Genomic DNA, 68,081 nt, shown 5'->3' with positions numbered 1-68,081 from the left:
CTCATGTATAAACTTAAAAAGAAAGAGACCAAATCTTTCACCATTGGAACTTAATTTATTTTCCACAAAAGGCATCTGTATAAAATAAAAGGTTTGTCATATTGTACAATTATTTTTCAAATAAAATAATGCCAATAAATTCAATTCAAAATTAAATTAAAAAAATTCCCAGGCTTTAAGTATAGCTACATTTAGGAATGTTAAATCAGAATCAGAAATACTGTGATGCCGGTGAATCCAGCCTTAGTGTTGTTCTGTGTTGCCATGTCTGGGTTGCCACGTTGGGTGTTTCCCGTGTGTGTTTGCCGCCCTGGGTTGATGTATGTGATTGTGACGTTTCCTTTTGTTGTGTCCTCACTCTCGCGTTAGTTCGTGGCGGGCGGGAGTAGAACGAGATTTTAGATAAGTGTTGGCGGGAGGAGAAGTTAGTTCATGTCTGACAGTGTGGATGGTGTAACAACACTGTGTACGATTGTCCTGCTCTATAACCAGCAATTAAAAGCGACTTCTGACAAGACTTCAGCAACCCTTATTTCACGGCTCATCCACACTACAATACTTTATTTATCCAAGGGGGAAATTACTTGTGTTACAGCCACTGAAGAAATATTACCAATAAAGAGAAAAAACACTAAACAAAGAAAGAAAGAGAAAGAAAAACGTACATAATTAAGTAATAAAGACTGATAATTAAATAAGGATTAAATACAAATGCACACGTTACATTAGTAAAAAATTAAATATGATCAAAAATAATTATAATACAGATACTGTATATACAACAATTGAAAGCTGTGAGGTTACAGTACCACAGGCAGAACTGAGAAAATAACCAACAGTTGCTGTTTTGCCAAGGTGCATTACGTTTAATCTGATTGGTTGGATATGATGTGATGCATTTGAATGTTGTTTGGTCATTTCATTTTTTGTAGTTTCACAATGTCTGTTGATTATTTTAAAACAAAAACAAAAAATGATTTACTCAGTAACGGTTGGGTGTAGAAATGTAACAGATTACATTACTTCTTTTAAAATGTACTTAAGTACAAGTAAAAATGACTGATTAAGAAATATACTCAAAAAAGCACAAGTACCCATTAAAGCAACTCAATTACAGTGATGTGAGTACTTGTAATCCATTACTTTCACCTCTGCGTGACAGCCAAACATGCTACTGTTTCAATCACATCCACAGGTGGAGGAAATAAGAATGCTCTTTATCAGTAAAATACTTGGAAGCTCAGTAATATCCAGCATGGAATTGGAAGCAACTGGGAATATCAGTCACTTTGGGTCAGTGCGTGGCTCCTGATGCACACACAGTGCTGGGCGATATGGACCAAAACTCATATCTCAATGTTTATTCTTAAAATGGGGATATATACGATATAAATCTTAATATTTTTAACTCAAGTTTTACCAGAAAGACAATTCTGGGTTATATTTGACACAAAAACGTATTTATTAAAAAACAGCTGCACAATATTTGCCACTTTTGGCTTTTTCTCCTATAAAGGACAGCATGTGTGAGTGAGTTCTGTCGTGTGGCTTGTTTAGGGGAAGGTCTGTCTTAGGATGCACTCAGTAATCCATCAAACTGTGCTTTTCATGCTGTTCTGAGAAGTAGCAAAAGCAGCGACTCTTAAAATAAGTGTTCTAATACAAAATAAGCTATAAAATAAAAATATATTGTTTAAGACGATATTGTAATTTTCTAGATCATAAAAATAGAATCTTGATATATCTTGAATCTCGGTATATCTCCCCTGCCTAGGCACACTGCAGATATTTAGGAACAAGACACTGACTACTGTATTTCCTCCTACGGAAGCAGATTAGGGACAAATTTTGATGGAGAAAATAATTTTGGGCAAATCAAGAATAAAGTCAAAATTTCGAGATTAAAGTTGAAATTTCGAGGATAAAGTTGAAATATAATGTCGAGATTAAAGTCGAAAAGACAAAATTAAAGTTGAATTTTTGAAAATAAATTCAAAATAAAATACTGCGATAAAAGTGAAAGGTTCGCAAATGAAGTCAAATCTACAGAAGCTGACAAAGGCCAATTCACCAGATGACAACAAACAGCAGATCGTGGCCATCTACAAAATGCCGTGTATTGATCAATACGTCAAACTATACTTTGAAGTTGGGTTTAACAATAATGAGATTCTTTCTCTTACAGCTCATAAACACAGCATTGTAATGTCTTTAAGGACTTTGAAGAGTTATTGCCAAAAACTTAATCTGTACAGAAGGAAAAACCAGTGAAGTTTGGAAGAGGTGGAGCTTTCAGTCCGTCTGTGGGTATTGAGGAGCTACAGAAACAGATTCGGGCCAGTTTTGATGGAAACTGTTTTTGTATATGGAGAATTGGCCCTAGCCTGTAGATTTGCTTGCTACTCGCAACATTGTTTTTGACTTCATCACAAACATCGGGTCTATTGACAAATCATGTGACTCGAACTTCGGAAAAGTTTTGTGCATTGCATTATGGGATTGGGAATCCCTGAGAAAAATGCATAGATGGTACATGACAAATCTGTTTTCTCCTTTCATTAGATTCAAAGTTTGATGCATCGGCTACTGATATATATAATTCTGATATGTTATTAAGGATGCCTGCTCTTGTGGATTGTCATCAGCTACGCAAAAAACAATGACACAGCTGCATCACACAATCTGTGCGAGCTGGCAATTTAAGACTGAAGCTCCAGTTAAACCCAGACAGCAGCAGGGATTGACAGAGTTTGACGACAGTCTGTGACCAAACCAGAAATTTGGCCAGCCTGCCTTGCTGTCACTCAACAAGTCCCTTCTTTCCAATCACATTTCGTACTATTTCCTATTTCCTCTATAAAGTTATTCAACTTTCCAAGAGAGGACCAATGAAATGTATCTTATTCTAAAAACTTGAGTGAAGTAAATTTACTGCATTGGGGAATTGAGAAAGAGTAACCCAGTTTTTTACTCTTAGTGACGTAAGACCACTACTGAGAGTCAAGGTGCGTCAGTTAGCGGTGGTGTTGCCTGTGATTATTGTGTACATCAGTGGTTCCCAACCTTTGTTGTCTTGTGTACCCCTTTAGCCTTTTTGTCATACCATGAGTACCCCCTCACTCATACGTGTTCATGATTCTCCAAAAGTAGAACATAACACAACGGAAATTTTAAGTAATTTAATTTCATCTTCTTAAATTGAACAATTAATATTTAGGCATTGTCTTCTTATTCAACTCAAATTAAACATAAAATCATGTTGCTTTTAAGGCAATAAAAATGATAAATATAAGAAATAATATTATAGTAAACATTTGCATTATTAATACAAATATATTATGATCATATTGTCATTAAAGAGAAATAATAAAGTTGAAATTTGAAAATAAATAGGTAAATAAATAAAAATAATAAGTAATATAAATAAATAAATACAAAATAAATAATTAACCTGCCTGTGTTATATATAAATGTTATGACATTTACCACAAAAGGAGCTTCATTGAATATGTCCCCTCTAGACAGGCATTTACACTTTAAAAAGAAGTCATAGCGCACACGTACCATTTTATTAACGGACTTGTGAAATGACTGAGAATATTTTTTATTATCTTGGAAATAAATTCCTAATTTTTCCACGTACCCCCTGCAATGTGCTCACGTACCCCTAGGGGTACGCGTACCCCTGGTTGGGAAACACTGGTGTACATTCTTGTGCATTTAAAACACCATTTTTAGCAAGTCATTGAAAACACACAGGTTCCAGTTAATCTAATCAGGCACAACAAAGATGTAGCTAAATAATACAAACAATGTTTTTATCCCACTTGCCTGACATAAATATGCATTCTGGGACATCTTTGCAATCATGCAGAAAATATTTGGAGGAGGAGATGCAAAAAAAATTATTTAGTGATTTAAGAAACTTGAAAGTGATTGTGGTGGCTGTTCCTACTGATTTATTGAGCACGTTTGACAGCCATGTCTTAATTGTAACAGCTTTACCCACAGGTGGCTGCAGTTAAACTGAATTTCCACTGGATGCGTACCTATTCCATAACGCCTCAGCTGCGTAACTGCTGCGTAATCTGCTGTCCTTGAATCCCCACCGCCTCTGTCTGTGATGCGTAACTGTTGCAGGACTCAGGAGATTCTGCTAATTCACGTGGAGTCGAGCGATATAGCAAGTTGTAGTCAATACAAGGAAAACCACAAAGCCATACAAACAGTTCATTGTGTCCTTCGAGAGGAGCAGAAGGAAATTGATGTGTCCCTGCTCTGTAGATCTTCCACTTTTGTGGAGATTATTGTGATTCAACCATGGATAAGGTCAATATTTAAACGTTAAATACTATTCATTGAAGCCCTGTCCAGAGTGTAGCACTGCCTAGCGCCTGAAGAAAGCTGAGGATAAGCACCAGTAGACCCCCGCCATCCGCCACCCTGAGAAGGAGCAAGCGGGTCGAAAAATAGCCACTGTTAACCTCACATATTGTATTTCTCCTGCTTTTGTTCACATACATCCATCCATCCAGTTTCTGAACCGCTTGCTCCTTTATTCAGGGTCACAGGGGTCTGCTGGTGCCTTTCTGTACCTCTCATTGGGTGTTAGGTGGGGGTACACCCTGAACAGGGCACCAGTCTATCGTAGTTCAAATTTGTTTGTTGAAATTCAAGAAAATGTTTAATCAACTTTTTTTTTTTACGTGTGCCTCCAATTGAATGGCTTGGAATTTCAACACTCTGCGCTCCCACTTTGTCCGTGTTGAACGTCCTAATACATGGAAATCCCTTGTTTAAATATGACGATCTCCACCACTTCAATCAGCTGGTTTATGGCTTTGTAAATGATGTACAGGTGTCAGTAATGTCAAATCTTAGTGTTTGGATTCTACTTAGCTCAGGGGTGTCAAATTAATTTTAGTTAAGGCCAGGGGCCAAATATGGACCAGTTTGAGCTAAAGTGGGCCACAGATTTTTTTTGGAAAAAGAGCAAATTCAACATTAATGTGCCCTGGTTTGCACTTCCACATCAGTGACTGCAGGAACTGATTTTGGCAATTTTACGCAAATTTTGTGGAATAATTTTAGGAAAATTTGCCAGATTTTGGAAAAATTTAGAGTTCTTTCAACAATTTGAGATTAACAATGACTGCGTCATGTGATATATGAACTAGAAAACTGGGTTCTTCAAATATTGTGGATTTTTTATTTATTTTTTTGTATTTTGAGGGGTTGAGACATCTCTACAACTGAACTACTTGATCATTTACAAAATCTTTCATGTTCTTGACTTTCTCAAGCGAGCCAAATTTGAAGTCTTATGTGCCGGATTTGGCCCCCGGACCTCAAGTTTTACTTAGATGCTTTTTCAAATTCAGTCCAAACTGCTTTGGATCACTTGCACTTTTGTATGTTTGGTTAGTTTGAACAGAAAACTGCAAAAGCTTTTTGCCTGTGTGCACAAGTGGTCCTGCCTGCGGATGAGAGTTGCACCCCAGTGAGAGAATCTAATTTGGGGCTTTGCAGGTAGACGGCTGTCATACAGGGAGCTGATACGCAGTCAACAATACCAACGGTGTCATTAAACCACTGAAGCTTCAGTGGTTGCATCCCGTTAAGGCGTCCAAAAATGCACTGTTGCTAGGCAACAAATATCAAACAGTGAAAGGCAGACGAAATGGAGACAACAGTGAGCCAGCAAAAGCATTAAATATCATTTTGGGGTCGCAGGCACGCAGTCATTGCTTCACAGTGGGGAAAGTATTGATTCAAACAAAACACAATGGTAAGACCAATATAAAAGAACCAAACTCCAAGGAATTTGACATTTTCCTCAAGTGATTTTGGACAAAAGATCATGCATGCACTTAATTATCTAAAGTAAAAGCCCAAACTGCAATCTAATTTCTGCAAGGCCTCCAAAAGCCTACTGAGAGAAAAAAAAAAGTCCATTGATTAATAACAGACATTTCAATATCTCTCCTTGAACAGCATTATTAGAGTAATTAAAAAATGACCTAACAAGTTTAGAGGTGCAAAGTCACCAGTAGGTGGTGCTGTAGAACCAGCCAAACATTCACATCTCTAAAATCAAACTTGTTCTTCCTTTTGTCATTATCTTTGGCACATGTGTGAAACTCACGGCCCGGGGGCCAAATCAGGCCTTTTTAAAACATCCAAATCGGCCTGCAGGAGACAGTAAATATGTCTGAGAAAACAGTGTAAATGACCAAATAATGTAGTTGTGGATATCTCAGTGGAGTTGCAAAGGCGCGTACAAGATCTGGCAAATTTCTACGGAAACCTAAGCTTGGGAATTGTGGCATTATAAAAAAAAAAAAAAAAAAAAAATAGAAACTTTTATTCGGAATTATTTATTGAAATGAAGCAGAAATTGGAAGTCATTTTAAATATTGGGATCCATGCAATAGCACATTTCATTGAATTTGTCACAAATTCAATACATTTCCACAATATTTGCAAGGGTTTGCAGTTTTCCCACGCTTGTAGAACACGATGGAAGTAAATTGTTGAAAGAAACCATATTTTTCCGAAATCCTGCTCAATCCTCAAATTATATGACATTTACAAAAATTAAATAAACATAGTCACTACCTGTCACCTGTTGCTTGGATATTGTTGGTGCCTTATATACTACGTAATTTTGTATCATTTATATATGGAAATGCAAAGTTGCAGAAATGTGGAAATTGTTGAATTCCCCACCTCTGGGGCCTACTTCACATCAACCTGATCCATATTTGTCAACTGAACTAAAACGAGTTTTTGAAATATCCCGCTGACAAACATCCACATTAACAGACAGACGGATGGACAGACAAACCAGTCAAAATACAATTACAATTACAAATGTCCAAAGATGAGCTGGGAGTTTTCTTGCTGCTAGTATCAGATATTCATCGTTGCTATGACAACAATTTCTCGTCAATTACAGTTTTTTGTTTTTGTTTTTTTGCTTATTGTTGGAGGATATTTAATGCTATTTGTGAGATTGTCCCATGCATGAATCCTTCTGCCGTCAGCGCTGTGATGAGCCTCAATATCTGTTAAGTAACAGATGTAGGAAGTATTGAGTCTGCTCCCACCGAGATGACTAATTGGCTGGCAGGTTGTTTTAGGGCGGGCCAACATTGACTCATTGACTGAGGAGGGACATGGCCAGGAAGGACTCAGAAAGCATTCAGTTATTGGTATCAAAAGAAGGGTGTGTAAGGTATGCAGCCATATTAAGATGCAGTAAAAGATGGCATGTGTTGTACAAACTGGAACAACTGGAAAGTCACATTGTAAAAAAACAATATAAGATAACTGCTTGTTTCTGGAAGATAAAATTACATGGTTGAAGGTGAGTCATTTATTGATACCTGTCATGGTTCCAACTGGTGATGGAAACACCTGAATTTCGTTTTCATTAGCAGGTTTTACAGACGTTTGAAATGTACTGCAAAAATGCTGTCGCAACACTTTTTCCACAATTACACGTGACATGACGTGATGTTCCAGGTCACATGACCACTTCTCTCCAAGAAAACATGGCGCAGTACGTGTGGACAGAAGAGGAGCCCAAAATAGTTCTTATCCTTATACTTTAAAATTATTACTGGCACATTAGACAGCAAACAACAAAGGAAAGCAGTGTTATTAGGAGTCTTTGAGCATCCATTTTTCTGCAGCAAAGTGTCGCGGGATGAGATTTGACGGGAGTTACGATGCTTCCGGCCAAAACAACCTTCAATGGAAACACGTTCAAAGCGCGACATTTAGAAATATTGCTTATATTTTTCCAAAAATCTGTAATGGAAACCCAGCTAGAGATCATTCAATTAGGCTTGCAAGATATTTCTATCACTATTAATAACTATAACGTTGGTCCAAAAGTATAGGCACCTCCATTTTTTCTGAAAAATCGCGATGAAATGCGCAATCCTAATCAGATCCAGATCAAACTCAATGGGGCAATTGAAGAACCAACCCAACATAATTAAATCAAATTTCATAAGGATCGCTTAATGAAGATTTTGCCATGGATGACAGATAGTTGTTTTTTTTGTTGTTTTTTTTCTAACTGATCCAGAATCAGTGTATTAATCCAGATCCCCTCCCACATTTAATGGATTTTTCCATGACGTATGGTCTGTCTTTGATTGATATTTTGTCAGAATCTGTTCAATAGTTTTCACAAAATCCTGCTAACAGACAAACAAACAGAAACATACTGTAAATGCTGGTGAAAACATTACTTTCTCTGCAGAAGAACGAATTAAAAAAAAAAAAAAAAATGAGAGAGAAGGAAATGTATTAAATCTTAATGTATAATCAATTTTTAGTTATTAATAGTTTTTAAGATGGAACAAACTCGGAAGATTTTGTGGTTGTCATGAAGCATTTTCTAACAACAAAGCAGCAAAAGTAAAAATTAAATGTAAATACATCGGCCTGAAAAAACACAACACCTGCTCTTCACACCTCTGGGAATGATTTGAAAGAATAATAATAATAATAAAAAATCTTTGCTGATCATGTACAGTAGAGGTGGTGGTGGTCTGTATACTTCGCAGCCACACACACACGCACTCACACACACACACACACACGCACGCACGCACACACACACACACACACACACACACACACACACACACACACACACACACACACACACACACACACACACACACACACACACACACACACAAACACTCGCACACATACGCACAAACACACGTCACAACTGGTTAGCGCTGAGATACAAACAGCTGTAAACACCTCTGACAGTTTCCTGATGGATCGTTTGTGAGACTTCACCTTTATTATTGAGCTGTTTTAACAAATTCATATCCATCTGTGTGACTTTTCTCTGTCATCAGTTTAAATGAAACCTTTTCTACTTTTTTTTTTTGAAATTATGTTTTGAAAATCACCTACAACAGTGGTTCCAAATCTCTTTGGTCCCGTGTACCCCCTCTTCATATCATAAGTACCCTGTCCATAATTTAATATTCTTTTACATTTGTGGAACAGTGGGCTCTACTAAACCCCTAAATGTGTCTCGAACATTGGTTCCTTAAGGCTTAATCTACAAATTCAGAACAATGAATGGGATTTATTTTTATATACCATGGAACTTTTATGTGATTACGTCAATAGTAAGTACTGGTTAATTTGAAAAGAGGCTTGCTTTTCCTTTCTTATTTTTTTCAATGTACATACATATAAACACACATGATACATGTATATAGATACAGGTACATACAACGCAAATATTCTGGCTAAAAACATCACCCAGGCCAGACAGCAAGTATTCAAACTCAAGAAACAAAAAAACCACCCACTAAACAACCTTGGATTTTCAGATGTAAATGAAACTTTTTCAAAAGTTTTGAACTCTCAAAGTCACAACAGTGAATGTGTGCTTAGCAGGTGAAACACTCTCTGCTGTGTTAAAAGTTGAGATCCAGACTTGAAATAAAGCAAAAAGCATGGACAGAAAGAGAACTTTATATAAAGGTATATGGATGCCTTTCCTGATGGTACTTTACCCTGCCTCTCACTTCTCCCCTTAGCCTCCTCTCCTCTTCACTACTTGCATCAGCACTTCTGCATTGCTGATGAATATATGAATGAGAAAACCACACTTCCTCTCCTGTAAATGGCATCACACAATGCAAAGGCCAACACAGTTTTCCCTTTTGAATGTTTCACCAAATATTCACAGACTTTGAAATGTTTTTATCGCTGCTGTGTTTAATTTTATCAGTCAAACGTTACTGTTTTGAAAGGTAGTTTTGCTAAATTAAACAAGTCCTGCATGGGCGGCCATAACTAATCAGCAGTTCACTCACAGGCAGTGTTTGAAATGTCTTACTAACGTACTAACTAACCTGATGTCAATATTAGTACGTAGTGCTTTCACATTAGATAATATGCAAAGATTGAGTACGTGAGAAATACCTGGATGTACAGTATACTATATAGGGACATTTCCTAAGTATGAACGGTGGGCACACTAGTCATACTCAACCACAACCATGATGCATTGTGGGCGGAAAATACATTTCAAGCTGAAAGTCAAACATCCCCTTTTCAAAACAAAAGCATGGCTGTGTTTGAAATGGCCCACTCAATACTATACACTACAAACTCAATGAGTACAGTATATACTGTCTACTATATACTATTAGTATGATTGACTGTCCCCAATAAAGTTTACTTCCAAGTTTCCCAAGATGCATTTCAAACCTTCAACAACAAAATCCTGAAGCACGCTGAGCCTTTTTATTGAAAAGGGGATGTTTGACTTTTAGCTTGAAATTTACATTCTGCTCACAATGCATCATGGGGCGGTTGAGTATGACTAGTGTGCCCACCGTGCATACTTAGGAAATGTCCCCATATAGTATACATTTGGGTATTTCTCGCTTACTCAATCGTTCCATCCTATCTAATGTGAACGCACTACATACTCATTTTCACGTCAGACTTAGTATGAGTAGTACGTTAGTATGACATTTCGAACACAGCCCATTTGTTTTCAGAACTTTCAAAGGTGGAGAATCAACAGATATTTAGACTCAGTGTGCTTCAGGTTTTTGTCGTCGTTGGTTTGAAATGCATCTTGAGAAACTTGGAAGTATACTTCAGTTGGAACGCTCATCATCCTAACCATACTTATTGTATATAATAGACAGTATATACTCATTGAGTTTACAGTTTATAGTGTGAAGTATGCCCTTTTGAACACAACCCCAGAATCTCAGATGAAGAAATATTAGAAATTTGAAAAAGACGTTGACAAAAACACAGGAACCCTATAAATGTGAATATGGTGCATTGCAAATAAAGACAGAAGAAGAAAAAGGCATACATGAAAATCTTCTATCTCTCTTTCTTTTTCTTACTCATTTCTATCTTTTCCTCCTCTTTTTTTTTTTTTGACACTACCAGTGTTTCTATGACAACCATTTCAGCAAAGGGAAGAAATGACACCTGAAGCAAAGAAGCTGAGGAGGAAACAGATAAATGGCAAAGACGGCTAATGACGTCATTCATTTTCATGCTAATTGTGTTGAATGATTCAAATAATAATAGAAATGATAATTATAAATGTGCTGACGGCGACACGGACCAAAGCTAAAAATCTCAATTTTAAATATGGGCCTTTTTTTTTTTGCATTCAGAATATTTCGGGTTATGTTGGGCTTTCATTTCAAACCATGTAAAGAAATGCTGCTTTTTCCAATTCAAGTGCAATGCAAACATTCCATAAGACAGGATGCAATGCAATTTTTCAACCGTGTGAGTCAAACACAGCAGATAATCACTACACGCCACATAATAACACACCTTCCCCTCCTGGGTTTATGAGATGGAGTTTGCAAATTTACTTGATTTCATCAGCAAACTTTTGTTTGTTCTGAATTGTTTGTAAGTTTTCTCGTGAAAGCAAAGAAAAAGTTTGAATCTACTTTGACCAGTTTAGATGTTACCTTATTAGATTCTTTTGTATAATATATATATATATAATAAAAACACTGGATGTGTTTTAAAATGACATCATCAATGCTTATATTTGTGGTTTTGTAAAAAATAGTGTTCTGCAATGAAAGAACATTAGTTGTGTGCACTATTTTTTTAGCTTAGTTGTGCATTGTGCTAATCCTGTAAAGCAATGGTTAAGTTGTTACAGGGAAGGGGCGGGGCTTTTTACTTGCCTTTTTGGCTGACAACAAGCTCATGTTAGAAGAGAATTTGGGAAAAAAAAGCAACAATAATAACATAGTGAGACATAAAAACGTGATCCTGACTTCTTTTTAATGGTTTTGTAATAAAATATTTTAGAGCAGCACAATTTAAGTGGCTCAGAAGATGAATGAATGGATAAAATATATGAGTTATGGTAACACAATATTTTAAGTAGGGATAAACGACAAATTTCGTGTTATTTTAAATAAAGAAATTAAGTTATATAGATCAATAGTCTAAGTTTAAAAAATTGTAACTCAAGTTTGTTTTAATAGCTTGGATTATTAGTTGATGTAAAGAATCAGCATTAGTTTTAACCATTTTGTAAAAACTTAAGTGGTTACAAGCAATCTGTTTTCATACAAATGTCTAGTAATGTCAACTCATTTGGGTTCAGAGTACAGACGAAGCTGAACTTCATCAGTATGAGTATGCAACAATCAAGTGTGTTAGATGAGCTATAAATATAAAGTGTTTGAACCCAGATGGAACAAAACTTATTGATTTGGACCAAATCAATAGTTTACACCAATTATCAGAGCAAAGGAGCTTTTACAAATGACACATAGTCAGTTGTCTGCAGGACATAAAGTAAGAGGAAATCCCCCAACCAAACATTGTTCAGCTAAAGGAGGCGCTTGTGGCTAGCGAAGCTAAACCAGGACCTACGAGGCAAAAATCAGAAAAACATCCAGGTAATTGAATTTAAACTTTGATTGTGATAAGTGCTCTGTACTCTGTAGTGTATACTGTATGTAATGTACATAGAAACGTAGACTGTGGTCTGTGGATTACTGTCTCTTAGTAAGTCACCACTCAGAATAATAATAATAATAATAATAATAATAATAATAATAATAATAATAATAATAATAATAATAATACATTTTATTCATAGGCACTGTCCAAGGACAGACAGATGCAAACAAATAGTGAAAAAATAGTTGAAAATACCTTACAGTTAAAAAAGGGGAAATCTGCATAGTGACAGTCAGAGTGAGTAATGTTGCTTGGACAGGGTTTTTTTTTTGGTGTGATCTTATAAATGTGGATCTTTTCCATGCAAATATTCTACTTCCTCTGTAGGGCTGGGTGATGTGGACCAAAACTCATACCTCGATATTTTTTTCTCAAAATGGCGATATATGAGAAAAATCTTGGTATTTTTTAACTCGATAAAGTTCTGTCGTGTGGCTTGTTTAGGGGAAGGTCTGCGTTAGGATGCACTCAGTAATCCATCAACTTGTGTTTTTCGTGCTGTTCTGAGAAGTAGCAAAAGCAGCGACTCCTAAAACGAGCATATGAAGACAAAAAAAATCTATAAAATAAAACTAACCAAACCTAATCTCTAAACCCTAACCAGAGTTGAAAGTGACAGAAGTACTCACGTTACGTTTATACATGAGATATTTACTGTATGCAAGGGAACTGTGACAAGATTTATTACCAAAAACAAAGTAACTAGTAACTTTGACTTTGAGTACTATTTAATAGAGCTACATTTTACCTGTGCTTGAGTATCTTATGTATGAATTACTTGTACTTGAGTACAATTTCAATCAAGTAACAATACTTCACCTTGAGTAGGATACATCAGTACTTTTTACACCTCTGCCCCTAACCCTAACCCCATTATTAAATCCCTCCACCTAACCCACAAATTGCCAACATAGCTAAAGGTGTCATAATTAAGCAAATGATAATTAATGACAGCTTAATGACAGCCTTCGTGACACCTTATTCATGCTAATGACAGATGATGACAGCATAATGCCAGCCTCATGTATTAAACTTCAAGTAATGTGTTACCGACCCTGTTGCTTCTTTAAGTCAGATTACAATTAAACATTACCATCCATGTGTTCCTGTGATGGGGCCCCAGGAGTACTGTAGTAGGCCAAATCCATTAACACTGTCTGCTCCAGTAGAAACTGATGATTTACACCCATTGGAATCACTTACAGCTACTCCATTCATTCTCGCCTCCAAAAGAACACATTATACCAAATATCTCACAAAGGAGGAATTGAAAAAAAATGATTGTTGCAAACATCTCACACACACCACGCACATCTCCAAATAATACGTCTCAAATACATTTTTCTAAATGTGTGAATGTAAATCTCTCCATCCACCGCACACACACTTTACTCGTCTGATTGTGTTGATTACAGCTCAGTCGTGTCGGCGAGTCCCCCCACGGAGTCTGTGGGGAACTTGGTAAGAAAAGGAAGCTCGGCTCTTTGGGGGTGAGGTAGTCGTATATTTGTGTTTACTTTTGTGCCAAGAGAAGAGCTAGAAGAAGGAGTCAATTATATCAGAGCTGGCAACAACAAATAGCTGCTTTTGATACAATCTGGTGATGTAGTCTTCACACTAACAGTTGTTTTTAATACCATGAGGCCATTAAGCCTCATGCAGCCTTTCCCTAGTCTGCTTGGATTTTTTCCATTTCCCCGCATGGTTACACATGCTATGTCGATTAGAAACCAAACTGTTTTTGCATTACTGTGGAATGCTGTATTGTGTATTTTTGATTTAATTTGATATTTTTAAGACAAGCAGCTGCTAAGTGTAAAGAATAAAGCCAAAATGCAACAGTCTGTCTTTTTTGTCAATCTTGCAGAGGTGTAAAGAGTACTGATATATTCTACTCAAGTAAAAATACTGTTACTTGATTGAAATTGTACTCAAGTACAATTAGATGTAAGTCACACATAAAATACTCACGTACAAATACAAGTAAAACACACGTAAAATACTCAAGTACAAGTAAAAAGCAGCTCAACTGAATAGTACTCAAAGTAAAAGTTACTAGTTACTTTCACCCACGCATTTATTTTTGGTAATAAATATTCCCTTGCATAAACATCTCATGTATAAACTTCAATCTTGCACAATTGTAACTTAATTTATTTTCCACAAAAGCATCTGTATAAAATAAAAGGTTTGTGAAAATGTAGCATTATTTTTTAAATAAAAGAACACCATTTAATTAAATTCAAAATAAAACAAATTCTCTGGCTTGAAATAACCGGTGTTCAATGCTGTTGGTCGGCTATGATGTGATGCATTTGATTGTTGTCTGGCTATTTAATTTTTTGGAGTTTCACAATGTCTGTCATTAAAAAACTAAAAATAATAATTAGTTACTCAGTAACGGTTGGGTGTAGAAATGTAACAGATTACTTCCTTTAAAACGTACTTCAGTACAAGCAAAATTACTAATTTAGAAATATACTCAAAAAAATACAAGCACCCCTAAAAGCAACTGATTTCCAGTAATGTGAGTACTTGTAATTCGTTACTTTCACCTCTGCAATCTTGAGATATAAAGTAGACTTATTTTGAATAAAATAAACTATGAGTTTAAGTTTAAATAATCAAAGAAAATCTTTAAAAGTCTAAAATCGCAGAATCCCCAGATATTTTACTAATTCAAAAGGTGAAATGTCCTCCTTAAGCTAAATGCTGCAAGACGTCTTCATCCATAGTGAGCAGCTGAGTTGGATTTCGGTTGCTGTGCCTGAGATGCCATCTAGTGAGTGTGAGAGAGCCAAACCGCTCACAATTACTATGCCCACTCCTGAGTCAGCAAACTGGGATGAGTAGAACGAGTTCCCATGGCAACAAGAAGCAGATGAACAGAGAATCGTAAAGCTGTATTGAAACTCAAGGAATGCTTGTCCTTAACAATGCACGATAACGACAACCATCGTTATTTTAACTACAGCCCAATCGATGTGAACAAAGCAGGAAGTCACATTAACGTGTTGAAACAATGGGATTGCAGGTGGTGAACAAAAATCGACCAAATCAGCACAAAAGGATGCAAGATCAAATAAATATGTTCTGATCTGTTTAAAAGAGAAATGAAACCAACACTACTTACACCAGAATAGAACAAAAAATAATGAAAGAAAAAAACAAAACAAAAACAAAAGGAAACTACTGTCATCTTTGACCTTGAGTAAGGCTTGAAGAGTGTCGTCTGATTGAGATCATATGGCTTGATAATCATGATAAGGCATTCATCTTTCAGCTATCATAATGGGAGTTCCGTTCTTTTGTTAAATTACTTTGACAAATGCTAATAAAAGGAAAATGTAATCAACAGAGCCTCAGAATTGGTTTATTTTTTAAATCTACAAAATCCAAATGTATTGGTTTATTTTCTAACAGAAGCTGACTCTACTAACCGTACGTAGCATGTTAGGTCTTATTTCAGGAAGTTTGATGGCCAGTAAAGTCATCTAAATAGGGGAAAGATGATGAGACAGAAATGAAACGGAAAGTGTAACACTATGTGGAAATGGCTAAACCCTCAAACAAAATTTGAGAAAGTTGAAAACTCAAAATCTGAGGCCCGAACAAACAGAAGAGTTGTTCTAGAGTAGCTATGAGAAAACCAGAAATATTAAAGAAGAAAATGCAAAGGCTTGAAGAATGTTGTCTGACTGAGATGATATGGCTTGACTAGTCAGTCCTCATCATGATATGAATTTCATCTTTCAGCTTTAATTAGGGGAGTTCCATTCTTTTGGTAAATTACTTTGAGAAATGTTAATAAAAATAAAAATGTAATTGACGGAGATTCAAAATCCACATTGGTTTATTTTTGAAATCCACAAAATCCAAAGTTAATGGTTGATTTTCTCATAATTTCTCCTAATTTTCCACCTGTTTTTGCCTTTCAACACCTAAAATCACAAGATTATATTTATTTTTTCACCAACAGCACTCGTTCACACTCACTAAACAGGACTGTAGCTCCTACCTGAACTATGGACCAATGAGGGATCAGATGCCGGTCTGTGAAACCTTCGTCCGCCTGTCAGTTACCCTGAGTATCAGTGGTGGGTGGAGCCCCTCGTCCTGGGTGATGGCCTGTGATTGGTCATGCTCATCTCTGCCACCTTGTCCCTTTAAAAGTCCTCAGGAGCACAGAGTTGTGCTGAACATGATGGACATTATCTTTGTGAGTGTAGTATTCATGTAGTTCTGCCCTGTGGACAGAAGAAAATGGAACATCAAACTTCTGTGAAAGCATTTAATCTGTTTTGTGTTTGCTATGCTAATCAGCAATAGTCTAACTTAGAAATTCACGTTCCAAAACAAAAAACGCAAGAAAACCCTTTAAAAATTTTTTACTTAAAATCTGGCCATCTGGCCAACATGAAGCGGAAATTCCTCTCATGCATGTTTCGGGACAATACCACGCATGTACATGCTATTTTTCACCAGAAAACGGGTGATAAAAAGTCTGGAGATTGACAATCGGACTAGTATGTCTTTTCTACTACAATGTATTTTACAGTTCGAGTGTGATCGTGTGTTATCATCTCTGATTGAAAACACATGCAGAGCTTTATCTGTTGAGATGAACACACTGGTTCTGAATTTTAGGATTGCATTCAAATCCGAAAAGGCGCTGGTACATTGGGTGTTAGCTGAACTGGTGATGAGTTTACCTGGTGACAAGACATGGCTGAAGCATTGCACTTCTAATCACTCAGGTGCACAGGATTTCTGTGCCAAACATCGGGGTGATTTGCCGGTTGGTGGTTTCAGAAATAAAGTTTTGGGATCATATCACTCATTTCTGTGGTGTATTGATTATAATGCTGTTAGTCTACTTCACTACTTGGAGAGTTCTACTATTGAAGGGTTATTATGTGTACATCGGATTTAATAAAAACCAGTGTGGAAATACACCTGCAGTGGTCAGTCTCCTCTCTAAATCTTTCGCATATTGATGCTGCCATAAGTTATTTAGTTATTCTCCGACTGTCTGGAGAAGATTCCTTCTGTTAAACTGGTGGCTGAGGGTCTAGGAGTGTGGCTAATCTTGCGTAATAACAGTAATTGATTCTACTAACCCTATTTAGCATGTTAGGTGTTATTTCAAGAAGCTTTATGGCCAGTAAAGTCATCTAAAGAGGGAAAGATGATGAGATGGAAACGAAACAGAAAAGTGTAATGTGACATGATGTGGAAATGGCTAAACCCTGAAACCAAATTTTTGAAAACTGAAAATCTGTTTTCAAAAACAACTACCCAACCAAAGAGGTATTCCATAGTAGCTGGGAGAAAACCAGACACATTAGAGAAGAACATACAAAACACCAATGAGAAAGACCAAGGAAACGTTTTTTTCCTTCTAAAAAACATGATTAAAAAACTTATATATATGATATGATAATTGCGGAGTGAAATATTGCGATTTATCGCCAAATTGATTTTTTCTTACACCCTTAGCTTCCACATTGCCAAGACTTTAATCAATACTATTCAAAGATTAATATTAGCTCCGCCAAGCCAAAATAAAGCAACCAAGAAATCATTGTTTGTTGCGTTTCGATCCAATTTGAAAAGTTCATCCTGTCTTTTTTGTGCTTCTACCTACAAACGTGTCATCTTAATGCCAAGTGCCAGATTACCATAGATAATGTTTTCACAATATGTATGAACTCTCATTTGAACTCAGTCCTTTATGTCTGTCTGTCCGCCCGCCTGTTCTTCTCGTTCCCTCCTTCATGCCCATTCTGGCTAGCAGAGATGAGAGCAAAGGGTGAATTAATAAAGATGGGGAATGTGGAGCACAACTCCCCGAGGAGGCTTTTCTGGGACACTCACACAATCGAAAGACACACATATACACACAACAATGCATACTACATGAAAACAAAGGAATGCTCACACAGAGGAGCGAACTGTTTTACGTGTTTCTCTATGACGTAACGAAAAGGGGAAGACACACAGCCGTTCATACTTCACATCAGAGGCATTAAAAGTGTCATTCCGTGGCAGATAAATCCCTGAGATTCAACTGTTTTCTTCAATTACTGATCCCCACTCCTATTCTTTCTACTCATATATTTCAGCGCTAATTTTGACTGAAAATTACGTTTTCGTCATAGTCTTTTGACTAACATACAACCTAGTTGTCATCTAAATTTGGTCAACAAGACTATTTCAGTTATAGCCTATAGTTTTAGTCAACTAAATGACAATAATATTTCAGTTGACTAAATCTGCTAAAGATATAGTCGACTAAAAGATAAATCATAAAAGTTTGTCTTTTTGAAAAAGACTTTGTGGTTACCAGTTGATCGTGAATTCATGAAAACACAATAATACAGTTTAAAAGCAGAAAGAAAGAAAGAAAGAAAGAAAGAAAGAAAGAAAGAACCAAGATGCAGCATTAGAAAAAAAAGGAAAGAGAGCCTCTCGCCGAAGCCCAGGGGGTATCCTACTATCCCAGAATGCTTTGCTCTAACCTACTTTGGTATTTCTGTTTCCTTCTTTGTCTCTGCAGTGCTCTGAGTGGGCTAGCTATCTCACACACACCAGATTTGGGCGAGTTTTGCACAAGCACGAGATGCTCAATGTTCTAACCTTCTGAGGTATTCACTTTGAGAAATGTGTATTCCAGCTCTGGATGTGGAGAAACACGCCTGTGGGCCTTTAAATAGCAACACTCTCAGCTTTGTATTTACTTTTTCATTGGTATTAGTGAAAATATTGCATGTATAAATGTGTTTATATGCTACTTTTGCTTTGTGTAATACACTCAGTGATGCATTTTCTGGGCCTGTCAAGATGGCACCGTGTTCTTTTGGGTGGATGAACTGTCAAAGTGACTATTTAAATACATGTGATGTATGTAATCGTGTGTGTGTGTGTGTGTGTGTGGGTAGCCTGATGACCAGCTCACCAAACACTGTTACTATGGAGACTAATGAATGGAGCTGTTTGAAGCAAAGCGAGAAGAGCATGGGGCCTCATGTACAAAAGGTACGTACACTCAAAAAACGTACAGTATACGTGAAAACCCACAGCAAAATCCTGATGTTCAGAAACTGGAGGGGGTGTGGAAATGTGCGGTCTTTTACGTCAAGTCCTGAGGTGGCATACGTATGTTTCTACATAGTTGATGTTTCAAGGATTTATGAGGCACACTACCACAAACAAAAAGCCAAAATTCCAACACCTACTCTTACAACATGCCTCCATTGGGCTGGGGAGGCACTTTAGCCCAGTGCAAACTGCAATTGTTTCCAGTCCAAGATAGCTTCTAAATATGGAAACTCTGAATGCAATAGTCTGGATGGATTTGTGGCCAAAGCATACGCAGAGTTTGCAGGGGCAGGGGGAACATTGCCCTCTCTGGTGGTCAAAAGTTCTCATTACAGTTTTTCCAAATTCATTCGAAAAAAAATATTTATTTTGATAAAATAGTTTTCTGCTGCTTTGATTCCAACATATTACTGTTAGTTTCATGTCACAGATGTTAGTTCTACCCAGTGACGTGCCGTCAGGGTAGGCAAGGTAGGCAGTGCCTACCCAAGGGTGAATTGATATTTTGATTATTTGTTTTAATTACAATATAATTATAGATTATTTATTTTTCCATTTCCAATAGCCTACAGTATCTATAAGTTTGAAAGTGTCCGCATTTTGTGCGTTTCATAGCCCAAATTACTAAACAGCGCTATTTCCTGGAACAGCTGCACAGTCTTTTTTTTTTCACTCCGCTGTAAGGCAGAGGGAGGCCACGCTCCCTCCCAAAGGGACGTTGCTCCTATGCAGTCGCACATATTATGAAATAAGTACTAATAGTTAAAATAGTTTAAATAACTAAAATAACTAAAATAATTGGACTCAATTGCCCCATTGAGGGAAAAAACTATTAAACGTCAGAGGAAAGCTCCGTGGTTTAGCTCTGAAACTCGCACACTCAAACAAACAACCCGTAAATTAGAGAGAATGTGGCGCTCCAATAAAACAGAGAAGTCACGAATACTCTGGCAAGAAAGCCATAGTAAATACATGACAGCCTTACGACATAGTCGATCTACATACTACTCCTCACTAATTGAAGAAAATAAAAATAATCCGAGGTACCTTTTCAGCACTGTAGCCAGGCTAACACAAAGTCAGAGCTCTATTGAGCCCATGATTCCTCTAGCCCTCAGCGGTGAGGACTTTATGACATTTTTTAACGATAAAATTCATAAGATTAGAGATAAAAATTAGCCACTCCCTGCCTTCACTTGGGCCTGCTGTACCATTAAATGTAAATAGGCCTAACCTAAACTGTTTCACACATATAGGACTTCAGGAACTTAACTCTATTATTTCATCCTCCAAACCATCGACCTGCCTTTCAGATCCGATCCCAACTAAGCTGTTTAAAGAAGTTGTTCCCCTGGTCTGCCCATCTTTGTTGGAGACAATAAATATATCCCTATCAATAGGCTACGTGACACAGTCCTTTAAAGTAGCTGTAATTAAACCGCTTCTCAAAAAACCTACTCTTGATTCCAGCACTTTAGCAAACTACAGGCCTATATCTAATCTTCCTTTTATTTCAAAGATTCTTGAGAATGTTGTGGCGGCTCAGCTCTGTGACTTCCTTCAAAACAACAACCTGTTCGAGGACTTCCAGTCAGGTTTTAGAGCTCAACACAGCACAGAGACTGCTTTAGTTAAAGTAACTAATGATCTACTCTGGGCTTCAGATGAAGGACAACTCTCAGTGCTGGTTTTATTAGATCTTATTGCAGCTTTTGACACTATAGATCACTATATTCTACTAGAGAGATTAGAGGAATTACTTGGAATCACAGGGACTGCCCTAAACTGGTTTAAGTCCTACCTATCTGATAGGTACCAGTTTGTACACGTGAATAATAGGTCTTCTGTGTACACTAAAGTAAGCTACGGGGTTCTTCAGGGCTCTGTGCTAGGTCCAATCCTCTTCTGTATCTATATGATCCCTCTTGGTAATGTTATGAGAAAATTCTCTGTTAACTTTCACTGCTATGCTGATGATACCCAACTGTATGTATCAATGAAGTCAGGTGAGACAAATCAGCTATCTAAACTTGAGGCCTGTCTAAAGGACATTAGGGCCTGGATGGACCAAAATTTTCTTCTTCTTAACTCAGACAAGACTGAGGTCATTGTACTGGGCCCACGACATCTTAGAGAAACCTATGCTAGCCTAACTGCCCTAGATGGCATTACTCTGGCACGAAGCACAACTGTTAGAAACCTTGGGGTTCTATTTGATCAGGATTTATCCTTCAACTCTCACATAAAACAAACTTCAAGAACTGCCTTCTTTCATCTCCGTAACATTGCTAAAATCAGATCTAACCTGTCTCAGAGTGACGCCGAAAAGCTAGTCCATGCTTTTGTTACCTCGCGACTGTATTATTGTAATTTTCTTTTAGCAGGCTGCCCAAGCAAGTCGCTTGAGACACTTCAGCTGGTTCAAAATGCTGCAGCACGTGTACTGACTAAAACTAAGAGAAGAGATCACATTACTCCTGTATTAGCCTCTCTGCATTGGCTTCCCATAAAATATAGAATAGAATTCAAGATTCTTCTTCTCACTTATAAAGCCCTAAATGGACAGGCACCAGTCTATCTCAAGGAGCTTGTAGTGCCATACAATCCCCCCAGAACACTACGCTCTCAAAATGCTGGACTACTCGTTGTTCCATTTGTCTCTAGAAGTAGTATAGGAGGAAGAACTTTCAGTTATCAGGCCCCACTTCTCTGGAACCATCTACCAACCATGGTTCGGGGGGCAGACACCCTCTCTACCTTTAAGGTTAGGCTCAAAACATTCCTCTTTGGTAAAGCTTTTAGTTAGGAACCAGCTCATAGCTCATAGTTAAGATGCAAAAGGCATAGACTGCCGGTGGGGGGGTCTGGCATGCTCGGTTGGAGAGAGGTTGGAGAGGGCGTTAAGAGAGAGGTCATTTAGGTTAGAGAGGGACCGGAGAGGGTCCCATTCCTCTCTCAAACACTCCCTCTATGTCTGCTTCTTCCCTTGTGTGTTTGCTCCTGTACTCCTTCTGGCTTTTGTCTTGCAGGTCCGTGGGATCCTTAGTGTGGAGTTACAGAGTCTCAACAACTCTGTCTCCACCCTTTCCTCTGCACACACCCAACACAGCATAACGTGGATGGCTGTTCATCATAGGAATGGGATCCACACAAGGTTCCTGCTGCTTAACAGAAGGTTTTCCTTGCCGCCATGATGAATTCATGTTGGGTGTCAGATACATATGTATGTGTATATACGTATATATGCATATGTGTGTATCCATAAAATGAAGAGTCCGTCCTTAAGACTGCTCTACTGTAAGGTGTCTTGAGATACCATTGGTTATGATTTGGCGTTATACAAATAAAAGATTGATTGATTGATGTGAGTTTGAATGGGTGAATGAGCTGATATTGTAAAGCGCTTTGGGACTACCTCAGTGGTTACAAAGCGCTATATAAATCAATTCCATGTACCATTACTTATTATGTAGTGAAGTATGTTAGAAAAGGCTTGATCAAGAGCTATTACTCAAACAGAAAACAATACTCAGCAACAGTAGGTGTGAAAAACTAAACCATTTATTAGAAGTGCTGGATTGGAATCTGGAATGGACTGTTTGTATCGGAGTGCTTATATAGGAGAGTTTGGGTATGTTGGCTACACCCTACATTTGTAAAGAAGTGGTTTTATTTTGGGGTATCGGAGTATAGGACACAGGTCACAGGTCAGATAGTGGAGCCCAGAGCTCACAGTAAACATGGTGATGCTGTGTTTAGTTGTTATGCTGTAAAGAAGTGGAACAAACTGCCAGCAGAGCTGAAGTCAGCATCACATGTGAACATTTTTAAAACAAAGTTAAAGGCACTTTTTTTCTCTACTGCGTATGATTGAGAGGGAGATTTTTGGTCATGTTGATGATATGGCTTGGTTTTAAATGTTTTGTTGCCGACTTTAAGGTTCTTATTCATTTTAAGCTGTTGTCTGTTGCACTTTTTGATAATGTAAAGCATATTGAGTTGCCTTGTGCATGAAATGCGATACACAAATAAATTTGCCTTGTCTAAAAAGTGCTGAATACTTTTGCACGCCACCATGAATAATTCTATTTTCACTTTACAATTAGCAGCACGTTCACATTTATAGTTGCAATGTGACAAAATGTAGAAAAGTCTGAGTTCTATGAACACTTTTGCAAGCTGCTGTAAGCAGCCACATGTTAATATCATCAGTATGATATTATACAAAACAAAGAGTGACTACAAGTAAGACAGGTTTGCCTGCTTGTGCCTGGAGCATTGTTCGTTATAAGACTTAATCATCATCATACCACATTTAACAATAGACAGCATACAATAGCAAACAATTTTCCTATTCCATCTTGAACTACGCCTTCATCAAAACAATAAGACAACACGCATGAAGTCGGCTGGTCTGTCAATGACTCCCAGGCCACTTTCCCTGCCCAGCCCGCCCCTGGCGTGTTGCGACACATGAACCTGCTCGTCATGTTTATGTTCAACAGATCATTCTACATGAACAAGCATGGATGTGAATACTGTCAGATTGAAACGTGTTCAGGCTTAAAGAGACATCAGCTTCAGGTCGGACAGGCTCGGGCCGTGTTCTCTTGGGCCGTGTTCTCGGCTCGATTAATCACCATCCAATATTAACAGTGTGCTTCACAATCTAAACAGAAACAATCAACTGAAGAAAGCAATAGAAAAATATAGAATTAACAAGTGTGTGTGTTTGGGGGGGCGTGTCCATAACAGTTGCAATATCACTGCGGGTCCCACATAATACCTAATTTAAATTTGAAAAGTGAATCTGTCTTTTGAATAAAATGTTATTTCTTGTATCTAAATGTCTCTAAGTATTTATTAGAGGAGGACCAATACCTCCATGGTCCAGTAAAGGTGGGAAAGCAGTTAAAAACATTAACTTTACTGCACCTAAAAAAACACCGAAAGGCAGATGAATCAGGCTGACAGATGTCACAATGCCTACGTGACAGCTCAATACAACACAATCCAATCAAACTCGTGACACTAAAGGGTTTAATTTGGAAATGTCATCTCAGCTGGCCTTCCTTTGTGAGATAATTTGTTCGATTCACCTGGTTTAACCTTGGCTAAACCACAGGCTTTCGACTTCAACTTGTACACCTAATTTTAGACTGTAGAAGAAACACAAGCCCTTTAAAAAAAACAAAATAAAAACAAACAAACTACTCACTGAAAGACAGAACACACAAACACTGAATTGCTATATTAGACAGCAGGCCGGAACATTATTATTGGCTATCGAGGCCAATAAAATTTGAATCAAACTAACCTTACACACTGAAATACACTGCAAATAATTATGTTGAACAAATAAAAAAATATTGTATCTCTTGCTTGGTAAGAAACTACAATACAAACTATATTTGAAGCAATACTGTCCTGGAAGTTTAGTTTTCAATGTCAATTGTAAGCTCCTTTAAGCTTATCATTATTATTGATTAAAAAAAAAAAAAAAAAAAACTATATGATTAGGCATGAAGTAATGTAGTTTATTGATCCTAGTCCCACTCTTCTTCTTCTCAAACATTGCTGGAGCTTTTTTAGGTGAGCAAATAATTGCTTGATATTGTTTCGTTAAGTTTGAGATAAGTAAATAAATCAAATCAATTATAGTATTTAAATGTAGCATTTTTAGTTGTAAAATGTAAGTGACTGATCTCTAAGGGTTGAAGGGCAGCTATTGCAATTTATTTTGCAAATGGCTGAGAATAGATAAGTGACGTCTTTTTGGATCCATGATGTCGCTGTTGGCCACCCCCCCCATAAAAGATGGGAGGACAGACTAAGGCTGTGTTCGAAATCGCATATCAACGTACTACTCATACTAAGTCTGACGTTAAAATTAGTATGAAGTGCGTTCACATTAGATGGTATGGAAATATTGAGTATGGGAGAAATACTCGGATGTATACTATAATGGGACATTTAAGTGTGCACGGTCGACACACTAGTCATACTCAACCGCCCCATGATGCATTGTGAGCGGAACGTAAAATCGTCCTGGCTTCAAGCTAAAAATCAAACATCCTCTTTTCAAAACAAAAGCATCTCTACTTATCTTCCGTTAGTTGTTTAACACTTTGTAAATAGGGCTTTTGTTTTGAAGTTAAAGGCACACCGCAGACTTTTTGACCTAAAGAGTTGACCCATATGAGTTTTTTTAAACGATTCCTCAGGCCAATATACAGCACTTGACAGTGTCAATGCTTTAAGCGGGGCTCCTCTCTTGAAATACCGCCCATGTAAGTTTGGAGAGACAGATCGTCTTTGGCCAGGTCATGTGACCTGGAGAATGCCTGGAGAACGTATCACTTTACGGCAGTCACGTGACAACAATTTTGTATATACTCATTGGGCTAAGGCTTTTGCTAGTATTTTTTAGCCTGTTCGACTCCTGGTCATGGCCGAGGCAAGCAAAAAGTTTAAAACTGCTTCTGAGGAGGCTAAAAAAACACTGCTGAGATCTGGCACCCTCCGCCGACCCGCCTTCCGACGGAAATGCATCTTGGGAAACTTCTTAGTATACTTCAGTGGGGACGGTAATCATTATAATCACCATGACCATACTTATACTATACAGCAGTAGACGGTACATACTCATCGAGTTTGTAGTACGGAATATGCAGTTTTGAACACAGCCTAGGTTTCCACCTCTCACAGCCCTCAGTGAGCATTGATTGACAGCTCAATGCGGAAATGCACAGCGTTGAGGGGGTGGGGCTGCTGTGACTTTGCGTGTCTTAACTACTTTTGGAGCAACGCCCATAATCAAGGCATTTTTTTTGGTTTTCCCTCATAAATGTTGGCTTGGCAGTATTACTGTCATCCAATGTATATAGGACAGATTGTTGGAATGATATGTGATAAGTGCTGTGTGTGTTTATTATAGCAAAGATTACATTCTGTATTCACATTAATCAGGTTAGTAAACTATTGGGCTTCTCCTCAGAGCTGATGAAATATTTAGTATGATCAATACTGAATAAAACAGACAGCAGATGGTGTTCTATGGTAGTGGGACTGAATCCCATCGCCTTATTTTATCTAATTCATGTGCTTCACTCAAAGTGTGCAGTAGCTCCAGCATTGCCTGACTCTAAGAGACAATAAACATGAATGATTTCAGGAATTGCAACCTCGTGACACGGAGATGGTAAAACAGTCATGTGAATGAATCTATTGTTTTGTGCGTGCCGACACGATTTTCTCATTTTTTTTCATGCTGCTCGATGAGTGTGGGTGGACAGGGAGGCTGAGTTCTCACACTGGGCATTACCCATCGCCAGAGGTGTAAAGAGTACTGATATATTCTACTCAAGTAGAACGACTGTCAATTGATTGAAAATGTACTCAAGTACAAGTAAAAGTAAGTCATGCATAAAATACTCAAGTACAAGTAAAAAGTAGCACAGTTAAATAGAACTCAAACTAAAAGTTACCAGTTATTTTCACCTAAGCAAGGAAGTGACCAAATCTTGCACAATTGGACCTTAATTTATTTGCCACAAAGTTTGTCAAAATGTACAATTATTTTTTAGTATTTCAACTTAGCTTATTAAGCGGGTATGAAAATGGATGGATGGATGGATGGACTTAGCTTATTTTGTTGTAAAATGTCCGAGTGACTGCCCTCTATGGGTTGAAAACTAGCTTTTACAATTGATTTTTGCTATTGGCCGAGAACAAGATCATGTGACGTTTTGGGAGCATCTTGCATTACAAACAAGCTCTGTTAGCCCCGCTACTTTTGTAAAAACTAGCACCTGTGGGTTCTACAGTCTGTGGTGAGTTGGCATGATTGAGAGAAGAGTGAATAAAGACGAATATTGAGTAATGAGTAGCGAGTTAGCATAGCATAGTTTGTTCATTGGAGATGTATAGTATAGACTGGGCGTGTCTTAACTGCTCCAGGAGCCACGCCCATAATCAAGGCATTTTTTAAAATTTTCCTCCTAGTGGCAGGTCAGGAGAAAGCAGGGGTTTAGTTACTCTTTAAGTACAAGTAAAATTACGGATTTATAAATATACTCAAAAAAGTACAAGTACCCATAAAAGCAACTCAATTGTAGTACTTTGAATCTGTTACTTTCACTTACCATCAGATAAACAGCATTAAAAATATATCAGTATCCAAGTGGGAGAGATGACAGGAGGCAGGCCAAAGAGAGAGAAAGTGTTAGCAGAAGAGCCTGTGTGGGTTGACTTTTTCTCTCTCGGGTGCTATGGTAACCCACGGAGCTGCCTGCTGCTCGTCATAGGAAAGGAGAACTGTGAACAGCATTCATTTGTCTATGTCTTTACCACTGGGCAACTTCAAAGCTCATGACACAATCATCCACTTGCATTCAAATGTTAGTTCTTTGCATCGAATTCAGCCCGAATGAGAAAGTTAAAAACGAAAGGAAAACAATCAATCATTGTGTAAATGATCAACTAATTCAGTTGTAGTTATCTCTGCAACTCCAAATACACAAATTCAATAAAACTCCACAATATTTGCAGGGCACAGTTTTTCCAGCTTATATCAAAGTAATTTTTAATCTTAAATTGTTGAAAGAAATCTCAACTTTTACAAAATCTTGCAATTTTCCTTAAAGCATTTCACAAAATTCCACAAAAATACATTAAAAAATCTCAATTAAAGCGAATTTAAGATTAAGGTCACTTATTGCATAAATAATGTCAATTCCTTTCATACTTTATATCTTTTATAGGTGGAAGGTGTTTTCCAGCCTAAAATCCACAGCCCACTTACGATGAAACTTCCCCATATTTGGCCACTGAAATAAGATAAAAAGAGCATTACCCAATGTTATATAGACAATCCAGATCTAAAATGAAGCTCTGCAATAAAAACAGATCCAGAACATGTCTTCAGATTGCTGAATGGTAATATTACCAAATGCATGCTGCCCTTAACCTAAGCCAGTGGTTAGATTTTAAAATGTAGCTTTTGAATTTTCTCTGGCTTTTTAAATCTCTAACTTTCAATTTTTCAAATACCCCTTTCCAATGTTATATATATATACAACAAGAAATACAAAAATCAGTGACATAATGCTTGATAAATTAGAATTACATATGTATAAAACTTCAAGTAAAGTGTTGTTTATGTGATTAAACCTATGATTAATTAGAATAATAACTTTTTTACTGGCCCAATAAAGCAAAATAAGACGATTTGGCAGAAGGCCATTTAAAGTGATTCACATAAGGGAATAATACATGTGCCCAAACACACTTTAACATGAATACAGGTGTAGCCCTGGGATCAATACCCCAACTTCTCAATCAGAAGATGCCCCCTCCACCACCTGAGCCACGGCCTGTTTAATTAACAAGGAAGAACAATGTTTTAAATAGCTAATAAATTGTTAGACAATGTAGAACAAAAATATATTGTTGTACCCCCACCGCAACCCTGAAAAGAAGCAAACGCGTTAGAAAATGTATGGGAAAAAACTGCTTATGGCAGAGCTTGAACACATGCATAGAAATAAGTGCAACAATAGAATACTTGTTCACATTTTTTGCAGGGGTTTTACACCTCCTACACCCACTCTGCCACATACACACAGTTACTGACACATCGTCAGCCTGTGATCTTACACACTCACTGTCAAGTTGTTGCATCCATCTTCTCATCCCTAACTTCATCGCAATGCTCTGCATAAAGTCTTATAAAGTGGGATTAAATCCGAGAACATGTTGCTTCCTGTGTAAGCAAACAAGCTTTATTAACTCTAACACCTCCAGTGTTGTACTCTAACAGTGAGGTACATTATTGCTAAAAATGTCAACAACTCTCACACATTGTTTTCTGTAATTGAAAAGCTCACAACCCCCCCAGATCAGAATTACCTGAATTACTGTCAACTGGAAAATGCAATGAATTTGGTGTATATTTCAATGAAAAAATACAATCAATAAGGTCAAACATCAGAACAAACCAGCAAAATAACAAAAAGCTTGAACAGGTTCAACCACTGAGGGATGAGTCAACTACAATGTTAGAGTTTATTACAGTGAACCCAAAAACAACAGAGAAAACTGTTCAGCAGCTGAATCCATCAATGTGTTGCCTTGACACAATACCCTCTAACTTCTTTAAAACTGTTGTAAAGTCAATTGTCACTGATTTGTGTCAGATAATTAACTGCTCATTCCAATCAGGCACCGTACTAAAATACCTGAAAGTAGCTGCTATGAAACCTCCATTAAAAAAGACAACACTGGATGCCTCAATACTGGCTAACAATAGACCAATCAGAACCTTCCATTCATAGCCAAGATCATTGAGAAGGTGGTCTTCAACCAACTGAGTCAATTTTTAACATTCAGAAAAATATTTGATATATTTCAGTCAGGCTTTTGTTCTCATCACAGCACAGAAACTGCTCTGATCAAAGTGATCAATGACATAAGGTTGAACACTGATTCAGTGTTCTCATTCTATTGGATCTAAGTGCTGCATTTGACACTGTAGATCATACAATTTTGTTGTACAGATTGCAAACATGGGTTGGACTAAATGGAAAAGTAATGCAATGGTTTAAGTCCTACTTGGAGGAGAGAAGTTATTTTGTAAGCATTGGAAACAGTAAACTGACAGATTACCAATGTCCTGTGGGGTTCTTCAGGACAGAAGGAGTTCTTGAACTCCTGTTTAGCCTTTATATTCTTCCTTTAGGACACATTTTTACAGAACTGTAAGGTTGATTATCAGAGCTACGCAGATGACACACAACTATATCTATCACTGAACCCAGATGACTATGGTGCCATAAAGGTGTTATGTGACTGCTTAGAAAAAGTTAACTGCTGGATGAGTGAAAACTGACTGCAACTAAATCATGACAAGATGGAGGTGATTGTCTTTGGTAACAAGGAAAAGAGGACCGCTATCAGCAATTATCTTTAGTCTCGATCTTTAAAAGCTAAAGACCAAGTCAAAAACCTTGGTGTTCTGATTGACTCAGATCTGACATTCAGCAGTCAGATCAAATCTATCACAAAAATAGCCTTCTACTCCCTAAAGAACATCTCCAGAGTGAAAGGTTTAATGGCTCAGAAAGATCAGGAAACTGGTCCATGCTTTTATCTCCAGCAGACTGGACTATTGTAATGGTCTTCTGACAGGAATCCCCCAAAAGAGCATCAAACAGCTACAGCTGGTTCAGGAGGCTGCAGCTCAGGTCTTAACCAGAACAAAGAGGTCAGAGCACATTACTCCAGTTTTAAAATCTTTACACTTCAGCCTCATAATAGACTTTAAATGTAATGTAAAGAGGAAGATAAAATAAATCAAAGAAAATTCTGTAAAATAGCATAAATATGGGCAGAAGATCAGCAGGTATCGTTACAGATTTTCAATATTAATATTTAATTAGGAAAAAAAAACATGTACAGTGATTGTAAAGGGTGTGTTTCAAATTCATATACATTTTTAAATTATTATTATTTATTTATTTTTATCTTTTTTTGGGGGGATGCAATCTGGCACCTGTCCAACAGATAGCACCCTGACAGCCGCCTGGGTTGCCTAGCAGCCCTGATTGTGGCTTCCTTAAAGCTTTCCGGCCATCAGCTACTTTTGTATCTTCAGGGATCAGAATTCTTTGTATGGCCTGACAATAAACCTGAAGTAGTCACAAAACGAAGTGAATAAAGCATCTCAAGATATATTAACAAATGCAAAATGTCAAGAATCACAATCAAAAGCTAAAAGTTAAGAATCGCAAGCAAGAAGTCAAGAATCACAAACAAAAAGTCAAGAATCACAAGCAAAAAGTCAAGAATCACAAGCAAAAAGTCAAGAATCACAAACAATAAGTCAAGAATCACAAACCAAAAGTCAAAAATTACAAGCAGTCAATAATCATAAGCAAAAAAGTCAAAAATCACAAGCAAAAAATCAAGAATCATAAGCAAAAAGTCAAGAATCACAAGCCAAAAGTAAAAAATTACAAGCAGTCAAGAATCACAAGCAAAAAGTCAAGAATCACAAGCAAAAAGTCAAGATTCACAAGCCAAAAGTAAAAAAAAAAATCACAAGTAAACAGTCAAAACTCATAAGCAAAAAGTCAACAATTGCAATTGCAAGCAAAAAGTCAAGAATCACAAGCAAGGAAGGCAGTAAGTGGAAACATAAGTAATATGTTTTATTTTTGGGATGACTTTTCTGGCAAAGGCCTTTTGTTTACAATTCACACATTTTATTTTTATTTATTTTTTGACACAAATCTGAATCCATCAAGTAGCAACAAATGCTACAACTGACATCATGTTGAGAAAATTCAACACAACACATGACCAACTTTTCTGACCTGGAGTAAGGTTGTGCTCATATTATGTAGAGCTTTTATGCCAGATACATTAATAGGACTCATTGTTTATATTTTCAGGTTTCAACTGGAGGTTGTGGGTGACCTGGTGCTGCAAAGACAAGTACATGTAAAGAAGAGGTGTTTATGTAATTTATCCTCCTCCTCATATGCGGACACAAACCTTTCCTTCATCATGAATGTTTCTCGTTTAGCGTGTGTCTTTCTTAGCTAAAACAGGTTTAATTTGTATACTCCGTCATCAAACCGCAACCCCTCCACAGCCCAACAGCATGCATAAAATATGTCTATATTTCTGACTCACCAACAGATACACATAGATGCCAAATATACAACCGTAGACATCAATGGTAATGTGGTACCAAGGGCAGATGACCGACATGGGAGTAAAGTGATGTGATGAATCACTTACCCACACAAATGCCTTTATCTAGGAGTCCTCTTCTTCTCCTTCCCTCTTTCTGTCTCCCTTTATCTAGCTTCTTCCATTACTCCAGGTTCCATCCTTCCTTCAATAGAACAAGATTTAAAAAAATGACCATTCCTCCTACTTCCTTTTGTGTTTTGACTTGGACTTTTCTCTCATCCAGATTTTTCCAAAGTCTGCAACAGAGGAAGAAGCAGGAGCATCACTAATACACTGCTGTGTTGCTCCGCTGCAGGAGGCTGGTTGTCAATCAAACAGGTAACCTTGGAAACCGCTGAGCCTTCCCCATCGTGAATTGTGATTGGTTGACCAATGGAGAACCCTAAAGTCGCAAGTCCTTGCAGATCCACAGATGGGAACGGAGAGCCGCGATGGGAGCGTGCACACAGCCAAACACAGAGCGATGAAATTGCAGTGCTGGTGAACTCCTGTTCTCCCGCTCCCTCTGACTGACTTTAGAGCTCCTGCTTTATCTCACAGTTGCCTAGCAACAACATGCCATGAGCATCGACGGGTTGCAGAACAGGAGGAAAGATGTGGGAGAGAGAAAGAAGCTGAGGTTGTTCACTATGCAAACGGATGTTATCTAAGTTCTCAATTTGTCTCATCATCAGGTTTCTATTTATAATATTGAATATCTAAAACAAATTGCTGAACACTGATCGCATAGGCCTACTTAAAAATAGCTGTGATGTAAGTGATGTGTAAAAAAGGGGTATCCTCATCAACAGAGCTGAAAGTATTTCTAGTACTTGCTTTTATGGGTACTTGTACTTTATTGAGTATAATTCTAAATCAGTAACTTTACTTGTGCTTAAAGAGTAACTAAACCCCTGCTTTCTCCTGACCTGCCACTGGGAGGGAAATTCAAAAAATGAATTGATTATGGGCGTGGCTCCTGGAGCAGTTAAGACACGCCCAGTCTATACTATAAAATCTCCAATGAACAATATTTGCTATGCTAACTAGGTACTCATTAATCAATATTCCACTCTATTCACTCTTCTCTCAGTCATACCTGTCAAGTATTCCTTTTTGGCTGGGAAACTCTCGTATTTTACCCCGCTTTCCCGCCATCTTCCCTTATTAGTGTTTTCCCGTAAATATCCTGTATTTTATTGTAATAATAATTAAAAGATGCCTTACTAAACTGAATGCCGTCACTAGCCTCGCGAGAACTGCCACCTGAAATGGCCTGGGTGGTAGTTCTCACGAGATTAGTGCCGACAGCGGCAACAAACCTGGAAACAACTCAGAAAAGAGATGAATGAATGAAGACATTTCGGTGAAAAAAACAAAGAACTGGTGTAAATATCTTGTAAAATAGACAGAGAGTTTATCTTCCTAAAGATCAGCAGGATGTGACACAGTTACACGTTCTGTTAGATTAATAACTGAGATTTTAGCGTCTCCCACAGAGGAAGGAACACGTAAGTCACCATGAAAAATCAGCCAATCACAAGCTCCACAAATATACACTGCTTTATATATGTGTTAAAGGATGTAAAGTCTGCAACAAATGTGTCTAATAAGTCATTAGTGAATACCAGAGAACCACATGAGTGAGCATGAGAAATTAAAAGAAAATATATAATGAAAATAAAATGTTAATGTCTAACCTAAAGATAAGCAATGTGAAATTAACAGTAAATGACTTGTATATGAACTGTAAGTATGCTAAATAAACTCATGTGCTTCATATACCCATTTATGTTTTAATTTAATTTAATTTAATTTAATTTAAGTAAGTAAAGCTCGAAAAGTTAAAATGACAAATTCAGTACTCAAATGCAGCCAGCTTTGGTCAACATGACGTCTTGTAGTTTCCTAAAATTTAGGTCCAATCATTTATATATTTTTGTGTCTTAGGAAGGTAAGGAAAAAAGACAAACAAAAAATATTACAGCATATTTTGAATTTGTGTTTATTTTAATATAAGCAAGGCAAATGTATTTGTATAGCGCATTTCATACACAAGGCAACTCAATGTGTTTTACATGATAAAATCAAGAAGAACATTTAAAATCATCAGTAAAATCAATTCAAATCATCAACAAACACATTACATCAACAACATGACCAAAAATCTCTCTCAATCATATGCAGTAGACAAAAAAAAAATTGTAAATAATAATAAAGCACAATAATAATTCTATGCTGTTATTCCTCACATTGTTTCTTTCAAAATCTACAGTACTTCAAGTTGAGAGGGTATTTTAAAAATAAATCAAATCAAGATATATACATAGTATTTAGTCATGATAAAAAGTGTGTATGCGGTAAAATATTTAGTATTTGACTGGAAAGAGAGTAGACGTAAATGTTCATTGACATGCTGGAGCAATACATGTTGTTGGTGGTGCCAAAGCTCCAGCTTATGTTCATGGTACAATGAATGATTGGATTGGGAAAGGCAAAGCTACATGCCTTCTTGTTGGTATGTTATGTTATTGTATGATTCAGGACTGAATCATATCATAACCTAACCTTTAGAACAGACATGGGCTCATCTGCGAACAGTCGCATTTACAGACCTTGGAGTCGACCAATAAACGAGAGGATATTCGTCACATTTATAATAAGTGTTGACTAGGCCACTGAGAGTGAGGCCAAAGGCAAAGGCAGGCTGACGTGATAATAATGTATCAGTTTTTCTGCAGTCAGTGCCTTCTCCTCGCCCTTCTCTCTCTGCTCTGTTTCAGGTGTCGTGAAGCTGATGATGGCAGTTCCTGATCTGTGGTTCACGACTCAACTAGTCTGAGACACTCTGATGTTCTACCTCTCTATCCTGTTCTGTTGGTCCTTCTGTCCACTAACCCCAACCAGTCGAGGCAGATGGCTGCCACCTCTGAACCTGGTTCTCCTGAAGATTTCTTCCTGTTAAAGGGAGTTGTTTCTTCCCACTGTCGCTAAATGCTTGTTCATGTGGATCTTGCTGGTTTTTTTTCTTTCTTATTATGAATTTTATATTTTGATAAGCGCATTGAGATTACTTTGTTGTAAATTGCGCTATACAAATAAAGTTGAATTGAATTGATGGATCGAGTTGATGGAGCAGAAGTTGATGGTGGTTTAAAAGCACATGATGTTGGCAGTGCAGCAATGGTTGGTTTGAGTCGTTATTTGCCAGATTTTGTTGTTCGAGTAACAGATGCAGTAGATGCTTAAGGAGTTGTTGGTGCATTTGAAGCAACTTCAGCAGTTCTGAATTTTCAAAAAGAACATTTTCATTTTGACCTAAATGTATTTGTAGTTCATTGACACTTTGGGATAATTCTTGACAGTCTTGTCAATGTGATGTTGCTGCAGCTGAATTTGTTTTTATCAACAATAATGGAAGAGTTTCTGTCACATCTCTGTGTTGGCATTTATGGTGACGGTTAAAAGGTTAAAAGAGTGGATTATAGTTTAGCTGTTGTATGTTCAGAAGAGATTATTTTGGCAGCCTAGCAAATCTTCCTCGGGGTGATACTGCAGCAGTTGTTGCTGATAGAGATCAAAATGTTGCTGGACCTCACAAAGCAATGCATTTTGTTGATTGTACCAAAGCTGCAGTTGTTCTTCTTGGTACGGGAACAAATATGGTTGATCAATGCAGAGCTGCATCATATCTGTCTGAGGATTCAATTTGGAAAGCAGTAGTTGATGATGATTTAGCAGTACATGATGTTGGCAGTACAGCAACGGTTGGTTTGAATGGTTACATGGCAGATTTTGTTGTTCGAGTAACAGATACTGTTGATGTTTAAGCAGTTCTTGGTGAATTTGAAGCAACAGCAGCAGTTCTGGATTTTCAGACAGAACATCCTCAATGTAACTCGAATTCATTAGTAGTTCATTGAGCTTTTCGGATAATTTTTGACACAGTTCTTCATGTGATGTTACAACTGAAACATTTTCTGGTAGTGTATCAAAAATGTCTGCAAAAGTCAGATTCACATCTCCAAGTGATGTTTGTTGGAGTTCAGGTTGAAAGTATGGATTGTCGTCAAACGGTTGATTGTAGTACGGACTAAAGAGATTACCTTGACAGCCAAGTAAATCTTGCTCCGGGTGATACTGCAGCAGTTGTTGCTGATAGAGATCCAAATGCAGCTGGACCTCACAAAGCAATGCATTTTGTTGATTGTACCAAAGCTGCAGTTGTTCTTCTTGGTACGGGAACAAATATGGCTGATCAATGCAGAGCTGCATCATATCTGTCTGAGGATTCAATTTGGAAAGCAGTAGTTGATGATGATTTAGCAGTACATGATGTTGGCAGTACAGCAACGGTTGGTTTGAATGGTTACATGGCAGATTTTGTTGTTCGAGTAACAGATACTGTTGATGTTTAAGCAGTTCTTGGTGAATTTGAAGCAACAGCAGCAGTTCTGGATTTTCAGACAGAACATCCTCAATGTAACTCGAATTCATTAGTAGTTCATTGAGCTTTTCGGATAATTCTTGACACAGTTCTTCATGTGATGTTACAACTGAAACATTTTCTGGTAGTGTATCAAAAAAGTCTGCAAAAGTCAGATTCACATCTCCAAGTGATGTTTGTTGGAGTTCAGGTTGAAAGTATGGATTGTCGTCAAACGGTTGATTGTAGTACGGACTAAAGAGATTACCTTGACAGCCAAGTAAATCTTGCTCCGGGTGATACTGCAGCAGTTGTTGCTGATAGAGATCCAAATGCAGCTGGACCTCGCAAAGCAACGCATTTTGTTGATTGTACCAAAGCTGTAGTTGTTGTTCTAGGTACGGGGACAAATATGACTGAAAACGGCAGAGCTGCATCATGTCGGATTGAGGATTCAATTTGGAGAGCAGTAGTTGATGATGATTTAGCAGTACATGATGTTGGCAGTACAGCAATGGTTGGTTTGAGTGATCAATTGTCAGGTTTTGCTGTTCGAGTAACAGATACTGTTGATAGTAAAGGAGTTGTTGGTGCATTTGAAGCAACGTCAGCAGTGTTGGATCTTCAGAGAGAACGTCTTCAATGTGACAGGACGCTATTTCTAACTGTCTCAACAATTCTAAAAAATCTTCACAAAGTAGCTTGTTTTGTGGCTCTTCAGTTGTTGACCAGACTGTTGATTCTTCTGTGGTTGATGCCAACATGAGCCTTTGTCCGTTGACTGTCCACTGTGTTTCATCATGCAAGGGATCTGCTTTAGGGGTGGTAGTTTTTTTCTGAGGTGTTGTCGTTGGTTCATCTGTAGTTGCAGGTGGTTCAGTCGTTATAGTGGTTGCAGAAATGCAACTTGGTTCATTGACAATTTCACCCACATCACCCAAGAAAGGAAGGACTGCTAAGAACTGTGAAGCAATACATGTGTCACTGTTTGCACATCCAGAAACTTGAGAGCCCCCAGATACTGTAAAAGACAAAAAGCAGTAATATCATATAAGTTTTTAAAATGATCACAAACACATTTTTGCGCAAGTGGTACTCCAATTTAACCCATTTCTGGAGGATTATGCGACAGTGCAGCAACCAGGGAGAGTTTGGGGATTGAAAGCTTTGCTAATCAGGGCTTTAAATTAACACCCACCAACCCACCAAATATGGGTAAAAATTAACTTTAGCAGGTAACATTGTACCGTTACTAGCCATTTTAGCTGGTGAAGAATGAAACACCACTGCTGCGTCTGTTTGAATCAACAGGCTGCAGAAAGTCATTGTTGCCAGATTGGGCTGTCAAGAAATTTGAGGGTTTTTGTTTGTGTTTAGACTTTAAAATGTAATGTGTATCTGGCAACACTGCTTGTAGTACTAATCCTACATTTCTCATGAACACTACGCTGCGACGTGTTATACAACAATTAGCTACATGCTTATGTTAGCGTGACTGTGGTTATCGGAGAAGACAGAGAACGGCGAAAAACAAACAATAGGATCTGAAAGTAAGTTGTAAAATTAGTTAGGAAAAAACAAACAAATGTGGAGATATTTATTGGGTGTTGAAAAACCTGAACTGCAAAAAAGGAAGGCTGCTGTCGACACAAAAATGAGGATGAAAGAGGATCTGAAAAGAAGAAGAAATTGAGGAGTTTTAATACTAAATGGATGTTGGGCAGTGAGTGGCTGGTGTTTGACCATTTGTTCACCTTTATTATTTTGCACTATACAGTTTGTGGGGAGTGGGATTTGTTTACATTAAGCATGCTAGTGAAACTTTTTTTCTCTACATTACATGTAATTCTTAAGCATGCTAGTAAAACTTTTTTTTCTCTACATTACATGTAATTCTTAGTACTGAACAGTGATAACTTCTATTCTTTCTAACTTCAGTGTTCCACGGATTTAATTTTCATCTGAGTTAAGTTTGTTTATTAAATTATTATTATTATTATTATTTCTGACACACCCAAAGTTCCATATTGCACCTTTTAGGGATTGGTAAAACATTGTTTTTAAATGAAATGTATACATTTTTACAATTTTAATGTATCTCTGCAATCAACTAAAATAAAAACTATTTTAAAAAAAAAACATGAACGCTTAAATCTACTCTGTGGCACTCATAATGCATTTGGCTGGTGGAAAATCTGGTTGGCTGGTAACTTTAAAAAACTACTAGCCATGCTGGCTGGTGAAAGTTAATTTAAAACCCTGTTGCTAATGATCTCACTGTGGTGGTGATTAGCTTGGGGATAGATGGGGGCTTTTGCCCTACATCCACCCAACTCTCCTGCCAGAAGTCTGCTTCCCTAACCTTTAGAACAGCTTTAATTAAGAAGAAAAATCATTTTGCTTTGCAGTGTAAGCAACTTGTTTAAATTATTTAACTTTTAAGCTGTAATTGGCGGCACTGTTTTATCAATTACTATTAATGATTTGCTATTGCACCAAACTACATAAACTAACACAAGTGACCTCCAGGAGCTTGTTGCTTGAATTCCAATGTTTTGACGCCAATGACGTCTACGCAGATGTTAATGCATGTTTAAATGAATGTCTGTGTGTGTGTGAAACACTATATGTTAAGGCTGTATGACTTTGTCACGACTTTGACCCCAGTGACCTGTATGCAGATGTTAAAGCATGTATAAAGAGTTAGCATTAGCGTAGCAGAGCGTTAACATTAGCATGGCATTAGCCTTGCGTTAGCATTAGCATTGCTTTAGCATCAGCATTGCGTTAGCTTTTGCGTAGCATTGACATTAGCACTGCATTAGCATTGGAATATCGTTAGCATTAACATTGTGTTAGTATTAGCATTGCGTTAACATTAGCATTGTTCTAGCATTGCATTAGCATTAAGTTAACATTAACATTGCGTTAGCATTGGCATTAGCATTGCGTTGGCATTAGCATTGCGCTAGCATTACCATTGCATTAGCATTACCATTACATTAGCATGAGCTTTGCATTAGCATTAACATTAGGACTCCGCTAGCATTAGCATTGCGCTACCATTAGCATTTTGTTAGCATTAGCTTTGCATTAGCATTGACGTAACATTTGTATTGTGTTAGCATTGCGTTAGCATTAGCATTGCATTAGGATTGGCATAGCGTTAACAGTAGCATAGCGTTAGCATTGGCATAGCATTAGCATTACGTTAACATTGCATTATCATTAGCATTGCGTTAGCATTAGCAGAACGTTGGCATTAGCGTAGCATTGGCGTTAGCAATAGCGTTGTGTGAGCATTAACCTAGCATTAGCAAACACAGTAAAACCAGTAGCACCAGTTAGCAGTCCAGTTTATACAGTAGTATGTGTAAAAACCCCAGTATGAAGGGAAAAGGCAGTGTAACCAGTTAGAAGTCCAGTTTAGGCAGCAGTATGTGTAAAAGTCCCAGTTTGAAGGAAAAAACCAGTTAAACCAGTTAGTTAGTGTTTAAAAATCCCAGTATGAGCTGAAAGTGAACAAACAGCTGAACATGTCAAAATTTGAATGGTGGAAATCGGTTGAAAAATGACTGAGCAATTAAAGATCTAAGTTGTAAGTGTTAAATGAGAACCTGCAAACCCCACACTAAAGGAGAATTTGTGATGAAGAGGAGGGGTGACGATGAAGAGCTGAATTTTTTTAAACATTTCAAAGTTTGAATGGGCCCTATGAGAGCCGGAGATTGGCACCGGCAGACCCCCGCGACCCTGTTAAACGGGAAATAAGCGGGTAAGAAAATGGATGGATGGAAGTTTGAATGGTGAAAATCGGTTGAAAAATGGCCAAACAGTTAAACATGTAAGTTTTAAATGTCAAATGAGAGCCTGCAAACCCCACACAAGAGGAGGATTGGTGATGATGAAGAGGAACATTTTTGAAACATTTCAAAGTCTGAATAGTGAAAATCCATTGAAATAGGTTGAAAAAGTTGAAAAAGATGAAATGGGTTGAAAAGGTTGAAAAAGATGAAATGGGTTGAAAAGGTTGAAAAAGATGAAATGGGTTGGAGGTAGTATAGCTGAACATGTGAAAGGTTGAATGGTTTGATCCAGTTACAAAATGGGCGAAGATGAAGTGGTTAAAAGTTCCAGCAAGGGGAAAAATATTGGAACTTTTAATGTAAATGGATGGAAGCAAAAAGTTGACAAGTTACAAATTATAAAAGCGATAGCATATCGCCCGTGAATTTTCTGAAGTTTGATATCTTAATTGTTAAAATCGGACAAACGGTGTAGGAGAAGTGGCGGCACATGGAAGAAGAAAAACATATAAGAATAATAAAGGTCATGGAATACAATGGATGCCATTGTATCCTCACTATTAAGAGATATCCTCCATAAACACATCTTAATCCCTTTACATTTGTGTGTTTTTGAGCAGAAGTACTGGATTGCTGCCCTCCAGGACTGATTTTTTAGGACACCCCTGCCTGTACAATACGTATTTTCTTAACATAATTGGTTCAGGTAAAATGTTTTTTCTGAATACCAGGCTTGAGCCAATTAACCGATGATTTGTACACCCCTAGAAAGCAAGATGAAGTCAACAAAAACAGGATTAGCGGTAGAAAATCAGTTAACAGTTAATATGAATTAAATATTTAGAATGGTTCATAATTTGGCAAAAAAAAAAAAAATGTTATATATTGGGTCACTAACAATACATTATTGTTTTTGTAAATTATTATCTTAATCATAATGAATTTATCATAAGTTAAAAACTGAAGAATTAATTGGGATTCAATTAAATTGAAATTCTACCACTCAACTTCTAATCGAGAAAAAAATTCAATGTGAAAAAAGAAATCTAAGACTGCAAGAGGCCTGAAGTATTTAAAAAAAAATGTCCTTACTGTTTGCTGAAAAGCAGAAAGTCTCGGTCCCTCTACATTGAACGGTAGAATTGCAGTCAGGGGTGCTGGGATTACAACCAGGGCACTGAATGCCATTTGTAGGTTGTATTGGAATAACTGAAACACGCAAGAGATTGTTTAATGAGCAAACAATTTCAATTTTAATTTACTGAAGTATTAAGGTATCACTGAAAGGTGTCTTTAATCCATTTGTACTCACAAGTTGGTGCTGGAGTGTTGCAAAAATGACCTTCGCAACATTGAACAAATGCAGTTGAAGCATTTAGCCCCAAGTTGGTTGACAGTTTATAAATGGATGGAAATGCACACCATTCAGGAATGGCACAACCCTTGTATACTTTCTGTGATCCATCCAACTCTGGAATGGAACAAAAACAAAAAAAACAACTCAGTATTTTATCATATTACATTTATTAACTAAAAAAAAATAAAAAAAAGAAAAGACAGTTAACATTTATTTAAAGTTTACCTGTGATAAATGCTGTCACACACAGGTCGAACTCAGGACATCCAATCGGGATGGGGGATTCACACAGCGGATCAGCGCCACTATCACAATTACTGCATTCTACTGCTCCAGCTGTAATAATATAGGGAAGAGTGGATAATAATTAATACATAATAATCATCATCATCAATCTTTATTGCAGACTTTTAATCCAGAATTAAAATGATAAATAAAAGAAAAGACACATAATAACTTTTGTATTGTTACCCATGTTCAATTACAATTACAGTGACCAGTATTATTTCCCAATTACAATTAAATTACAATTATTTTTTTTACTCTCAATTACAGTCACGTTCTCAATTACAAAATTTCAATTACAGTTCATCACAATTACTGAGCCTGAAATAAATGAGCTAATAAAAGTTAATCTTCCTCATGTGTTAGCTTTCTGTTAGCATGATAACGGGCCCTAAATCAGCTGTAAAATACCCTAAAAACAAATATCTATCACCTAAACATAGGTTTCAATACTTTTGGTGTGGGTAGCTGAGCCTTTTTTGTGTTAGTATACCCCTCAGGTAAATTTTTTTTTAATGGTAAAATGTGGGAAAGCTTGATATGAAACATATTTTAATAATTGTTAACTACATACAGTATGTGTAGAAATGTAACACGGTTCCCCAGTTTTGCGTTAAATTATAATTGATCATTTTCTATAGACTTTTCGTATAGTAATTACAATTACCAAATCATTATCAAAACTCAATTACAATTTCATTACGATTACAACAGCAACAGATTTTTAAAATTACAATTAGAATTACGCCATAATTGTAATTAATTATCAACTATGTGATTACAATTATAATTGACCCCAAACCTGATATAAATATATTTTTTTCTTAAATTACTCTCACCCTCTAGTTTTGTTCAATGTATTTATCATAATTTGATAAAATGAAAATAATCACATTATTTCTTCTCTATTAATGCTAACACAAAATTTATAATTTTTCAATTTGTCACTAATGCTCTAAGTTCTCAATGCTTTAATAATTAGAAATATAGAAAGTTCCTAAATAACCCTGACAACTCATTTTCATGTCAAATTAGGATTAATAGAACCTCACTGGAGCTGAACTATAAAAATGTCTCTATTTACCTGTGGTGAAGAGTTCCCAGAGAAGTACGAGAGACAAGGCTAGGCTCTTCATGATGAGGACCTCTGCACTCACAAAGTCTCCTGGATAATGAGAATGACTACACAAGCTGAACATATAAACGTACTGAGCATGTGTTTATGGAGCGAGACAATAATTACGTAATCCCCACACCAGCTCATGTGACAGACTGCCAGACATGCTTTTAGATCTGGCTTCAGTACAATGTAGCGTCCTTTGAATATCTACTAATTTGAAGTTTGTTATGTTTAGCTGCTACTCAACAAATGTGTTCAACTTTGTGAATGTCATTTCATTGCTCATTCCTGAAAAAAAGGATCAAAAGCTTAAGTGATTGTCTATTTTTCTATTTCAATTCAACATTTTTCACAAATTGTTCCCATGTGAATTCCCCTGATAGGGAATATAGCCTATAATTATGATGCACTTTGTTTTCAAGTCGTCTTTTGCTCAACTTAAGTGCACCCAAGCACACCCATAGTTGTTTCTTTGTGATACACGTGGTTTTTGGGTAGAGTCCAAACTGCGGCCACTAAAGGCAGAAAAAAAAAAAAACAGTGATTTTTTTTCAAAAATGTAGTATCAGCGGACAGGTTTTATTTACCTAAATCCAAATATGTGCTCGGTTTCCTGCAGGGGTAACCTCGGTCAGTGAATGGAATTACAATCATTCATTAAATGTATGAATGTGACCATAATTGAGAAGAATAAAGAGAACTATTGTAAATACAACTGTTTATCTGTTGTTTAAATAATTGTAACTTACATATTCCATGGTTGCGATTCATCCTTCAGCCATGTAACACATAGATAAATTATTCTCTGCCCTGACATCATAACCTTGATACCCAACATACACTCAAAGCTAACGTTAGCATGCTAACAGTGATCAGTCTGCTGTTTAATGAAGTTCTGCTCTTTTGAAATATCCGCAAAATTTGTAAAACTTCACTTTTCAGCGGAAATTTTTTCCAGACTGAGCAAGTTTTTTTCCAGCCGTTATCTTAATACATCCTCTCAACAAACGCATTCTTACTGGTTCTGGCTGTAGCTCTGCTTCCCTTTCCACGTCTATCTCCCACTGCTCGTTTTACAACATCATTGAGATTGAGTGACCGACGCAAATAGCTTTTTTTTCCAAATTTAGTTTTGGGTTTTTGGGAAATACATCACGTTGCCATGTTGAGAGAGATACATCATGAAACAGAGAAGTATTGTTGTGTAATCCAATGATTTCAACAATGGACCAACTATTTTAACTGTAACTGTAATAGATTACAGTTACAGTAATAGATTACAGTTACTCATAATTTGGAATCTGATTACGATGCCGTTACTTGTAATGTGTTACACCCCAACACTGAAGACAGATAAAAGTATCTTGGGATCCCACGGGCTAATATAAATCATGAGGAGGCCACCACAGCCAAATACCGGTATCTACAGACAGTCAATAAACTCATGAGAAGTCAGTGGAACGGTCAGAACAAAGTGTGAAACATCAACATGTAAGATGATCATAAATTGGTCAAAGGAGAAGAATGAAGCTACAGATTTAGAGACCAGGAAGATCCTCACTATGCATGGAGGGCAGCTAGAGTACCCATACAAGCACAGGGCAAACATGGAAACTCCCCACAGGCTTCCCACCCAAGAATTTAGCTCAGAAAATCATTGATCACATGGTTGGGTAGTAATGGCCGTTTGGTTAAAGCAGAACTATGTAACTTTTACACCTTAATAAATCCTTCTCATAGTCCCTGTGATGGTAATACAAGTGTTTATGGGGTGATTGGGGGGTCTTTCATCTCCCCCTGCTGTCTCTGGCCAGAAAACCACACTTTCCCTGCCTCCGACCCGGTGCCAAAACGTACTGCTTTACAGCAGCCCAATACAAACTAATGCTAGATTATGACCAGCACCGTTGCTGCACACGGTTGTCTACAAATTCACTTTTCTCAAACTTATATCATGGCAGAGCCAGCAAAAAAAAAGGCAGAGACGACACTTGTCCAAGGAACGGAGCAACTCCATGCAGTGACAGCTCAGCAGCAGCACACAGCAATCACACACGCTGTCGTTACGGCAACAGGCACGCGCACCCAAGTATCTATTTATCTATCCAGCCATCCATCACTTTTCAGAGCTGCTTTGTCAGCACACAAACAAACACATCACACACATTACCACACTCCCTCCTGTATTACTCCCACATCATTCATTTATTTTACTTGTCTTTCTTCCTCATACTGTTTACATGGTCGCATGGGACTATATGTGTGAAAGCACCCTTAGCGTCATATCAAAAGGTCTAAGTCAGAATTATGCTACGATCACCTATACAAACCAGTTTGGTTGGCCTAAAACTGTTTAAATTATGTGTAAATAACCACAATACATAATGTTGACCTGACACATTCACATTAAGATCACTCAACAAACGTGTGTCCCATTTAAATTGAAGCACTCTGTTGAAATGCTCTCCAGAATTCTTTTATGTTCAGCTAACAATTATAAATTGCAGCTTTGACTATAATTATAGTGCATTTTCATTCCAACTATTCTTTAACTGATTTGATAACCTTCTAATTCCCCTTCAGCTTACCGAGCACAATATGTCAATATCGTGGTATTAAATGTACAATGGAGGGAGTGCTTCTTTAGGATTCCTAAGTATAAAAGACCAGTACTTCCAAAATAGCCACACCTTAATAAAGTTATGTGAATATTTCTTACGTAAGTTGATGACAATGACTGTCAATGTTATGTGCTTGTAAGTTTTTTTTTTTTTTATAGAAAAGTTGTGTTAGTATAGCACGCCTGTCAAAAGAAAAGTTTATTTCAAAATAAAAAACAAGTCCACCATAAGAGACAGTAAATATTTATTCATTTTTGAGCAGCTGTCCGCAACCCACCCAGTACAGGTCCGCGACCCACTTTTGGGTACCGACCCACCAGTTGAGTATCACTGATATAAAACATGCAGTTTTACATGAATTGGTCTCAAATGAGAGGAAAGTTATCTAAAATGTTCAAAGTGTGTCGGCTATGAAACAGTGACAGAGGTTTTACATTCATAGATATATAGATAAATAGATAGATAGATATTTGTTCTTGGCTGTCTTCAAACACATACAATACAATATAAATAATAAACATTCATTTTAACAAGCAGTAACAGCTTATCAGCACCCATCTCCCAAACAGCATTGTAAAAATATCAATAGAAACCAATCAATAACAGCACTATTCATCAGCTAATCAACTTCTGTTTCAATAGAACAAAATATGTAGTTTTGAAAAAAAATTGTTTATCATAGACAGTGAATTAATGAACTTAAAATGATGCTCAAGATCATTCCAAACTTTAACACGTTAACAGAAATACATTAAAAAAATAAATAAATCTAAATTTAGTTTGTTCAAAAATATTCCTTCTCATTGTTTAAAAAATGATATAATACTCAAAGGAAGGCTTTTATTTCTTACTCGGAATAAAATCTCTCGCACTTGAGTTTTACTGTTCTAGATTTTTAAAACAGTTCATTAGTAAGTGCCCATAATTCCACTTTATGTATTATTTTTAACGCTCTCTTTTATAATATAAAAACATATGTTTTACATGCATTAACCCAGCTTTCTGAGCAATAGGCCAAGTAAGGCAATATAAAAGATGAATAAAGCAACTGTGGAAGAGAGCACAGAGTCTGTGAGATGAAAAAGAGAGCAGAGGAAGTGCATGGAGTTATTTTAAATGTCATGTTTTTTTTTAAGTTAGATGAGATATACTGTAGGTCTTCTTTAGTCCCGGTATACTTGGGTGGCAGTAATGCACCTAAAGCATGTTAGCCAACCACCAATATGCAGAAGAAGTATTATTGCCAGGTGTTCCCTCACCTGGATGTGTCTGTTCTCCTTCTACTGTTCTACCACAGAACGACAGCATGAATCTGAATGAACAGGAAGGATTTTATAAACTCTTTCAGGATAGGGCAGACTATCTGCATCAAAAGAGTTTTGCTGCCATCTACTGGTAAATTCTGTGCTTCTGTTTTGATTTATTCCTGATTCAACAAATGGATTGGTTTGACTTTCAAAAAACTTTGACTTTTGGTGAACCATGAGCACCCTCCTTTTCAAGAGGCTCAAGTACACTCTGCCTTTTCACTGCTGTTTTATGACTGATCAGATAGACTTAACAAGTTACACACTAGAAGTGTCACAACACAACTTCCAATATGCAGAGGTGGATATCAGCATAAATCATACATGCTTTTACTTATTTTGTCATGTGGAATGGTAGAAAAGGCTCGATAAACTGATATTACTCGAAGAACAACAATCAGCAACATTAGATATGAGAAAACTAACCCATTTATTATTAACCAACGAGTTACATAAATTCACTAAGAAAGCATTGTTATTGTTGAGTTTATGTGGAGGATCAATAGATTAGTGCAATTATGTCAACAGTTTATTTTTACATAATGAAAAGTGAGGATCTGCCTAATCTGCCTCCCCTGACTAGAGCTTAGTGTTTCATAGCATTTGTTATTGTGATAAAACCTCCTGGTTATGTTCTTTTCTAATAATTAGTACTAAGTTAGTACCAGAGGTGTGGACTTGAGTCACAAATTTGACGACTTTAGACTCGACTTGACAAAATCACGATGGACTTCCAACTCGACTTTGACTTGAAAACAAATGACTCGTGACTTAACTGGGACTTAAGCCTATTGACTTGGGAAGACTTGACTTCCCACCCTTCCAAGTCATAATATTTTAGAAAAAGAAATCATTAATAATGATCAATAAGTCTACACAAACCCCTGCAGGATGGTACTCTACTTCCCAGTATGATTATCGTTTGTTGGGTTAACAGAGAACTTTGAACATTTAAAAACGATGCTGGATTGGTTTGTTTATAAAAAGCATTTTGTCAGATTACATCACTATTATTTGACAAATATGTACTCTGTTTAAGTAAATAAGTTAGATTAAAGTTAAAGACTTTTGACTTGACTTAGACTTGAATGGCCTTGACTGGAGACTTAACTTGGGACTTTAGAAGCAGTGACTTGTTCCCAGCTCTGCTTCGTACTACCAGCTAGAGCTGAACTGTAGAAACATATTTATTCACCTGTATTTAAAAGTTCCCACAGGAGTGATAGAGACTCGCCCATGTTCTTCAGATAGACAGAGACAATAAGGTTTTTTTTTTTATTTCTACATCCTCCCCCAGGACAATCAGTGGTTGTGGAAATGTCCTCTTCTTCCTGAAGTCTATCACTATCTCCTCGATCCTAGCCACATTCAGGATCAGGTCATTTCTCTCGAACCGCTATACAAAATCACTCACCCCTGCTCTGTACTCGTTATCCTTTGTATCCCATATACCAGGAGTCCTCAACTTTGTCAATCCAGGGGAAAATTCTCAAGGACCCCTCATGATTTTCAATAAATAGAAAGGATTTATTCTTTGACCATTTAAACTGAAATATTTAGGGTTTTTGTTGCAGAAAAAAACTTAAATAGTATCTGTACTTGTATTGTATAAAAGGTGTTAAATGTATTACCAATACACAAAACATTTACACATTTATACGATTTCTTTTTTAAACTGAAGTGATACAGCAGTGTATCATGTGCAGTAATAACATACTGTACATGTAATGTGTGTTTGTTTTATTGTCCCCAAATGTAGTTATACACTTTTGTAATGATACATGAACAATAATAATTTATGGACCACCAACCTACGGTTCACAGGTCCCAGGACCCCAGTTTCAGAACCATTGACTTATACACAAATCAGAAATAATATTGGTTAAAAGTGGCCAAAAGGCTTCAAACAAATTGTCAATATTGGAACAATTAGTTTAAACTGGTAAATAATGCATAACAAATCGTGAATGTAGTTAAATTGGTATGAGAACTTTCCATTAGTTTACAAAATAATTTTCACTAAGGTAATTAAGAAACAGTAGTACAGTTATATACAGTCATCTGTGTATTATTTTCAACCAGCTTACCTGCCAAACAAAGCAGTCATTAACAGGAGCTCCTTGGTATGGCTCACTCACCTCTGCTCATCACATTACTGACTGACTTCTTCTTGTGTCTGCTACTGATGCATAACAACAAGTGCCCTCTGCTGGTAAAAGTGAATATTGTCTGATACCTTGTTAAACACACTTACTAAATAAAATTAATGGGGCGGGGAAACAGTTTTAATGTCCATTTTACCACCTAGTGCCACACATACATTTAGTTTTTCATTATTTCTGCCCGTTTTGTTTTGTTTACTCTTTGCCAGGAGATGAAGCAGTAGCAGCGCCAGAAAACTGGATGGTGGTTATGATACCAACAAATCTTTCTCCATATAAGTTATAACTGACGTTCTCCTGTGTTATATTCAGGAGCCCCTTACTACAATGCAGGTAGAAGATGAGGAGGTCCACTGCCAGTAAAAACATTGATAATGGTGGACATTGAAAAGCATGATTGACCAGAAAGTATGATTTTCAGGATTTTTTTTTTAATATAATTTTCATCCCAGAACATTAGATATAATTCATTGGTAAAATAATAGATACAGATCCATATAATATGTAGTATATTAATATCAACATATGATATCACCAAGCAAGCACTTCATGAGAAAAGTCAGTTATTTTCATAAAGTAAGACAATCATCATTAAATTGTAGTTTTGTGCAATTAGATCATCATTGTATTTTGCACGAGACAACTTCAAACAAGTAAATAAGTGAATAAAAGCTGGAGTAAATCATCATGTTAATCAACAGGATTTAAAACACAGGAGTGTTTTTGACTGCTTAGGTCCTTCCACAAAAATATACTTTGAAATTTATTTATTACTAATCTCATGTATTTACATAAAATCTAATCATATATGTTTGTAAGCTTTTAACTTTCACCCGAAAAGCTGTAGTTTAACCACATTGCACTTTAGCAACAGTTATCCTTGGTGGTGTCATGATGCCGGATGAAGAACGTAGTGTAAATGGTAGTGAAGGTGCTCATTTGAGGCTGGGAGGAGTAGCCTACAGTATTTTACTACATTCAGAGGATGATGGTGGAGAAACGGATGTTAGTCATGGCACTGCTCAAGTTGGCACAAAAAAAGTTGGTCTTGTCAGTGAAACAGCAAAAGTAGTCAGTACATAAGTAGTTATTATTGCTACAGCACAATACATGCTCTTGTTGAAGCTGCAACAACTTTGTCTTTAAAGCCATTGTAGAAGTATTATTACTATGAGTTAAGGGATAGGAGGTGACGCTGGCAGTTGTCTATTGGCATATCGGGGTACTGTTGCAAATGATGCTGGGTGTAATTTAAATGTTGTTGGACTTGGTGGAGCAATTCAAACTGTTGGTCATGCCAAAGCTCCAGTTTCTGTTGACGGTCTAATGAAAGATTGGGTTGGGAAAGGCAAAGCTGTATGCCTTGTTGGTATGGCGATGGATGTAGCTGGTCAAGTAGAAGTTGGTGGTGATTTAGCAGTACATAATGTTGACAGTGCAGTAGTGCTTGGTTTGAGTCGTTACATGGTAGGTTTTGTTGGTCGAGTAACAGATGCTGTTGATGTATAAGGAGTTGTTGGTGCATTTGAAGCAAGAGCAGCAGTCCTGGATCTTCAGAGAGAACTTCTTCAATGTGAGATGCATGTATTTGTAGTTCATTGAGCATTTGAAATAATTCTTGACACAATTCTTTATGTAATGTTGCAGCAACTGAAACATTTTCAGGTAGTGCATCAAAACAGTCTGCAAGATTTTCTGTCACATCCACATCTTCAAGTGTTGGTATTTGTAGGTGTCCTGGTTCAAAGTATGGAATGTAATTTTGCTTTTGGTTGTAGTACGGATTCAAGAGATTATTTTGACAGCCAAGCAAATGTTGCATGGGGTGATATTGCAGCAGTTGTTGTTGATAAAGATCCAAATGTTCCTGGACCTTATAAAACATCATATTTTGTTGATCGTGCCAAAACAATAGTTGTTGTTCTTGGTACGGGGACAGATTTGACTGATAACTGCAGAGCTGCATCATGTTAGACTGAGGATTCGTAGACTTTAACTTGTAGAGCAGTAGTTGGTGGTGATTTAGAAGTACATGATGTTGGCAGTGCAACAATGGTTGGTTTGAGTCATTACATGGTAGGTTTTGTTGTTCGAGTAACAGATGCTGTTGATGTATAAGGAGTTGTTGGTGCATTTGAAGCAAGAGCAGCAGTTCTGGATCTTCAGAGAGAACTTCTTCAATGTGAGATGAATGTATTTGTAGTTCGTTGAGCATTTGAGATAATTCTTGACATAGTTCTTTATGTGATGTTGCGGCAACTGAAACATTTTCAGGTAGTGCATCAAAAAAGTCTGCAAAAGTTTCTGTCACATCCACATCTTCAAGTGTTGGTATTTGTAGGTGTCCAGGTTCAAAGTATGGAATGTAATTTTGCTTTTGGTTGTAGTACGGATTCAAGAGATTATTTTGACAGCCAAGCAAATGTTGCAAGGGGTGATACTGTAGCAGTTGTTGTTGATAAAGATCCAAATGTTCCTGGACCTTGTAAAGCATCATATTTTGTTGATCGTGCCAAAACAATAGTTGCTGTTCTTGGTACGGGGACAGATTTGACTGATAACTGCAGAGCTGCATCATGTTGGACTGAGAATTCATGGAATTTAACTTGGAGAGCAGTAGTTGGTGGTGATTTAAAAGTACATGATGCTGGCAGTGCAACAATGGTTGGTTTGAGTGGTTACATGGCAGGTTTTGTTGTTCGAGTAACAGATGCTGTTGATGTTTAAGGAGTTGTTGGTGCATTTGAAGCAAGAGCAGCAGTTCTGGATCTTCAGAGAGAACTTCTTCAATGTGACATGAATGTATTTGTAGTTCATTGAGCATTTGGGATAATTCTTGACACAATTCTTCATGTGATATTGCTGCAGTTGAATCATTTTCAGGTAATGCAATAATTTTTGTCAGACTGACATCTCCAAGTGATGGTATTTGCACTTGAGAAGTCTGAAAGTATGGGTGGTAATCAAGCTGTTGTTGGTAATAACGATTCATGAGATGGTCATGGCAGCTTTGCAAACTGTGTTGGGGGTGGTACTGCAACAGATGAGACTGATAAATGTCCAAATGTTGCTGAATCTGATGGAGCGTTAGATATTGTTTATGGTGCCAAAACTGCAGTTGTTCTTGAAAGTATGGTGACTGATTAGATTGGTAACCGCAGAGCGCAATATTGTCTAACTGTGGATGTAAAGGATAAAGCTGAGAAAGCAGTAGTTGTTGGTGATTAAGCATCACGTGTTGTTGACAGTGCATTAGTGGTTGATGTTGGTGGTAAATTGGCAGTTGCTGTTGTAGGAATAGTAATTGCTGTTGCTGATGTAGCAGCTGTTCATGAATTTGTAGAATCAGAAGTTTTTCTACTTCTTCAAAAATCAGTTTTTTTACCTCGCACATCGCTGTTTCAAAATGGTTCAACAATTGGGACAATTCGTGACAAATATTTTGTGTTTCTTCAGTTTTGCTGATAGAAGTGGTTGTTCTTGTATGAGGTGTAACTGCTACTTTTGCTGTAGTTGGTTCTTCAATTCCTTGAGTAGTAGTAGTAGTAGTAACTGGTGGAGGTACATTGAGTCTTAGCTCATCATCATTGGCTACAGTTGACTCTGAGGTAGGAACTGTAAAACTAGATGTAGTTTGTTCAGGTGTAGGTGTTGTTAGCTCACCGGTAGTTGTCGTAGTTGTAGTCAATGTTGTCGGCTTGATAGAAGTAGTAGTTGGTTCAGGTGTAGTTGTTGTATATGTTGTGGTAGTTTGTTCAGGTGTTGTGGTAGTTAATTCAGGGGTAGTAGTTGTTGGCTTATTAGTAGTAGTAGTTGGTTCAGGTGTAGTTGTTGTATAAGTAGTGGTAGTTTGTTCAGGTGTTGTGGTGGTTATTTCAGGGGTAGTAGTTGGCTCAATGGTAGTAGTAGTAGTTGGTTCAGGTGAAGTAGTTGATGGCACCATGGTAGTGGATGAAGTTTGCTCGGCTGTTGTAGTTTGTGCAGTAGTAGTTGATGTTAATTCAGTAGTGGTAGTTAGTTCAGGGGTAGTAGATGGCTCACTGGTTGTGGTCGTAGTTATAACAGTTGTAGTCAATGTTGTTGGCTCATTAGTATTAGTAGTTGGTTCAGGTGTAGTTGTTGTATAAGTTGTGGTAGTTTGTTCAGGTGTTGTGGTAGTTATTTCAGGGGTCGTAGTTGTTGGCTCATTAGTAGTAGTAGTTGGTTCAGGTGTAGTTGTTGTATAAGTAGTGGTAGTTTGTTCAGGTGTTGTGGTGGTTGTTTCAGGGGTAGTAGTTGGCTCACTGGTAGTAGTAGTAGTTGGTTCAGGTGAAGTAGATGTTGGCACCATGGTAGTGGATGTAGTTTGCTCGGCTGTTGTAGTTTGTGCAGTAATAGTGGATGTTAATTCAGTAGTGGTAGTTAATTCAGGGGTAGTAGTTGGCTCACTGGTCGTGGTCGTAGTTATAACAGTTGTACTCAATGTTGTTGGCTCATTAGTAGTAGTAGTAACTGGTGAAGGTACATTGAGTCTTAGCTCATCATCATTGGCTACAGTTGACTCTGAGGTAGGAACTGTAAAACTAGATGTAGTTTGTTCAGGTGTAGGTGATGTTAGCTCACCGGTAGTTGTCATAGTTGTAGTCAATGTTGTCGGCTTGATAGAAATAGTAGTTGGTTCAGGTGTAGTTGTTGTATAAGTAGTTGTAGTTTGTTCAGGTGTTGTAGTTTGTTCAGTAGTGGTTGATGTTATTTCAGTAGTGGTCATTATTTCAGGCGTCGTAGTTGGCTCACTGGTAGTGATCGTAGTTATAACAGTTGTCGTCAATGTTGTTGGCACATTAGTAGAAGTAGATGTTTCAGGTGTAGTCGTTGTTGACACCATGGTAGAGGATGTTGTTTGTTCAGCTGTTGTAGTTTGTGCAGTAGTAGTTGTTGATAATTCAGTAGTGGTGGTTATTTCAGGGGTAGTTGTTGGCTCACTGGTAGTGGTCGTAGTAATAACAGTGGTAGTCAATGTTGTTGGCTCATTAGTAGTAGTAATAGGTTCAGGTGTAGTTGTTGTATAAGTAGTGGTAGTTTGTTCAGGTGTTGTGGTAGTTATTTCAGGGGTAGTAGTTGGCTCACTGGTAGTAGTAGTAGTTGGTTCAGGTGAAGTAGTTGTTGGCACCATGGTAGTAGATGTAGTTTGTTCGGCTGTTGTAGTTTGTGCAGTTGATGTTAATTCAGTAGTAGTAGTTGGCTCACTGGTCGTGGTCGTAGTTATAACAGTTGTAGTCAATGTTGTTGGCTCATTAGTAGTAGTAGTTGGTTCAGGTGTAGTTGTTGTATAAGTTGTGGTAGTTTGTTCAGGTGTAATTGTTGTATAAGTTGTGGTAGTTTGTTCAGGTGTTGTGGTAGTTATTTCAGGGGTAGTAGTTGTTGTCCCATTACCAGAAGTAGTTGGTTCAGGTGTAGTTGTTGTATAAGTAGTGGTAGTTTGTTCAGGTGTTGTGGTAGTTATTTCAGGGGTAGTAGTTGTTGTTGGCTCATTAGTAGTAGTAGTTGGTTCAGGTGTAGTTGTTGTATAAGTAGTGGTAGTTTGTTCAGGTGTTGTGGTAGTTATTTCAGGGGTAGTAGTTGGCTCACTGGTAGTAGTTGGTTCAGGTGAAGTAGTTGTTGGCACCATGGTAGTGGATGTAGTTTGTACGGCTGTTGTAGTTTGTGCAGTAGTAGTTGATGTTAATTCAGTAGTAGTAGTTGGCTCACTGGTAGTGGTCGTAGTTATAACAGTTGTAGTCAATGTTGTTGGCTCATTAGTAGTAGTAGTTGGTTCAGGTGTAGTTGTTGTATAAGTTGTGGTAGTTTGTTCAGGTGTAATTGTTGTATAAGTTGTGGTAGTTTGTTCAGGTGTTGTGGTAGTTATTTCAGGGGTAGTAGTTGTTGTCCCATTACCAGAAGTAGTTGCTTCAGGTGTAGTTGTTGTATAAGTAGTGGTAGTTTGTTCAGGTGTTGTGGTAGTTATTTCTGGGGTAGTAGTTGGCTCACTGGTAGTAGTAGTAGTTGGTTCAGGTGAAGTAGTTGTTGGCACCATGGTAGTAGATGTAGTTTGTTCGGCTGTTGTAGTTTGTGCAGTTGTAGTTGATGTTAATTCAGTAGTAGTAGTTGGCTCACTGGTCGTGGTCGTAGTTATAACAGTTGTAGTCAATGTTGTTGGCTCATTAGTAGTAGTAGTTGGTTCAAGTGTAGTTGTTGTATAAGTAGTGGTAGTTTGTTCAGGTGTTGTGGTAGTTATTTCAGGGGTAGTAGTTGGCTCACTGGTTGTAGTAGTAGTTGGTTCAGGTGAAGTAGTTGTTGGCACCATGGTAGTAGATGTAGTTTGTTCGGCTGTTGTAGTTTGTGCAGTTGTAGTTGATGTTAATTCAGTAGTAGTAGTTGGCTCACTGGTCGTGGTCGTAGTTATAACAGTTGTAGTCAATGTTGTTGGCTCATTAGTAGTAGTAGTTGGTTCAGGTGTAGTTGTTGTATAAGTTGTGGTAGTTTGTTCAGGTGTAGTTGTTGTATAAGTTGTGGTAGTTTGTTCAGGTGTTGTGGTAGTTATTTCAGGGGTAGTAGTTGTTGGCTCATTAGTAGTAGTAGTTGGTTCAGGTGTAGTTGTTGTATAAGTAGTGGTAGTTTGTTCAGGTGTTGTGGTAGTTATTTCAGGGGTAGTAGTTGGCTCACTGGTAGTAGTAGTAGTTGGTTCAGGTGAAGTAGTTGTTGGCACCATGGTAGTGGATGTAGTTTGTACGGCTGTTGTAGTTTGTGCAGTAGTAGTTGATGTTAATTCAGTAGTGGTAGGTAATCCAGGGGTAGTAGTTGGCTCACTGGTCGTGGTCGTACTTATAACAGTTGTAGTCAATGTTGTTGGCTCATTAGTAGTAGTAGTTGATTCAGGTGTAGTTGTTGTATAAGTAGTGGTAGTTTGTTCAGGTGTGGTGGTAGTTATTTCAGGGGTAGTAGTTGGCTCACTGGTAGTAGTAGTAGTTGGTTCAGGTGAAGTAGTTGTTGGCACCATGGTAGTAGATGTAGTTTGTTCGGCTGTTGTAGTTTGTGCAGTTGATGTTAATTCAGTAGTAGTAGTTGGCTCACTGGTCGTGGTCGTAGTTATAACAGTTGTAGTCAATGTTGTTGGCTCATTAGTAGTAGTAGTTGGTTCAGGTGTAGTTGTTGTATAAGTAGTGGTAGTTTGTTCAGGTGTTGTGGTAGTTATTTCAGGGGTCGTAGTTGGCTCACTGGTAGTAGTAGTAGTTGGTTCAGGTGAAGTAGTTGTTGGCACCATGGTAGTAGATGTAGTTTGTTCGGCTGTTGTAGTTTGTGCAGTTGTAGTTGATGTTAATTCAGTAGTAGTAGTTGGCTCACTGGTCGTGGTCGTTGTTATAACAGTTGTAGTCAATGTTGTTGGTTCATTAGTAGTAGTAGTTGGTTCAGGTGTAGTTGTTGTATAAGTAGTGGTAGTTTGTTCAGGTGTTGTGGTAGTTATTTCAGGGGTAGTAGTTGGCTCACTGGTTGTAGTAGTAGTTGGTTCAGGTGAAGTAGTTGTTGGCACCATGGTAGTAGATGTAGTTTGTTCGGCTGTTGTAGTTTGTGCAGTTGTAGTTGATGTTAATTCAGTAGTAGTAGTTGGCTCACTGGTCGTGGTCGTAGTTATAACAGTTGTAGTCAATGTTGTTGGCTCATTAGTAGTAGTAGTTGGTTCAGGTGTAGTTGTTGTATAAGTTGTGGTAGTTTGTTCAGGTGTAGTTGTTGTATAAGTTGTGGTAGTTTGTTCAGGTGTTGTGGTAGTTATTTCAGGGGTAGTAGTTGTTGGCTCATTAGTAGTAGTAGTTGGTTCAGGTGTAGTTGTTGTATAAGTAGTGGTAGTTTGTTCAGGTGTTGTGGTAGTTATTTCAGGGGTAGTAGTTGGCTCACTGGTTGTAGTAGTAGTTGGTTCAGGTGAAGTAGTTGTTGGCACCATGGTAGTAGATGTAGTTTGTTCGGCTGTTGTAGTTTGTGCAGTTGTAGTTGATGTTAATTCAGTAGTAGTAGTTGGCTCACTGGTCGTGGTCATAGTTATAACAGTTGTAGTCAATGTTGTTGGCTCATTAGTAGTAGTAGTTGGTTCAGGTGTAGTTGTTGTATAAGTTGTGGTAGTTTGTTCAGGTGTAGTTGTTGTATAAGTTGTGGTAGTTTGTTCAGGTGTTGTGGTAGTTATTTCAGGGGTAGTAGTTGTTGGCTCATTAGTAGTAGTAGTTGGTTCAGGTGTAGTTGTTGTATAAGTAGTGGTAGTTTGTTCAGGTGTTGTGGTAGTTATTTCAGGGGTAGTAGTTGGCTCACTGGTAGTAGTAGTAGTAGTTGGTTCAGGTGAAGTAGTTGTTGGCACCATGGTAGTGGATGTAGTTTGTACGGCTGTTGTAGTTTGTGCAGTAGTAGTTGATGTTAATTCAGTAGTGGTAGGTAATCCAGGGGTAGTAGTTGGCTCACTGGTCGTGGTCGTACTTATAACAGTTGTAGTCAATGTTGTTGGCTCATTAGTAGTAGTAGTTGATTCAGGTGTAGTTGTTGTATAAGTAGTGGTAGTTTGTTCAGGTGTGGTGGTAGTTATTTCAGGGGTAGTAGTTGGCTCACTGGTAGTAGTAGTAGTTGGTTCAGGTGAAGTAGTTGTTGGCACCATGGTAGTAGATGTAGTTTGTTCGGCTGTTGTAGTTTGTGCAGTTGATGTTAATTCAGTAGTAGTAGTTGGCTCACTGGTCGTGGTCGTAGTTATAACAGTTGTAGTCAATGTTGTTGGCTCATTAGTAGTAGTAGTTGGTTCAGGTGTAGTTGTTGTATAAGTAGTGGTAGTTTGTTCAGGTGTTGTGGTAGTTATTTCAGGGGTCGTAGTTGGCTCACTGGTAGTAGTAGTAGTTGGTTCAGGTGAAGTAGTTGTTGGCACCATGGTAGTAGATGTAGTTTGTTCGGCTGTTGTAGTTTGTGCAGTTGTAGTTGATGTTAATTCAGTAGTAGTAGTTGGCTCACTGGTCGTGGTCGTTGTTATAACAGTTGTAGTCAATGTTGTTGGTTCATTAGTAGTAGTAGTTGGTTCAGGTGTAGTTGTTGTATAAGTAGTGGTAGTTTGTTCAGATGTTGTGGTAGTTATTTCAGGGGTAGTAGTTGGCTCACTGGTAGTAGTAGTAGTTGGTTCAGGTGAAGTAGTTGTTGGCACCATGGTAGTAGATGTAGTTTGTTCGGCTGTTGTAGTTTGTGCAGTTGTAGTTGATGTTAATTCAGTAGTAGTAGTTGGCTCACTGGTCGTGGTCGTAGTTATAACAGTTGTAGTCAATGTTGTTGGCTCATTAGTAGTAGTAGTTGGTTCAGGTGTAGTTGTTGTATAAGTTGTGGTAGTTTGTTCAGGTGTTGTGGTAGTTATTTCAGGGGTAGTAGTTGTTGTTGGCTCATTAGTAGTAGTAGTTGGTTCAGGTGTAGTTGTTGTATAAGTAGTGGTAGTTTGTTCAGGTGTTGTTGTAGTTATTTTAGGGGTAGTAGTTGGCTCACTGGTTGTAGTAGTAGTTGGTTCAGGTGAAGTAGTTGTTGGCACCATGGTAGTAGATGTAGTTTGTTCAGCTGTTGTAGTTTGTGCAGTTGTAGTTGATGTTAATTCAGTAGTAGTAGTTGGCTCACTGGTCGTGGTCGTAGTTATAACAGTTGTAGTCAATGTTGTTGGCTCATTAGTAGTAGTAGTTGGTTCAGGTGTAGTTGTTGTATAAGTTGTGGTAGTTTGTTCAGGTGTTGTGGTAGTTATTTCAGTGGTAGTAGTTGGCTCACTGGTGGTAGTAGTAGTTGGTTCAGGTGAAGTAGTTGTTGGCACCATCGTAGTGGATGTAGTTTGTTCGGCTGTTGTAGTTTGTGCAGTAGTAGTTGATGTTAATTCAGTAGTGGTAGTTAATACAGGGGTAGTAGTTGGCTCACTGGTCGTAGTCGTAGTTATAACAGTTGTAGTCAATGTTGTTGGCTCATTAGTAGTAGTAGTTGGTTCAGGTGTAGTTGTTGTAGTTAGTTCAGGTGTTGTAGTTTGTGCAGTAGTAGTAGTTGGTTCAGGTGTAGTTGTTGCATAAGTTGTGGTCGTTTGTTCAGGTGTTGTGGTCGTTATTTCAGGGGTAGTAGTTGGCTCACTGGTCGTGGTCGTAGTCATAACAGTTGTAGTCATTGTTGTTGGCTCATTAGTAGTAGTAGTTGGTTCAGGTGTAGTTGTTGTAGTTAGTTCAGGTGTTGTAGTTTGTGCAGTAGTAGTAGTTGGTTCAGGTGTAGTTGTTGTATAAGTTGTGGTAGTTTGTTCAGGTGTTGAAGTTTGTGCAGTAGTAGTAGTTGGTTCAGGTGTAGTTGTTGCATAAGTTGTGGTCGTTTGTTCAGGTGTTGTGGTCGTTATTTCAGGGGTAGTAGTTGGCTCACTGGTCGTGGTCGTAGTCATAACAGTTGTAGTCAATGTTGTTGGCTCATTAGTAGTAGTAGTTGGTTCAGGTGTAGTTGTTGTAGTTAGTTCAGGTGTTGTAGTTTGTGCAGTAGTAGTAGTTGGTTCAGGTGTAGTTGTTGTATAAGTTGTGGTAGTTTGTTCAGGTGTTGTGGTAGTTATTTCAGGGGTAGTAGTTGGCTCACTGGTAGTAGTAGTAGTTGGTTCAGGTGAAGTAGTTGTTGGCACCATGGTAGTGGATGTAGTTTGTTCGGCTGTTGTAGTTTGTGCAGTAGTAGTTGATGTTAATTCAGTAGTGGTAGTTAATTCAGGGGTAGTAGTTGGCTCACTGGTCGTGGTCGTAGTTATAACAGTTGTAGTCAATGTTGTTGGCTCATTAGTAGTAGTAGTTGGTTCAGGTGTAGTTGTTGTAGTTAGTTCAGGTGTTGTAGTTTGTTCAGTAGTAGTAGTTGGTTCAGGTGTAGTTGTTGCATAAGTTGTGGTCGTTTGTTCAGGTGTTGTGGTTGTTATTTCAGGGGTAGTAGTTGGCTCACTGGTCGTGGTCGTAGTCATAACAGTTGTAGTCAATGTTGTTGGCTCATTAGTAGTAGTAGTTGGTTCAGGTGTAGTTGTTGTAGTTAGTTCAGGTGTTGTAGTTTGTGCAGTAGTAGTAGTTGGTTCAGGTGTAGTTGTTGTATAAGTTGTGGTAGTTTGTTCAGGTGTTGTGGTAGTTATTTCAGTGGTAGTAGTTGGCTCACTGGTGGTAGTAGTAGTTGGTTCAGGTGAAGTAGTTGTTGGCACCATCGTAGTGGATGTAGTTTGTTCGGCTGTTGTAGTTTGTGCAGTAGTAGTTGATGTTAATTCAGTAGTGGTAGTTAATACAGGGGTAGTAGTTGGCTCACTGGTCGTAGTCGTAGTTATAACAGTTGTAGTCAATGTTGTTGGCTCATTAGTAGTAGTAGTTGGTTCAGGTGTAGTTGTTGTAGTTAGTTCAGGTGTTGTAGTTTGTGCAGTAGTAGTAGTTGGTTCAGGTGTAGTTGTTGCATAAGTTGTGGTCGTTTGTTCAGGTGTTGTGGTCGTTATTTCAGGGGTAGTAGTTGGCTCACTGGTCGTGGTCGTAGTCATAACAGTTGTAGTCATTGTTGTTGGCTCATTAGTAGTAGTAGTTGGTTCAGGTGTAGTTGTTGTAGTTAGTTCAGGTGTTGTAGTTTGTGCAGTAGTAGTAGTTGGTTCAGGTGTAGTTGTTGTATAAGTTGTGGTAGTTTGTTCAGGTGTTGAAGTTTGTGCAGTAGTAGTAGTTGGTTCAGGTGTAGTTGTTGCATAAGTTGTGGTCGTTTGTTCAGGTGTTGTGGTCGTTATTTCAGGGGTAGTAGTTGGCTCACTGGTCGTGGTCGTAGTCATAACAGTTGTAGTCAATGTTGTTGGCTCATTAGTAGTAGTAGTTGGTTCAGGTGTAGTTGTTGTAGTTAGTTCAGGTGTTGTAGTTTGTGCAGTAGTAGTAGTTGGTTCAGGTGTAGTTGTTGTATAAGTTGTGGTAGTTTGTTCAGGTGTTGAAGTTTGTGCAGTAGTAGTAGTTGGTTCAGGTGTAGTTGTTGCATAAGTTGTGGTCGTTTGTTCAGGTGTTGTGGTCGTTATTTCAGGGGTAGTAGTTGGCTCACTGGTCGTGGTCGTAGTCATAACAGTTGTAGTCAATGTTGTTGGCTCATTAGTAGTAGTAGTTGGTTCAGGTGTAGTTGTTGTAGTTAGTTCAGGTGTTGTAGTTTGTGCAGTAGTAGTAGTTGGTTCAGGTGTAGTTGTTGTATAAGTTGTGGTAGTTTGTTCAGGTGTTGTGGTAGTTATTTCAGGGGTAGTAGTTGGCTCACTGGTAGTAGTAGTAGTTGGTTCAGGTGATGTAGTTGTTGGCACCATGGTAGTGGATGTAGTTTGTTCGGCTGTTGTAGTTTGTGCAGTAGTAGTTGATGTTAATTCAGTAGTGGTAGTTAATTCAGGGGTAGTAGTTGGCTCACTGGTCGTGGTCGTAGTTATAACAGTTGTAGTCAATGTTGTTGGCTCATTAGTAGTAGTAGTTGGTTCAGGTGTAGTTGTTGTAGTTAGTTCAGGTGTTGTAGTTTGTGCAGTAGTAGTAGTTGGTTCAGGTGTAGTTGTTGCATAAGTTGTGGTCGTTTGTTCAGGTGTTGTGGTTGTTATTTCAGGGGTAGTAGTTGGCTCACTGGTCGTGGTCGTAGTCATAACAGTTGTAGTCAATGTTGTTGGCTCATTAGTAGTAGTAGTTGGTTCAGGTGTAGTTGTTGTAGTTAGTTCAGGTGTTGTAGTTTGTGCAGTAGTAGTAGTTGGTTCAGGTGTAGTTGTTGTATAAGTTGTGGTAGTTTGTTCAGGTGTTGTGGTAGTTATTTCAGGGGTAGTAGTTGGCTCACTGGTAGTAGTAGTAGTTGGTTCAGGTGAAGTAGTTGTTGGCACCATGGTAGTGGATGTAGTTTGTTCGGCTGTTGTAGTTTGTGCAGTAGTAGTTGATGTTAATTCAGTAGTGGTAGTTAATTCAGGGGTAGTAGTTGGCTCACTGGTCGTGGTCGTAGTTATAACAGTTGTAGTCAATGTTGTTGGCTCATTAGTAGTAGTAGTTGGTTCAGGTGTAGTTGTTGTAGTTAGTTCAGGTGTTGTAGTTTGTGCAGTAGTAGTAGTTGGTTCAGGTGTAGTTGTTGCATAAGTTGTGGTCGTTTGGTCAGGTGTTGTGGTCGTTATTTCAGGGGTAGTAGTTGGCTCACTGGTCGTGGTCGTAGTCATAACAGTTGTAGTCAATGTTGTTGGCTCATTAGTAGTAGTAGTTGGTTCAGGTGTAGTTGTTGTAGTTAGTTCAGGTGTTGTAGTTTGTGCAGTAGTAGTAGTTGGTTCAGGTGTAGTTGTTGTATAAGTTGTGGTAGTTTGTTCAGGTGTTGTGGTAGTTATTTCAGGGGTAGTTGTTGGCTCACTGGTAGTAGCAGTAGTTGGTTCAGGTGAAGTAGTTGTTGGCACCATGGTAGTGGATGTAGTTTGTTCGGCTGTTGTAGTTTGTGCAGTAGTAGTTGATGTTAATTCAGTAGTGGTAGTTAATTCAGGGGTAGTAGTTGGCTCACTGGTCGTGGTCGTAGTTATAACAGTTGTAGTCAATGTTGTTGGCTCATTAGTAGTAGTAGTTGGTTCAGGTGTAGTTGTTGTAGTTAGTTCAGGTGTTGTAGTTTGTGCAGTAGTAGTAGTTGGTTCAGGTGTAGTTGTTGCATAAGTTGTGGTCGTTTGTTCAGGTGTTGTGGTCGTTATTTCAGGGGTAGTAGTTGGCTCACTGGTCGTGGTCGTAGTCATAACAGTTGTAGTCAATGTTGTTGGCTCATTAGTAGTAGTAGTTGGTTCAGGTGTAGTTGTTGTAGTTAGTTCAGGTGTTGTAGTTTGTGCAGTAGTAGTAGTTGGTTCAGGTGTAGTTGTTGTATAAGTTGTGGTAGTTTGTTCAGGTGTTGTGGTAGTTATTTCAGGGGTAGTTGTTGGCTCACTGGTAGTAGTAGTAGTTGGTTCAGGTGAAGTAGTTGTTGGCACCATGGTAGTGGATGTAGTTTGTTCGGCTGTTGTAGTTTGTGCAGTAGTAGTTGATGTTAATTCAGTAGTGGTAGTTAATTCAGGGGTAGTAGTTGGCTCACTGGTCGTGGTCGTAGTTATAACAGTTGTAGTCAATGTTGTTGGCTCATTAGTAGTAGTAGTTGGTTCAGGTGTAGTTGTTGTAGTTAGTTCAGGTGTTGTAGTTTGTGCAGTAGTAGTAGTTGGTTCAGGTGTAGTTGTTGCATAAGTTGTGGTCGTTTGTTCAGGTGTTGTGGTCGTTATTTCAGGAGTAGTAGTTGGCTCACTGGTCGTGGTCGTAGTCATAACAGTTGTAGTCAATGTTGTTGGCTCATTAGTAGTAGTAGTTGGTTCAGGTGTAGTTGTTGTAGTTAGTTCAGGTGTTGTAGTTTGTGCAGTAGTAGTAGTTGGTTCAGGTGTAGTTGTTGTATAAGTTGTGGTAGTTTGTTCAGGTGTTGTGGTAGTTATTTCAGGGGTAGTAGTTGGCTCACTGGTAGTAGTAGTAGTTGGTTCAGGTGAAGTAGTTGTTGGCACCATGGTAGTGGATGTAGTTTGTTCGGCTGTTGTAGTTTGTGCAGTAGTAGTTGATGTTAATTCAGTAGTGGTAGTTAATTCAGGGGTAGTAGTTGGCTCACTGGTCGTGGTCGTAGTTATAACAGTTGTAGTCAATGTTGTTGGCTCATTAGTAGTAGTAGTTGGTTCAGGTGTAGTTGTTGTAGTTAGTTCAGGTGTTGTAGTTTGTGCAGTAGTAGTAGTTGGTTCAGGTGTAGTTGTTGTATAAGTTGTGGTAGTTTGTTCAGGTGTTGAAGTTTGTGCAGTAGTAGTAGTTGGTTCAGGTGTAGTTGTTGCATAAGTTGTGGTCGTTTGTTCAGGTGTTGTGGTCGTTATTTCAGGGGTAGTAGTTGGCTCACTGGTCGTGGTCGTAGTCATAACAGTTGTAGTCAATGTTGTTGGCTCATTAGTAGTAGTAGTTGGTTCAGGTGTAGTTGTTGTAGTTACTTCAGGTGTTGTAGTTTGTGCAGTAGTAGTAGTTGGTTCAGGTGTAGTTGTTGTATAAGTTGTGGTAGTTTGTTCAGGTGTTGTGGTAGTTATTTCAGGGGTAGTAGTTGGCTCACTGGTAGTAGTAGTAGTTGGTTCAGGTGAAGTAGTTGTTGGCACCATGGTAGTGGATGTAGTTTGTTCGGCTGTTGTAGTTTGTGCAGTAGTAGTTGATGTTAATTCAGTAGTGGTAGTTAATTCAGGGGTAGTAGTTGGCTCACTGGTCGTGGTCGTAGTTATAACAGTTGTAGTCAATGTTGTTGGCTCATTAGTAGTAGTAGTTGGTTCAGGTGTAGTTGTTGTAGTTAGTTCAGGTGTTGTAGTTTGTGCAGTAGTAGTAGTTGGTTCAGGTGTAGTTGTTGCATAAGTTGTGGTCGTTTGTTCAGGTGTTGTGGTCGTTATTTCAGGAGTAGTAGTTGGCTCACTGGTCGTGGTCGTAGTCATAACAGTTGTAGTCAATGTTGTTGGCTCATTAGTAGTAGTAGTTGGTTCAGGTGTAGTTGTTGTAGTTAGTTCAGGTGTTGTAGTTTGTGCAGTAGTAGTAGTTGGTTCAGGTGTAGTTGTTGTATAAGTTGTGGTAGTTTGTTCAGGTGTTGTGGTAGTTATTTCAGGGGTAGTAGTTGGCTCACTGGTAGTAGTAGTAGTTGGTTCAGGTGAAGTAGTTGTTGGCACCATGGTAGTGGATGTAGTTTGTTCGGCTGTTGTAGTTTGTGCAGTAGTAGTTGATGTTAATTCAGTAGTGGTAGTTAATTCAGGGGTAGTAGTTGGCTCACTGGTCGTGGTTGTAGTTATAACAGTTGTAGTCAATGTTGTTGGCTCATTAGTAGTAGTAGTTGGTTCAGGTGCAGTTGTTGTAGTTAGTTCAGGTGTTGTAGTTTGTGCAGTAGTAGTAGTTGGTTCAGGTGTAGTTGTTGCATAAGTTGTGGTCGTTTGTCCAGGTGTTGTGGTCGTTATTTCAGGGGTAGTAGTTGGCTCACTGGTCGTGGTCGTAGTCATAACAGTTGTAGTCAATGTTGTTGGCTCATTAGTAGTAGTAGTTGGTTCAGGTGTAGTTGTTGTAGTTAGTTCAGGTGTTGTAGTTTGTGCAGTAGTAGTAGTTGGTTCAGGTGTAGTTGTTGTATAAGTTGTGGTAGTTTGTTCAGGTGTTGTGGTTGTTATTTCAGGGGTAGTAGTTGGCTCACTGGTAGTAGTAGTAGTTGGTTCAGGAGAAGTAGTTGTTGGCACCATGGTAGTGGATGTAGTTTGTTCGAGTGTTGTAGTTTGTGCAGTTGTTGTTGATGTTAATTCAGTAGTGGAAGTTAATTCAGGGGTAGTAGTTGGCTCACTGGTCGTGGTCGTAGTTATAAGAGTTGTCGTCAATGTTGTTGGTTCATCAGTAGTAGTAGTTGGTTCAGGTGAAGTAGTTGTTGGCACCTTGGTTGTGGATGTAGTTGGCCCCATAGTAGTTGTGGCATAAGTAGTGGTAGTTTGTTCAGGTGTTGTAGTCAAATCTGCAGTTGTATATTTCATGTGTATATTAATTGTAGCAGTAGTACATTCTGGGGTTGTAGCTGTTGGTATGAGTGTAGATTTCAGTTAGCTTACCTGGTTCAGGTGTTGTAGTCGATGTCTCAAAGCTCGTGGATGTTGTTGCATTTGCAGTAGTTGGTGTACTTGTTGTTGCTGCAGCAGTCTTTAAGAATGCTGGAGAAAAAAAATAATAATAAAATAAAATAATAATAATAATAATAATAATAATAATAATAATAATAATAATAATACATTTTATTTAAAGGCGCCTTTCAAGGTACCCAAGGTCACAGGAAAACAGGTTAAAAACAGTAGAAAACAACAAAGAATACAAAGAAAAAATATGGTGGACAATAATGGAAGTTCAGCGGAAAAATGTTGATCAGAAGGAAAAGGCAATTTTAAACAAATTGGTTTTGAGTTGGGATTTGAAAGTGGTGAGTGAATCTCTGTTTCGGATGTCAGGAGGGAGTCAGTTCCAGAGCTGGGGAGCAGAGGGACTAAAAGATCTTCTCCCCATGGTGATGAGGCATGCAGACGTGACACTGAGGTGGATGGAAGAGCATGTAATGAGGTGAGGACTCAAAGAGTCAACTTCTGAGTGAGAGAATATAATGAATATAAGTTTTATCAGGAGAACATACAGTTTTATCCTATATTTATTTTAAAGCAGGCCTCATGCACAGTGATATTATACAGAAACGTATTGCATTAAAAAATAATTTCCTTTTTTGGTTTGTTTTGTTGGCTGTTTTGTCCTGGTTTTCAGACAATTTACTTTTTCCTCAGTAATTTGTTTATTTTTGCGTGTAATTTTTTTTCCTGTTTTTTGTGCTATTTTTTTCTGAACTATCAAGATACTTGGAAAGCCCATGAGAACATCCATCCTATGGCGACTATTTGCTGAGGGCTTCAACTTTCTACCCATTCCACCACAGCTGTACACCCTGCGGATCCAGTATATTCAGTGACCGCGTAGCCAGCATGAATGCACTTCAAATGCATAATTTTATATCCATGGAACATACCATATCTGACCAACTGATCCTGAAGAAATGCAGCTTTGTACCGCAGATATGAATGGGCTTGAATGGGAAATTTTACAACCAAATGTGGCCCACTGGTCTAGTCCTAAAAACAGGAAGAGGGAATTCTACACTCAACCAATATCTACAAAACAAGTCCAACCAGAGTAAAATTAGGAAATTAACCAAACACAAGACACAAAGAATTAACCTAAAACTGGACTAGTTGACCAAATTTCACCAAAAAATCCCATGTTGTGGATCTCAATAAATCAGAATCGCTTTATTAATGCCAGGGAGTATTTGCTTAAACAATATGATACCGATAAACCGCATTTGATATTTCTTTTAGTCACTTGTAAAGACTTGAGTGGTCGATGTTAAAATACAAATTTTATATAATTCATTATTATTATTATTATTATTATTATTATTATTATTATTATTATTATTATTATTATTATTATTATTATTATTTCTTTTCAATAAATGTAAATGATGAGAAAGAGCCATCAATAATACATATTGTTAAGAACCTTTTACTTCAGAAGGCTTTGCCTTTTTCCAGGTTATAGATGAAAATAGGAATTGTGTTACTGGTTTAAATAAAGGTTAAATTTAGATTAATTTAAAAAATAATTACAACAATGATTACCGCTAATTGCAACAATAAGTCGTCTCTGTATGCCCGTCACTAAACATATATATGAAAAAATAGGGGGTGGCAATAATGTATAGAGCAATAATGTATAGTCGCAATGGCATCAAAGACATCAAGCTAAAATAAAGTGAACACATGTCACATCCAGTATCTAAGCAGCAATGTGTTTTTGTTGCTTTTGTTGTGTCCAAGTGATGCAATGGAAAAAAGATGTTGGTCATGTTTAACAAACTGGTTTTCAATTATGCCACAGTGACGAACAGACGTCTTTTGTTATCCTGGACTGCCATTAATTAGCCTAGCGCAGCACGCACAGTGTATTATAAGGCAGATTCTTTAATTAATTATAGTTTCGTCATTGGGTTTGTTCTCCCTGAAGGAGAGGCAGGGCACTTTAAGGTAACGTGCTTTTTTTCCCT

General features: G+C 37.8%; 3 protein-coding genes across 3 annotated transcripts; all 3 read right to left on the bottom strand.

The window, feature by feature from the left end:
- Positions 1–35,408: 35,408 nt before the first annotated feature.
- Positions 35,409–47,265, bottom strand: LOC114462316 (uncharacterized). The gene is made up of 6 exons (XM_028445054.1): positions 47,239–47,265; positions 43,323–43,420; positions 42,179–42,289; positions 41,909–42,067; positions 41,689–41,805; positions 35,409–37,811 (listed from the first exon to the last, which is right to left on the bottom strand). Exons 2-6 carry the CDS (start codon positions 43,372–43,374, stop codon positions 35,869–35,871), a joined length of 2,382 nt encoding a protein of 793 aa, XP_028300855.1. The 5' UTR covers positions 43,375–43,420; positions 47,239–47,265; the 3' UTR covers positions 35,409–35,868.
- Positions 47,266–52,969: 5,704 nt separating this feature from the next.
- LOC114461662 (mucin-2-like) lies at positions 52,970–57,739 on the bottom strand. Its single transcript, XM_028443909.1, has 3 exons — positions 57,654–57,739; positions 53,246–56,411; positions 52,970–53,000 (listed from the first exon to the last, which is right to left on the bottom strand). Exons 2-3 carry the CDS (start codon positions 56,173–56,175, stop codon positions 52,970–52,972), a joined length of 2,961 nt encoding a protein of 986 aa, XP_028299710.1. The 5' UTR covers positions 56,176–56,411; positions 57,654–57,739.
- Positions 57,740–60,628: 2,889 nt separating this feature from the next.
- LOC114461661 (mucin-2-like) lies at positions 60,629–65,612 on the bottom strand. Its single transcript, XM_028443907.1, has 2 exons — positions 61,028–65,612; positions 60,629–60,677 (listed from the first exon to the last, which is right to left on the bottom strand). The coding sequence occupies exons 1-2, from the start codon at positions 65,461–65,463 to the stop codon at positions 60,629–60,631; spliced, it is 4,485 nt and encodes a 1,494-aa protein (XP_028299708.1). The 5' UTR covers positions 65,464–65,612.
- Positions 65,613–68,081: the final 2,469 nt, after the last annotated feature.

Source organism: Gouania willdenowi, chromosome 4 (assembly GCF_900634775.1).
Source record: "Gouania willdenowi chromosome 4, fGouWil2.1, whole genome shotgun sequence".
Lineage (NCBI taxonomy): Eukaryota > Metazoa > Chordata > Actinopteri > Blenniiformes > Gobiesocidae > Gouania > Gouania willdenowi.
Note: the sequence above shows the minus strand (reverse complement) of the source record. Positions and strands in the feature narration are given on the sequence as shown.

Coding starts and splice junctions, on each gene's coding strand:
- LOC114462316 (XM_028445054.1), bottom strand. CDS start 43,374: ATGAAGAGCCTAGCCTTGTCTCTCGTACTTCTCTGGGAACTCTTCACC. Junction 42,290..43,322: donor CTGGGAACTCTTCACCACAG/GTAAATAGAGAC, acceptor ATATTATTACAG/CTGGAGCAGTAGAATGCAGT. Junction 42,068..42,178: donor TGTGACAGCATTTATCACAG/GTAAACTTTAAA, acceptor GTTCCATTCCAG/AGTTGGATGGATCACAGAAA.
- LOC114461662 (XM_028443909.1), bottom strand. CDS start 56,175: ATGGTGCCAACAACTACTTCACCTGAACCAACTACTACTACTACCAGT. Junction 53,001..53,245: donor CCAACTACTACTACTAATAA/GCCAACAACTAC, acceptor TACCTCCACCAG/TTACTACTACTACTACTACT.
- LOC114461661 (XM_028443907.1), bottom strand. CDS start 65,463: ATGACTACGACCACGACCAGTGAGCCAACTACTACCCCTGAAATAACG. Junction 60,678..61,027: donor GAACTAACTACAACAACTAC/ACCTGAACCAAC, acceptor AAACTACAACAG/CCGAACAAACTACATCCACT.